Source organism: Gordionus sp. m RMFG-2023, chromosome 5, assembly GCF_954871325.1.
Source record: "Gordionus sp. m RMFG-2023 chromosome 5, tfGorSpeb1-WG-v2, whole genome shotgun sequence".
Lineage (NCBI taxonomy): Eukaryota > Metazoa > Nematomorpha > Gordioida > Chordodea > Parachordodidae > Gordionus > Gordionus sp. m RMFG-2023.
This window is the reverse complement of record NC_088779.1, coordinates 24029945-24099028: the sequence shown is the minus strand read 5'-3', so window position 1 is coordinate 24099028 and position 69084 is coordinate 24029945. Positions and strand designations below refer to the sequence as shown.

General features: G+C 26.3%; 5 protein-coding genes across 6 annotated transcripts; 2 read left to right on the top strand and 3 right to left on the bottom strand.

The window, feature by feature from the left end:
* Positions 1 to 8480: 8480 nt before the first annotated feature.
* LOC135929529 (4-hydroxybenzoate polyprenyltransferase, mitochondrial-like) lies at positions 8481 to 12165 on the top strand. Of its 2 annotated transcripts, XM_065466144.1 has the most exons (6): positions 8481 to 8607; positions 8649 to 8746; positions 9196 to 9576; positions 10114 to 10325; positions 11409 to 11560; positions 11743 to 11974. In XM_065466144.1, exons 1-6 carry the CDS (start codon positions 8561 to 8563, stop codon positions 11825 to 11827), a joined length of 975 nt encoding a protein of 324 aa, XP_065322216.1. In that variant the 5' UTR covers positions 8481 to 8560; the 3' UTR covers positions 11828 to 11974. The 2 variants fall into 2 exon arrangements, with proteins under 2 accessions (XP_065322216.1, XP_065322215.1); XM_065466143.1 differs by lacking the exon at positions 11409 to 11560 and having other exon boundaries at positions 11743 to 12165.
* Positions 12166 to 13263: 1098 nt separating this feature from the next.
* LOC135930274 (DNA helicase MCM9-like) lies at positions 13264 to 26355 on the bottom strand. The gene is made up of 16 exons (XM_065467053.1): positions 26305 to 26355; positions 25628 to 25967; positions 24682 to 24790; positions 23784 to 23906; positions 23316 to 23475; positions 23017 to 23106; positions 21814 to 21880; positions 21596 to 21724; positions 20081 to 20301; positions 19310 to 19390; positions 18523 to 18647; positions 16729 to 16766; positions 16569 to 16647; positions 14131 to 14249; positions 13835 to 13917; positions 13264 to 13410 (listed from the first exon to the last, which is right to left on the bottom strand). Exons 1-16 carry the CDS (start codon positions 26353 to 26355, stop codon positions 13264 to 13266), a joined length of 1962 nt encoding a protein of 653 aa, XP_065323125.1.
* Positions 26356 to 30435: 4080 nt separating this feature from the next.
* LOC135929404 (transcription termination factor 3, mitochondrial-like) lies at positions 30436 to 35474 on the top strand. The gene is made up of 4 exons (XM_065465963.1): positions 30436 to 30949; positions 30988 to 31085; positions 31126 to 31216; positions 35062 to 35474. Exons 1-4 carry the CDS (start codon positions 30454 to 30456, stop codon positions 35337 to 35339), a joined length of 963 nt encoding a protein of 320 aa, XP_065322035.1. The 5' UTR covers positions 30436 to 30453; the 3' UTR covers positions 35340 to 35474.
* LOC135929405 (nascent polypeptide-associated complex subunit alpha-like) lies at positions 35426 to 42528 on the bottom strand. Its single transcript, XM_065465964.1, has 6 exons — positions 42393 to 42528; positions 41989 to 42197; positions 41827 to 41946; positions 41392 to 41625; positions 35627 to 35749; positions 35426 to 35581 (listed from the first exon to the last, which is right to left on the bottom strand). Exons 1-6 carry the CDS (start codon positions 42469 to 42471, stop codon positions 35567 to 35569), a joined length of 780 nt encoding a protein of 259 aa, XP_065322036.1. The 5' UTR covers positions 42472 to 42528; the 3' UTR covers positions 35426 to 35566.
* Positions 42529 to 54131: 11603 nt separating this feature from the next.
* On the bottom strand, positions 54132 to 66098 carry LOC135929881 (uncharacterized). Its single transcript, XM_065466617.1, has 8 exons — positions 65964 to 66098; positions 57607 to 58152; positions 56888 to 57304; positions 56178 to 56537; positions 55996 to 56127; positions 55877 to 55928; positions 54695 to 54854; positions 54132 to 54554 (listed from the first exon to the last, which is right to left on the bottom strand). Exons 1-8 carry the CDS (start codon positions 65977 to 65979, stop codon positions 54303 to 54305), a joined length of 1935 nt encoding a protein of 644 aa, XP_065322689.1. The 5' UTR covers positions 65980 to 66098; the 3' UTR covers positions 54132 to 54302.
* Positions 66099 to 69084: the final 2986 nt, after the last annotated feature.

Below are 69084 nucleotides of genomic sequence, written 5' to 3'. Positions count from 1 at the left end.
TATAAATTAGTATAATATTAATTTAATTGAAAATTTATATAATATTAATAATTTAAGTAAACCAAAATGTGTGAATTCTTCATCTAAAAAGTAGCATTGGTTTTGCTTTGTTGCCCACTGATCATCTCGACTTATGCGCATCTTTATTCACGTTTTTGACATTAATTTTTGCTGTCTTTTACCGCTAGAGATTTAAGTTCCTTTTTAGGGCAAACGTTATAATTGTGAGCAAAAGAGCCTAAGCCTAACATATGCACAGGATGTACAATCAGGTTTAGGTCATTAAAAGTATAAAGCGGAGATAATTGCATTTTATTATGCTTAGGACCAACCTCTGATTAGGTAGTATCCTTCGTTGGGATCCTCGGTTCTAGTAAAGATCCGGTGTCCCAGTCGTGGAAATTAATGGCAGGAATGTATAGTTGACAGGGAGCGATGACGAATATTTATGTTTATTCTCCTCGGCGTCCAATAGAGCATCCTTATTTCTATTGGAAGGGGCACAAAGATCGGTGCATGAGAAATCCCAGGTTAGGAATTCTCCCCTCTTCTAAGGGATCACGGTAGAGGCATCAGGCCTTTTACCATCAAAATTGTAATGGCTAATTAAAAAACTGCATAGGTTGTCCGTAGCCCGAAAGTGCTCCGACCCGAGCTCCATTTAAAAAATATTTTTCAGGTTAGGGCTTAGGTCAGGTTGTAAGAGCTGTCCGACCCGAAACCCTACCCGATGCGAAATTTTTTTATATATAAATATCCTAAATAATCATTAAAATTCATAATCAATTATAAAACCATATCTTATTTTATATATTACATTTTATTCTTAAAATGTCAATCAGAAAAACATCTCATTTTCAATTATTATTTTATAATTTACATAACAACCATATAACAAACCATTTTATGTGATTATATTTTAGTACATTGCATTGCATAGTTATGGATATTATTATATACTTTACTTTCATCATATTCTATCATGTTAAATAAAATAGATTTCACTAATATCTATTTAATTAAACAGCCTGATATTTTCCTTTAAAAAAATTATTTCTATGCCTAATTAAATAAAATTGGAAAAGATTAAGAGCAATGAATATAAAGTAAGGGAAAATCTCAATGGCAGATCTGCGGTCTGGAAGACATTTTCATTTATATATGATGAAAACAAAGAAAAGCTTAATTATGTAAGTTGCAATTTTTACAAATATATGGTTATAATTCTATAATAACCAATGACATTGATAATAACAGACATAAAATATATAATATTATTAAATTATTTTAGGCGTAAATCAACTAAAAAGGCATAAATGAGTATTTACATTAGTGAGTAAAAAGACTCAATTAACAATTGATAGCCTTTTAGGTGCTGATCCAAAACCTAAAAGTTGTGTCAAATTAAAAAAAAGAGAGAGTACAAAGGTGCCCACCGTGTTTTGTGGACGTGATTTGAGATCATTTGATGCAATTCATGGGGAAGGCTTTGTTGATTGTTGCCAATATTTTGCCAAAATGCTCAATATATGGAAATATTGATGAAAGCATCATTCCAAATCCCACGACAATTTCTAAAAATTTGATAGATACTGCTGATGGTATAGGCAATAAATTTTTCCCGAAATTAAATGCATATATGGAAAAGGGTCGATGTGCTGATAACAAATATGATTAAATTATTTATAATTTTAAGATTCCATTGTATTTTAACTGTTTTATAATAATTTTTATAAATTAAATAAAATGCAATTTAATATATATCTTGAGCGATGAATAAATACACATAATTTTTTTTTGGTTATTATAATTTCAAACTCAAATTGAAAAATTTTATTCTGGCTCGGGTCGGGTTAGATTAAAAAATGTGTGCTCGGGTCGGACTCGGACAAAAAAGTTTTTAAATTCGCTCGGGTCGGAGTCTGGCTGCAAAAAAATTACTTTACAGACCTCTAAGGCCAGTAAGGTTAAGGGTTGACTGACGGGATGTCAGCAGATTTCAATGCCTTGGATAAATATCGTTGTATTTTGTATGTCTATTGAATCTGCTTCTACAACGTTTGAAGTGTAAAGAATAACAGCCTTTGGAGTTGACCGATGTTTGACAAATAATATAGTGATAGGGTATCACCATATGGCAATTGAGTCTAAGATCAATGGCATGACGTATCTCATCGTGGCTTAGGAGCTTGTCAAGAATATGCGATGGGAAAGCTTATCGAAATTCGGAGTCGCTACCTGCGAAATTGGAGAAGAGTATAGAATGGTTCTCGAGTATGCTCCTCGATTTAAGGTATGCAACGGAGTTGCCAACTAGCAGTTTATCCTTCTGTAGTGCCGATGAAGGAGGATTGACTAATGAGAGAGATTTCCAGAGATCAATTGCCTGCAGAAACAAATGACCACGATGTTTTGTGAGTATGTGTATATTGGGCACAGGCGAGAGGATATGAACGTATTAATGGAAAGTAGAGAGGGCTACATTATGGCAATGCCACTGGATTTGGTTGGTAGGGTAGCCTGTAACCAAGATAGATCTCCAAATTTAAGATTGTGTATAGCTTATGAAAGGCGTTTAATTTCAAGCTAAGGCTTGGATGCCATCATGAAAGCAGGGGCGTCGCTAGCCTTTACAATCTCAGGGGGCTCAATTAAAAAAACCCCATACCTCCCAATTTGCGGGCCTTTGATTCGCTTTGGCCCGGCCTTCGGCCGGGTTTTATATTTATATATTTAGCAAACTTTTTTAAAATTTGCTAACTCTAAATAATTATTCTGAATATCATTTATTATATTTTGCACTTTAAATAAACTAGCATATAAATCATTAAAATAATACAAGATATTTCTAAAAATAATATTTTTTAATACAAAATCTATTTATTATAGTACAAAATATTTTCGATTGTTGATATAAAAAAATTTTGCGTCTAAAGAATTATAAATGATAATTAATTCATATAAATGCCTCAATTGATAATGGATTTTGAAAACTACATAATAATTGAAAAAAGGTCATGATCATGAAACTAATATAACTCTCTATTACCATTTTAGACAATGTTTTATAGAATCGACTAATAATAAAAAATTTATAGATCTTACCAAATCAACAATTCTTGAAGAAGAGAATACAAACGACCAATCCAAATCATAAAACTATATGGTGGTTAGAGCTTCCTTAGATGACATGATGGAAGCTAGATAAGTAATCGAGAAAATTATTGTATGATATTAAATTTCTAAAAGATTATCTTCCATTTTAAATGATATATAAACGACTACACAGTCATTATTGCTTATCTAAAATATGAGATCATATGCTCTCAGCAGATGTATTAATAATCTTAAGTTACATAGCTACACAAATAATAGATGCTGGTTAATTTGCAGTCCTAGCCATGACACTCACGATGGTAACCCATATCAGAATTTATTCTGTTAGATAAATTGATAAGACAAAAACACTAAAAACCTTTAGAAGAAATTATGCAAATATATTGAAGCCTTGAGTTATTTACACGGCAAAAATGCCATATTAGAAATGAAACATTTTGTAACTACAAAATAAGAACCAGAGTGATATCATGAAAGCAATTAAGAATTTATATATTATTGTCTCACCATCTCTAGTTAGTATATTATATCTTAAAATAATAGTAGTTTGTAATAATATTAAAAATATATTCGTATTAAAAATTTAACTCAAATCTATATTCCGAAGAAGAAAAAAATAGCTTCCTAAAAACACGTAAAAAAGAGAAGAAAATATATCTAATTTATTACATCCATTGTGGGATGAATAATAATACGCTTAATTTTAATTAAATTGTAAATAAATAGATGTCGTTAAATATTTGTAAGCAAATTGTTACTTATATTTATTATCAAAAGCATTTATTAGTAAAATTTTAAAAATATAAACTGTAATATATTATATAACTGTCAGATACATCTGTAAAAGTGACATTTTACCTAATATTTTATAAAAAATTATATATAATAGAGGATTATAAATTATAAAATCTCTTATACTTATTTGGATTTGGACCTTGAAAATAATTTTAGGAAGAGACATGATAATTAAATTTAAAAATTAATAATATAGTTGATTAGTGATTTTGAACTCGGCTAAAATATTAAATTATTAATTTTCAATTAATAAATGATTATATTTATTTAATTAGGGTTATATAATAATTTAAATAATAAAAGTCAATTAAGTTTCAACTGTTAATGCTAAATTAATATTTAGTCAGTGATATTGTTATATTTTTAACATAGAATTTGATTGCAAACTGACATAGTATAATTTATATGTAATAATCTAATCTAATAATTAAAATAGTATTCATTTATTAAAAATTTAGATTGTCTTATTAATTTTTTAATAAAATTAATTTATATATTACTCAATAGAATTATAAAAGAAATTATTCAGAGGGCAATAAAAAACATTTATTTTTAGCTCAAGGAGATATTAAGGAGCCATTAAAAAAATTTTTTGCTTCAGGGGGCTATTCAAACTTTTCAGGGGGCTTGAGTCCCTGCGCTCCCTTCCCCCTCCTAGCGACCCCACTTCATGAAAGATTCGCCATTATCGGAGTGTATGTAAAATTCTTGGAATTAGAAGGTAGTTCATCATCTACATTGAGATAGCGGCAAGGAACTTGATAAGGACTCGTCTTTACCAAAGAGTTCAATGTTAAGGCCAATGATCCCTAGGGGTCAATATTCGCTCTTGTCTGGACTAATTCGCAGTCCCAAACGGATCTTCTTGGATTTTATTATTTTGATTGCTTTCATCACTTTATCCAATGGGCCGCAGAATACCATCATCGATATATCAATTATGAAGATTAAGCCTGCATTGGTCATTTATCTCTTGTATCAGGCTATTACAGAACATAAAAGAACCTAGAGGGTCATCTTGTTGTATTCCATCGCTATAAGGAATCAACCTATCTCCAAATTGGAAGTGCGAGGGACTAACATAACAATCGAAGATAAATTGGGAATATTCTGGTAGAGGGTTAGAATTTAGAAACGCGTTAATCCTTAGAGAATTAAAGGTGTTCGAAAAGTCTATTTTAACTAGGATGTCACTGGGGATTGTTTGTAAATACATCCGGGTAATTGAAGGAATACCTCACACCCACCTTTTACATTGACTCACAATTGATTTGGGCACTCATGAACATTATTCTGCTTACTACTAGTTTGGCCGTTTATCGGCGCTAAGTTATTCCTATAGCGATAGGGCGAATAGTTTTATTCGGTCTATGGAGAACTATGAGTTTAGCTCCGTATAGGAGTGGATAAATGATGGGTAGTATTCCAGTAAGCATACAGTTGATGAGCTGGGTAATTTATACTAAAACGTCGCATTTTTGTGTGATGTAAGGTAAGGTTAGATCCTGCAGGAATGTTGGGCGAAACCCATAAAATACAGGTGAGGAATAACCTTACGTCGCTTGTCCTGCAATGTGAGGGGCTCCAGGGTAAGCCGGTATTTTGTTCTTAATATCGCATGAGCGCCAGATAAGAGAAGAGCTTGATAAATAGCTTGGTCTTAGGGAGCCAGCTTATTGTCATAAGTTGCTAGGCGTACGGATTTAACATTCAGGTTATCTTGTTTTTTAGATGTAAGCCTAGCCATGGTCAAGAGGTCATTTTTGTGATTTATTTTTATCCATGTCATCACCCTTAAAGGATGTGGATAAGTGATTAATGGATAAGGGGTAGGTAGTTGTATCCCTAATTTGCAGGGGTTTTTTCTGGCAGTGGAACTTGTAGGGTAGTAAAGATAAATGACAGGGTGTCTAGCCTATGTTTTACAGAAGAATAACATATAAAGATCCAAAAAAAAAATAACTTACTGAAAATCAGAAATCTAAATAACTCGAAACGTCAATACTACTAAATTTGTGGACTATTAAATCGTAACTTTTTATTTTAAACACATAAACATAAAAATGATGAAAAAATGGTTTTATAACTTTTACCATAAAAATTTTAATCATCAAAAAATGGTTTTATAAATTTTATTATCGAAAAAACTAATAATAATAAAAAAATGGTTTTATCAGTTTTCATATAAAAAATTAATGATGAATAAAAATCATTTATCAAAAAAAACGATAAAAAAAATGATAACTAAAAAAAATCAAAGTTAAAATGGACATTTTAACTAAAAATTAAAAAAAAACATTGCAATTTACAACATCAAGGAACTCAAATATTTTGATAGGTGTCTCCCAACTTGAAGCCTTGCTCCTTAGGTATTTGTGAAATGACAAGTGGTTTTGGCGTCATAAAAATATTTCTACATCTGTGGAATCGGCTGGATCAAACGTGGAAACATGCACCAGTGAAGGTAGGGACAGTTGGGCTAGTGAGCACATCAGCCAATAGATGGGAATGGTGATCATGTGTTGCTAAGTTGGAGGGCAAGTACAGAAAAAGCATTAAGGGTTCAAGGAATGGCTGGTGATAAGATGGGTATCCCAGATTAAGGACACCTGATTTTCTGGTTTGGATGTGATGACAATAGTTTTAATAGCTTAATTACACAGTGGGCAGTTATACTTTGTAGTTGATGTGCTGAGGTCTGGTAAGCTCATAAGGATTGTATTAGAGGTATACCCAAATGAGCTTTTTATTTGTAGGGTTTCGTCATAGTTATTATTTAAATATGTTAGAATTGGCATTTTGAAAATAAATTTGTTAATAAATTTAACAGTTATATGGTAAATATTCTTTTTCATTATCAAGTAATGGATAGCTTGGAAATATGTTATTGAAATTAGAGTTGTATGGTAAATAAATCTTCTCATAAGAGAGCAATGAATGGAAGTGATGACAGAAATTACATTGTTATATATAAATATTTGCAAACGTTGACTTAAATCCACCCATCTGGAATAATATAATATAATATACGGTGGTTGCCCCATCTTGTAAATAGAAAATTTGAAATTTTTATCAGATTTAGGATGAAGATGAATATCATTATTTTTAAAATTAATAATTTTATTTATGGCTAAATTTCTGTATTACACTTAAATTGAAATCCGATTAAACTTTGGATTTTCTAAGCTTTAAATAGATTGAAAGATATTTATCCTGGTTGAAGGGGTTGAAGTCAAATTTGTGTTTAAATTTTGGATTTACTTACCTTCAAATAGATTGAATGATATTAATCCTGTTTGAATACAAATTTGTATTTCCCAGGTTCCAAATTGATTGGAAGATATTAATCCTGGTTGAACTCAAATTTGTATTCAAACTTTGGATTTTCTAGGCTTCAAATAGAATGAAAGATATTAATCCTGGTTGAACTCAAATTTGTTTTTATTTGGTGGCAAGGCAAATATCCTTTGCGTTTAATAACAGAATTGTTGTTTTGTGGAATTTGTGATGGAGTAGAACCAGAGTTAGAAAAAAACAACTGTTGGATAGCTGAAAAAATATTTTTTTTGTTTCAAGGATTTTTCAGTATTATTTGATCATCTTCTGTCAGGTCGACGTCTTGTTGAGATATCAATCTACATCTTTCGATATTTGTATTTATAGCGAATTGTCATAGATTTTAATTTATTCAATTTGATGCGAAGTTCCATTTATAGTTTATTATGAGAGGATTTATGAGTATCTTTACCAACAGTTCGTGCTGTGAAGCAATGTTTGTTATATCTACTGAGATTACTTTGGAGTTTAGGAGCTTCGTAGACCACTTTGGTGGATTAACAGGAATAATCTTTTCGTCATAAGTGTTTATAAAATGCAAATCTAAGCTTATGCTACCCTTCAGCATAAGTTGCTAATCCAAAGTCGAAGCCTACTCTATCAGTTCCACATGTGAATTTTGCTACTAGTGCCATATCATTATCTCCATCATAACTTTGTCTTGAGCATACTCTTCCACTTCTTGCTAATGCAGAGTTTTATTATCCTTGGTGTATCAGCGATTGTAAAAATCAGTGCTGTAGTTCATTGCCAAGGATGATTCCTACACAATTTTTAATGATTATAACGCAATTATGGAACAATTTACAGACATTTCTTATATATATGTCCTTCTATTCACAATTTTTAATGTTTATAACGCAGTTATGGAACAATTTACAGAGATATCTTATATTTATGTCCATCTATCTTTATTTTCCCCATGATCAATCTTATCCAATATGGCTGCTAAATTTTTTTGTCTAGTTCTCATATTTTGGGTTATTAAGCTTGGTTTTGTTTGAAACAGATTTATACCACGCCCTTTGTTTAGAGGACATTAATTATTCTTTATATAGATTTTATTGGCCCTTATTATCGATCTGAGATGACCCTAACACCCGGCTGCCCAAGCCCCTCGAAATTTCTTAGCTCGGTTAATCCTTCCCCATATATGATTGTAGTCAATCATCAAATAAAATTTCAAAATATCTACATAAATAATAAAGATTTGGGAGAAAATGCCAATTAGATTATATATGACAATACCATTATTTTCGGAGAATGCAATTCTTCAACATAACATTATTTTTTTAATATTTTAAATTGAATTATGTTATTAATAAGGGGTTTTATCATGCACGGATGTTGGCAAAGAGGGTTCCATAATATATTTGCTATTTTTAAGCAAAATTTTACAGATATTGCAAACTTCCTAGAAGATCAGATTGGATAACCAAACGTTCTCCACTTCTAGTTCAACAATATTTAAAATTAATTCGATTTGATAAACCAATTGGTAAGGATAAAGAAAAATAGGTTATATTTTTATGTTATTTTGGTTGTTTTTATAAAATTTTTATCTGTGACTACATTAAATTTAATATGATATAGTCTAAAATTTTAATATGCTTAAAATAATAGAAGTTGCGATACATATTCCTTTTCTTTTTAAAGTTTAAACAAACCATATTTTATTTTTTTTAAAAATAGTAAATTTACTAAACATCATTTTTTCTATAAGAGCAGGCATGTTCAGGTATACTATTTTTTGCAAATTCATTTCAACAATTGAGATATAAATATAAACCCAATATGGAGACTATTAATAAATTATGATTTAATTTTGTATATATTTTAAATACAAAACTAATGGAATATATAGACTTCCAATCCCTACATAATTTTGTGGTATAGCCACTTATTTTTTAAAAAATATATAGTTCTTACTATAATTTATTTATTTAGGGACATGGTTGTTATTTTGGCCAGGAGCTTGGTCCTTGACATTAGCCACATCTTTGGAAAAAAAGAAATTAAACTTACATACAGATATTTGGCCAGAATTATCTACTAATACTATAATTGATACCTTTTTATTGAATATCAATTTTCCTGATCTAAATATATTTTTATACTTCGTTCTTGGTTCTTTTTTAATGCGAAATGCTGGCTGTATAATAAATGACATTTTTGACAAAGATTTTGATTCACATGTTAAAAGGACACAAGAAAGACCATTAGCTTCAAACAAACTTTCTACAAAACAAGCATTGAATCTTTTGACTTTTCATTTAGTTGGTGCCTTTGTTATACTTCTCCAACTTAACACATATACTGTTATATTAGGTAAGAAATATTTAATTTTTTAAAAAATAAAGGTAAAATTTATCAGGTTCTACAAATTTGCAAATAATATATTTAGAATTAAGCTATTAAAGAGTTATTTATAATAAATATAAAATGATACTAAACAGTATTTGATTGTCTATAGGTTTATAATTGATTTAGATGTTTAGATAATTATCTTGTATATTTGATAATGAATAAATAATAATGGTGGTTTATATATTTTATATGGAGTGCCATTATAAATGTAGTCTTAATTATTAATTATAGTATTGTTAAATAGCTCAATTTGAGCTGATTTTTAAAAACAATTCATTCATTATTTTACAAAATATTGTCTATGCATTGAAATTTTACTAATAGATATCCACCTAGTGCCATCGTTGAGCAAAATCTTCAGGCTTGTGTAATATTTTTTAGAGAAAATATTTAGTTAAAAGTTTTTAAAAAACTGTTCAAAGTGACTGATTTAACAATACTAATTAATTATATTATTAGAATACAATTAAATAATTATTTAAAATATTTTATTGAAAGGCTTAGTCTCGATGATACCTACTGTAACTTATCCATTGGCCAAACGATATTTTCCTTGGCCCCAATTACATTTGGGAATAGTTTTTAATTGGGGGGCTTTGATGGGATGGAGTGCTATATTTGGGAGTCTTCAACCCATTTTACCCATATCCATACTATCCATAGCTTGCATATGTTGGATTGTTTTGTATGACACTGTTTATGCTCATCAAGTTTAATTATTTAAAACTTAGAATAAACAAAGAATAAGCTTATGAGCATTCTTCATTTTCTTTGATTTATTTAATTACATTAATTATAATATAAAATTCTTATTTTGTTTGTTAAATAATCCATATTCCAGTAATTCGAATTTACAAACTATTGTTAAATTTAATATTAAAAAAAATTATATATAATATCAGATTGATAAATCGCATCTGGCATCTCCTTGCTAATTAAGACTATGCTGATTTTTATTGATCCAATCTTAGTAAAAACCCAAACCTATCTGATATTTTTATTTACTATCAAATCGAGACACTAGCTGAATGAGACTCGTTAGATATTTTAATAATATAACAAAAAATGGTGTAAAATTTAATTAATATTACTAATTACAACTAATAATTTGTATAGTTCCCTACATTAATTTATTATTATAAAATTTAAAAAAAAATGAAATAACTATATATACAATCATAAAATAACTAAAAACAAAATCAGATTCAATATCAACATGGTCCAATATTTTTTGAAAACTCTAAACATCGGTGCCAATCCAATATTCAATATCGGTACAGCACTATTGCTGATTAGAGGTTGATAAGTTATCAACAAACAAAGCCTTATGCTAGAAATAGCCAATTTTTTCAAAAAATTTTAGGGATACCATCTTGACATCTGCCATCAGTATTAGGATCAGCAGGTTCTAAAGTTAGAGGAAAAACTCAGCTCTGACTTTGAGGGTTTAAACCTTTTATATATATATACTAGACGTAACAACTTTTTTAACTCACAATCTTCTTTAATATCGAGAATAACTATTCTTCCTAATAGAGTCTACACTTTGAAATACTAACGTTGGCTAAACATATACTCCTTTTTAGGGCCAAAAATACTCCTCTAAACCTAACAAAAATTTTTCTCTAATTGCCATCAGAATCTTCTTCAAGAGAATGCTCCTTAGATTATTTAAGGCTGTTAGGAAGAAAGATTAATTATTTTGTCACCTCCGCCGAAGTGGTGTTAATACTTAAAACTCTACGTTATTGAAACCATAGCAGTTGGATGTACTAAATCTTTTGTCTTCATAGGTGGTCCACAAGTCTGATCCCTTTCGGGCGTTTTGGTTACCATTCCCGTCATCTTACCAGAGGTTAATTTATCTGATGATTGCCTTTTATTTGTTTTACCAAACTATCGACTTTGAGGCAAAATATCAAATCATCTTGTTGGAGCTCATCAGGCATGACAAAAAGATTTACCATGTTGCAATATTGCAAAATTATTTTATATTTTGTTATGAGGTTAAATATAAAAAAAAATTAATTTTTGAAGTGTTTCAAAATTTCGTTACGATGATATATTTTTTAAAAAATTTATATGCTAATAATAAATTATTTTATATTTATTTTTTCTTATACGTAGGACAAAATTTACGACAAAAGACTGGGACTCAACTCTACTGCTTTATATTTTGAGGAAAGGCCCAAATTATTCCTATACACATTAGCCGCTTTGCAAAATTCCGCCTTAGTATCATTAGGTATGTTAACAGATCTAAACATATACTATTACTTTGCCATCCTGATAAATACACTATTTTCAACGAGGGAGTTGCATACTGTTAATTTGGAAGATCCTACTTCTTGCTCGAGAAATTTTAATCGAAATAAATATATTGGGTGGATTATGTTCTTAGGACTCTTATTATCTTGACCCTTAAACAATATTAATTTCTAATATTCTATTTTAATAAAAATTATAAAATATTTTTTAAAAAAATGGTAAAATGTGTACAGAGATTTTAAAATCTCTATTTTAAAAAAATCTAGATTATTCAGATTTATACAATTTTCATGGTGTATAAAGTAAAAAAATATAGTTTAGGAATTTATATGACCTAAGTTTTAAACGTTAGGATTTATAAATAAATTTTTACCTTGTTTAGATTATTGTTATGTACCTTTTTTTTGACGAACGCGTTCGTTCAATTTTAGAAAATATAATTTTTATTCATTTGAAAATAAAAAATATTAATAAGAATTTTTTTTAATAAAATATTTTTTATTCACTTAAGACTTTTCATTTTAAACATGACTAATATATTGAGTTTAAAAATTTGTACATAAAGTTTCGAACCAACGTGAAATAGTGTTGTTAAACGGCTCGTTTTGAGCCGATTTTTAAAAACGGCTAACTCAATATTTTATCCAGAAAAATATTATGAAAGTCTGAAGATTTTGCTCATAAAAGGAACAAAGGTTTAGACATATATTATCGCGTTCCATTTTTTTAAGTTGAACGTGTTCGATAATTTTAGAAATGTTTACAGCGCTATTAAACACTAAATCAAAAATTTAGTAAATACCAGTCAAAATCTGAATAGAAAAAAAAAGATAAATCTCGAATTCATAATTTTTATTTTATTAAATTATCCTAGACAAATACTGCAGATCCTAGAATAATTATTTCTCTATCTCATACGATTTTCCATTATATAATTAAGTTAATATGCATTTTTTTATAGTATTAGTAAAAATGTATTCTTATATTAATGTAAGATTGGCGGTAGATTTAAATAAAATACATGTAAAAATACTAAATTTTTTCGTAAGCTAATCAATGTATATATAATTCATTTCCACTCCTGTTGCGTTAAATAATATAAATCAAGTGTAAACATGATTTATATTATTAAAATTAACAAATTAATGACATGGTAAAGTTTAACATAACAAAATTAATTTTACAATTAACAAGTTTATAAATCTACATAGTGGCAGCTGATAATATAATATTTTTTTCATTATAAATTTGGATCCTGAGAAATTTTTATATCAATTATCACAATTTAATATAAATAATCGATAATTTTTCGAATATATTTCTTTTATAATAATATTTTATAATTTGTACATTTCAATAATTTATGAAAAAAAAATAATGTCAAATTTTGGAAAGTATAATATCTTTGATATTTTTGTAATGATCATCCGCATCAGATGGAAAGGCATCAAAATAATGAAAAGGAATTAAATAGTTCCCATCATTCGCATCTGATAAATTGTAGGGGTTTGTATCCTTTAGAGTAGACTAATAATGTTAAATAAACTAATAAAGTAATACCACCAGTCATGCGTTACTAGAGGTCTACAATAGACGGTTTTAACCAGAGTGCACGCGGGTCCATTATTTTAAAAATATAACCCACTCGCCCTTTTAAAAATGATCTGCCTGCTCGCCAATTTATTTAAAAAAATTTGTTTACCACGTCAAATGCTTAAAATTGCCTATTATTTTAGAAATATTTAACTCGTCCACTCACTCGCCCAATGTCTAAAATAATTTAGCCCAACCAATGCATTCCTCTATGCGCCAAAAATAAAAAAGTAACGGTAATTGGTTGCTTTTTTAAAAAGAATAATCTAAGAAGCAATAAATTATTATTTTTCTTTCTCAGATAATCTTCACTTTTTTTAAAATTAAAAAGATTTAAATATGAAATAATATACAATACCTGCAACGAATATTCCATTAGGGCTATCACACTTATTGCGTCTTCAATTTCTACCCTTTGATGAAGCATTAATTTGGCGTGGGCTAATAATTTTTTTTAATCAATATAATTAAATACATTTTTTTAGAATTATTGATAAATAGCGGTAGGAGGAAAATATTTAATTCAAATAAATCAATCTTAAAAATTCCAGCCAGAATGTTAATCTTATGCATTTTAAATAACAATAATTAATTTCGTAGCTTATTTTGCTCAATTCTTTAAAAGAAAATTATAAGTTTCAAAAATAAAAATACCCTGAGATAATCTGATCAAACTCTCCAGCATTCTTATAGTGCTCCTTGATGAACCAAATGAATTTAATTTTGTGTCATTTTCTCTCTTTCGATGAAAACAATAGTATTTGCTTAAAAGGCTTATTTTATAAATGAAAAAGAGGTAAATAATATACCATAATATTACGTTGAAAGATTATACTGATAAAATTATTTTTTTTTTCAAGAAAAAATTTTGAAATAATATTTTCAATTTAATTAAATACATTTGAATTTTTTTTATTAAAATAAAATTCAACTTGCATTCAGAGTTGGACAGTACAGCGAATACTTGTATCTAAGATACAAGATCCTTTTGTATCTTGTACTCAGTATCTTTTTGACATTTTTAATAAGATACTAGGATCATTTATTCTGAAAAAAATCTTGTATCATTTTCTTGACAAAAGATACAGATTCTTTCTAATATTCATATTTAAAATTTTATATATCACAGTATATATCTTATTTTCTTCAGGAATCTTGTATTAATTTCCTTATTTTTTTCCGTCATATTTTAAATATATTGACAACCAAAATTAGCTGGAAAATTTCCAACTCATATTAAGAGATATAGATAAAAAATAACAACACCAAAACAAAATTAGTAAAGATTGTATTTTATATATAAATGTAACTCAATAGAATATCATTACCAATTTTATGTAATATATTTAATTTGTTGGATGATTAACCCTCATAGTAGTGAAAAAGAAGGTAGTGAAATTTAAATTATAGAAATAAGTTCCCCTGAATCAAAGCCCAATCTTAAAATTTTATATGGAAATTTTTTTTAAACAAAAGTTAAAAAAGACAATATACGAGCTAGATGTAAAACCTGTATAAACAAAAAAATGATAAAGGGTTAAACACAAAATTTGTTAAACATTAAAATATATTATTTATGTGTGGTTAAAAGGGGCATATATCTTAAAAATTCAAGTTTACAATATTGACTACCAAAGCTACCAAAGATGGTATGGGCAAAAGATATTAAGAAAATATTTTCATATGATTTAAATATAATAAGGCTTTTTTGACATCAATATCACATCCATATTTAGGAACTTATGGATTGAGTCGGATGATAAAAAAAATATTTTCAAAATATATTAACAAAAGAAGCCCTAAATGTAGTACCAGAGTATATAATCAAACAGCAATCGATTTAACATCTAATAAAGAAAATGATGATTTTTTTCCTTTTGTTGAAACAAATGTTGCTGAGTTCAATAATTCAAATAACATTGAACTGGAGGTTTTAAATTATTTTAAAGAAAGTCGAAATACATTATAAATGCTTAATTATTATTCTTCCATTGATGAAATTTTTTATACATATAATACTGCATTACCTTCATCAGCTCTAATTGAAAGGATATTAAGTTTGGGCCATATGTTAAGTATGCCGAAATGGTAAAGGTTTAGATCTAATGATAAATTATTTGAAAAATTTGATTATCTTGTAAAGTAATGACCATATTTTAAATATTCTCTTGCAAATTAATATTTTAACTCTCATTAAAAATACTAGTCTCCCCTTTCAATCTATGCTAAGAATAGGCTAATACTAATATTAAAATGCCTCATTATTATAATTAACTCATTAAATATTTTATTAATTATTGTAAATATTCATCACAAATAAATATTAAAAACTGTATTTTATAAACTTTTCTAATTTAATTGGTAATGATAATTTAAAAGTATCTTGTATTTAAGATATTCTACTTAAGCAAAAGATACAAGTATTTTGATATTTTGAAAAAGATTCTAGTATCTGTATCTAAGATTAATTTTTTCATAAAGAATCTGTATATGTATCTAGATTCTTTTTCCCGAGGACCTGCCCAACTCTGCTCGCATTTAAAAAAAAATTGATTCATAATTATTCTCTTTGAGCTAACTTATTTAAAATTTTAAGGACTTTATTGCCTCGAGGATCTAAAAATCTATTTGTAAATAATTGCTAATTTTTAGAGCTTTCTAAGATCATTGCAGAAAGTTAATTAATCAATTACCAAGTTGGAAATCCTATGATTTAATTTATTTTTGGCGTAAAAATTGGCTTCTTTAAGCCTAAAATTCATATTTAAAAGACAAAGTATTAAAAAACCATATAAAAAATAACAAAATATTATTAATAATATTAAAAAATTTTAAGATCGTTTGTGAAGTCCCTTATTTTGGCCTTAATGTTTATAAAAATTCTTAATTTAATTATTATGAATTAAAAATGGCAAAATCTAAACATAAGAGGATACCGACAAAATAATATATTATTATATAAGGGATCAGTCATCCTATTTTAAGAGAATATAATATTAAACTTAACAGCGGAAAGCTTAAAATTAAAATGAAGAAACATTGTAAAATAAAAATTCTATTAGATGAAAAAAGGTTAAAAAATTTTTCATTACGATTGGCTCTGTTGTGTTACCACAGGCCTTGCGTTTTTTATGTATAGAAAATAATTTTGCACTTTCTCTAAACTCCACGCTAAAAATAAAAAATAAAATTTCATTTATCAATTAACTTTTTTCCCATTCTCTAATTTATATTTTTTAATAATTATTTTACCTTCACAAGCTTCCGAGGTATTTGATGGAGTTAAATATCTATATAAAAATAGGGAAATATATAATGATATGTTTTATCCGTTATCGTAAATTTATTTCATAATCTCAAGCGGAACTTCGACAATCCCCTAATCTAATGACGATTCAGGTTAGAGTGTGAAAAATCTCTGAACCAGGTTCGGGCTCGGTGTGCAGAAAAATTTTAAATTTATATAAAATGAATAAAATAATATTTTAAATAACGATTCTACGATAATCATTTTGACAAGATATCATTTAATATTTGAAAATATAAAAAAAAACTCATTTCCCCGTATGCCCACGAGTCAATAATTATGTTTTAAATATTTAATATATTTTTTTTAATTATATAAATATTTTTTATTGTTGTTTGAGCCGATTTTTAAAAAAGATGAACTCAATATTTTATCCAAATTATTATGCAAGCCTGAAGATCTTGCTCATAGATAGCACAAAGGTTTAAACATCTATTAGCGAAATCTCGAGGCAATGTTCTGGCTTAGCCTTTTTAAATTGACTCAAAACGAGTCGTTTAACAACATTAAATATTTTAAATGTTAATTTTTTAATACTGTTCATTTTTATAATTTAAAAAAAATATAATAAAATAAAGAATTATTAATAAAAAAAATAAATACTTTAAAAAAATTCATGAACCGCTACATTTAAAAAAAGGTTCGGAGTTCTGGTTCAGTAAAATATCAGAGTTCGAAGGGTTAGGGGCCCGGGTTCACAGCCCTGCATTTTGTTCCATTGAAAATTTTGCATTCCTTAACACCCTACCAAATCCTGCAAAATTTTCGGAAAAGAGGAAATCCAAATCAATACTACAAATCTGATAGTGTCGTCATAATGACTTACCCACCTTCAAATGATGATTTTGAGTTATTATAACCCCCCCCCCCTACCCTCTCCCTCGATGTAGAAATCCCTGAATTCCAAGAAGGTTATACATGACCGCGTAGCTTCTAGAATTATTTTTTATTTAAAGTTCTGATTAATAAAATTTTTTTAGACCCAAACTCCTATATACCTATTATTTTCTTAAAATTTTAGTCTGTGCTGACCCAAATTAGACGGGCTGCTAGCTGCCCAGAATTTGGACTGTGTATATCTGATGCGGAATAATTATGGGAAGGCGTTATTATGAATAATTAAAAACTTTAAAGGTATCAAAATTTAATGGTTGATATCAGATTAAAACGCTGCGATTTTTATCAGACCTCGATTTGATGTAAGGCCACTTGTTTGAGTAATCTAATTTCTCTGGTTATAGACAAACACGAGTTTGCTTCCAAATCGAAAAACAATAACATGTATTATTTGATTGGCTTAATAGCTCTAATCATTTTAGGACTTGTTAAAAACCAATCTTTTTATTTAGGGTTGTTGAAAAATGAAATTATAGTGTTAAAATCTAATGATATAATAAATCAAACAATTTTAATCAATATACCGTTGATTATATCAAATATCTGCAAGGGCCCAGTTTGCCCGAAAAATCAGGGACTGGGCTAATTTTAAGTAAAATTTTAACTTAATTAATGGACCGCAAAACATGTACAAATTAATTAAAACTGACCGGGTCCAGTAAAAAGTAATAAAAGTTAATGGACCATGCTTCCAGATCTCTAATAAAAATAGCATGGGAAAAAAATGTGTGATTATTGATAGAATATAATTTTTCATTCCAATTTTCCTTCGTTTCTTCATTCTTTTCTAATATAATCTCCTTCCACTAAATTTATCAATTAATTTTTAAATTAAAACGAACCCATTTAAAACATGATTCGCTACAGAGGTATCCCAACTGACATCAAAACACCTGTCTTTCAAGAGGAAAACTAAGTCAAATCGACTCAAAAGAGCTTTGGAAATAGCAAGGCTGTTTGTCAAGGTCTAAAATAGAATATAAATAAATAAACGATCCATTTATAATGATAACTTTAGCTCATCGCGTTTTTCGCTCATCTTCTATTTATTCTTAATATTTTTTTGAAATGTTACTATCTTATTATTCGTAAATATTATTATCATTTTATTTTGCATATTCATTTTTTAAGTTTAATTTATCCTGATAATAACTCGTGAGAGAAATGTTCCTTTTTTTTTAAAAAAAAGGAAAAATTTAGATAAGACAAAAATTGCATATTTGATTTAAATTTAAGCTATGACATTGCCTTAGCATTCGTTTGTAAATAGAAGGCAAAAACAAAGCTAATAATGACCAATTGAATAGTGAGGCGACAAGTGATACTTGATGTCAAATGACTCAATTTATGACGCAAGGTAGGAATATATGTTAAGAATATACTTTATATTTAGAGGAGAATTTTATCAAATAAAATGGCTATTGTTGTTAAACTGCTCGATTTAGTCAATTTTAAATTAAGATTTTCACCAAAATAATATTAAGCAAAAACCTTTGAGATTTCGATAACAGATGTCGAAACCTTCTACCATCTATGAGAAAAATTATCCGGCTAGCGTAATATTTATTTGGCTAATATATTGAGCTAGCCGATATTATAAATAGAGCTGTTTAACAACAATATATTAACTTGATTGGACTCGTATCTTTGAGCAGGAGTTATGCTAGCTATGATGGACGATTTCGAACTCAGTTTGCATACTATACCAGCCTTTGTGGGTTTGTTAAAAAAACATAATATATATTTTTTTCAGGCATCGGAAGTTATAAATTATATTTGGATTGTCCATATAAATATTACTTTTTTTCAGAACGCAATTAAACAAATAAGTAAAAAAGTATAACTTTAGTGAAACTAATGACAACAGATAAATGTATTACGTTAAAACCCTAAAAGCCTTTGAAACAATTAGAGGCATAGATTATAAGTTATTTTTGTTAAAATTCTATCACAGCAGGTATAGAGGTCGGCATTGTCCGACCTATGGGGTTTTTACGCATTAGTATATTTTATTATTGCTATAATTAAACATTTTTCTGCTCTATATAACTAATATGCAAATTCGTTTATTTGCAACAGGCTAGAATGATTACGATATTTTTTGTTAAATATAAATTTATTCTATGGGGAATTGGATGAGTGTTCTATCTATAGTCTTATTATATAAAAAGACTGAAGTTTTTTTGCAAAACTCTAATTAATGACTTTAATATTTAAAAAATTAAACATTAAATTTCCAAATTACTTAATCAGTTAATATTTATTTAGACATTATCAAAAATGTAAATAAGAGCATCTTCCTAGAATTTCATAAATTTATTTAAAAGACATATCAACTCCATATTAAATGTGCTCTAGTAGCAAGATTTAAAAATATATATTCATAAGGTTTCCACAAACTTTAGCCACACTAATGGTTTGCTGTTCCATAGTTTCATGCAATGCCGTCAGATCTGATCCTTTGAGTGAGTCGATTGATTCTAAGCACAGAGCCCCGCCTCCGTCGGTTAGCACTAACAGCCCAGCTTCAAGAGCCCAACCTCCACTTAGAGAATCACGTGGGGAACACTCGGATGATCGAACCGCCGTGACGGTTAAACCAGCGTGGCTAACGTTTAAGGCTTTATTAATGATAGTAAAAAGTTAAGTAAGATACTAAAAGAAGGTTAATTTTTTGCAACATCAAAAATTTAGATAAACGGAATTTTGAGGTTCGGTTCCGGTTTAAAAATAAATATCCAAAATTTTTTTTTTATTTTAAAAGGTTTTTATGATACCAAAAAAGGATATTTTAATTTTTAATATTCAAAAAAATTCATAAGAACATATTTTATTACTATCTGCTTAAATGATTTAAAATAATTTTAACCCGCCCACCAATGTTTAAATTTCTTTACTCACCCACCCGCCCATATTTTAAAGATTTTTTAATCGCCCGCCCGCCTGCCCTTTTTAAAGAGAACGACAAGAAAGAGATTTGCCAAAGCTAACAAGATTAGTAAGTAAAATATTGGCAATTCCTGCAACTATTGCTTCATCTGAACGAGGATTTAGCATAGCTGAAAGGTTTTTAGAACAAAGAAGAAGGTGTTTGAATCCAGAAAATATCGATTCATTATTATTTTTGCATTATAATTATATATAATATCAATGTTATATTTATATTTTTTTCATAAATATTTTATTTGATCAAATAATTTACCATAATATAAAATGAATATTTTTTATGCTTACCTAAATTATAAAACTTTTTGTCAAGGTGTAATGCTGAATTTTTTTTAGTAGATGCTTAAAAAATTGAAAGAATGATCCTATTTAAATTTTATAATAGCAGACTCGGGTTAAAATTTTTTTATAAATAATGGGTGGGCGGGAAAAAAATTTTAAACTAATGGGCGGGCATGCGGGTAAGGAATTCTAGACTGATGGGGATGCGCACATATTTTTTTAAACTATGGGTGGGCTGGGCTGGCGGGTTAAAAAATTTTAAAACATTGGGTGGACGGGCTTATGGTCCAAAAACCCGCCCAATGCAGACCTCTAGTTTAGAAAGAGTTGTTTATATCGAGGATAAATTTGAGTGTGTCAAAGAGTAATATTGAAATCTAACTGTTAAATGTATAGATTGTCATTAGCATTTTCAAGAATAATACGAGTGGAGTGAGATGCGGTAGCACACGAAATTAAAAAAGTTTGTTTAAGAATTTAAAAAATATATGTCTTATCATCAAAATTTTTTTAAATATATTTTTGGTTTATTATTATCTGATTATTGGGTATCAAAAAAATTTATCTTGTCCCATATATCTCGCCTGGTCATGGTATTTCTTTCGTTAATGAATCATACTACTATATCATTTCATAAAAATTCTTCTCTTTTAACCATAAATTATATTATGTAAATTAATAAACTACCATTCGTATAGATAGATCTAGGTAATATTTTTGAAGCAAATTTTAGGAATTGCGATTTTCCCGTCCCTTCGTCGCCAATCAGCAAACAATGGCACCGCCCTCTTACGCGATTAACGTTAACATGAGCATCTGAAAAAAAAATATAATAATATCAAAAAAAAAATTGTCACCATCTCTATCGCTTTGATTATGGCAATCTTTTTCTTTTGCATAATTACTATTGATTTCTATCCCACCAGCTAACACGAGGGCTAAAGCCAACTTGATTGCGTAAGCTCCAAAAATCTAATTTTAAAAAAAAATTAATTTAACCCTCTATTTTTCTTGTGTGAATACAAATTATTTTTGTTCCCTTTCCCAAAGACCCTCCAACACGGGGGCAAAAATAAACGAGGCGAAACTCCAGGTGCTATTTATAAGGAATTAAGAAGGTATTTGATCCCCGTCTCCATCCGAAATCTTATTTTAACTGATAAATTAAATTTCAAATATGAACCCTCCATCCAGCATATTTACATAATTTGTCAATATATCAGGGGGCCTAGGCGTTTTTATGAGACGCCTAGATAGCTGATATTTTTTAATAATCGTTTCCTTGTTTTTTTATTACTATATTGCAAGAGCGGGGTTAAAAGAAATAACTAATTTTTTTTTGAAATTTAAAATATTTTTATTTATTTGAATTACATTCAACCTTGTCTCATTTGGTCTCTTGATAATTCGGAAAAATCCCGTTCCAATCAAATTCCTATTAAAATACTATAAGAAATACCTTGATAAATTGGGCAACACTCTACTTTAAAAAGAGAGCAGATTTAATTTTTTTTCCATTTACGTAAAAACTTTATAAAGTGGGCATTTATTATTTTTTTGTTGCGTTTCATTTATATTATAAAATTGTTTCATTATTTTGAAACTATTTATATAAAATAATAAAATTAATATAGAAAATAAATATAATAAGTTATCGTAAATTAAAAAAAATTTTTTGTTATTAAATTTCTAAATCATCATACCCACAGATAATGTGCTAATAAGATCTAATATTTCTAAAGGAATTGTTCACAATATTCATAAATCCAAAGAAGAAATTATCAAATGCCGTGCAAATAAAACATATTGTACCAAATAACATCTTATTTTTATTTTATTACATAAATTTTTTATACATTCTTATTTTGTACATAGTATATATATGTATATATACATAATTTTACTGATGATTTGGATTAAAAAAAATTATCCGAAAATGGTTGAACATAATCTATTGACGAAATTAAGAATATAACAGATGGTAAAATGTTTTTTTTATTATAAAATAAATAAAATGTTTTGATAAATTGGTCAAATATGTTGGGCAAAAATCTTGGTCCCAACGGCGCTCAAATTTAGCAGGTAATATATATAATAAATAAATTTACATGAGGACATATGCCAGATAAGAGAGAATCGCGAGCTTTGAAAGGAGTGTCAGAATTCATTTTCCAAAAATGGATAAATTCATTTTCAGCCTATTTTAAAAAAAATGAAGTTTATTTTAAGCCAATTTTGAATTTAGATATTTTCAACAAAAATTTCAAGCAAGGACAACGAAGATTAAATTTGATTTTCTTAAATTATTTTTTTTTCTTGAGGAGATCCAGTTTATTCTTAACATCTTTAGGGCCTATTTGTAATTTTTTAAAGAAAAAATTGGTAAATATAAAAAAAAGCCATATACTTGATCAGGTAACTGCAGACCCCCAATAACATTTTTCATTTGAAGGGGCGCGTAAGTCAAACTATGAGTGAATTCATTCGATATTTCGTTGTCAACGGTCACATGATTTGCCACGAAAACAGTTTCCATTTCTATTCCAGATTCTGTCGCTGCCCGCGGGCTAAGAATAAAGCATAGATAAGGAATTTAAGATGATAAACAAAATTAAAAAGAACTTAGGATGATTAAACGAAATTAAAAAGAATATAATTTTTTTTAAACTGTCTTTTATTGGATAAATAAATTTTATAAATGCGTAACTTAATTTTTTGAGAACTTTAATACAAGTAGCAAAAGATAGAAAGTATCCCTGTCATAAGTAGACGAAATTCAAAGAAAAGTATTAAACTTAGATGGCGCTATTTTTAAAAAAATAAGGAACAAAAATATCACATAAAAATATGCATTTTTTTAAAAAAAAATCCAAACTCGAAATAGTATCTTAAACGCAACACTCCATTTATAGTGACGTCATCCCCAACTTTACAAGAATCCACCAATGAGGAGCCCCGAAGAACAACTTTGCACGTGCGGGAACGACTGAGCTTTTTACTTTAAAATTAAAAATTAGTGACCAAAAAAAATTGAATTATCAACGTTAAAAATAAATAAAAAACATCACTCTTCTTCATTCCGTTGGACGTAACTCAATTTTTGTCTAAGGCATATATTTTCACTAAATGTTAATAGGTTCATCCCAATACATAAACATCGACCGACGATATTCTTAAACACTCCCTTAATCTTACAGCGGAATCAAGCATTAGCCTGCTTTCCGCCTTCGCGAATATGTTAGTTTCAAACATTCCTAGACCCTTGATGCAAAAATAAAAATATGGCCATGTTCTAAATGCCTGATCTCTAATTTAGGTTATTCAGTATGTGACGTAAAAAAACATGTGTTGATAGCAAAGGTATGCATAACCGAAATCGCTTACAACCCGAGACCGATTATTATGACACTCTAATTGCAAATCATATCTTGCGGGAATTCAAATTGGCCACCATTCTATCAAAACCCAAGCTAATCGCTATTTTACAAATAGGAAACTTACTGTTGGGAAGCTAATGGACTATTTCAATGTAAAAAAAATTATGCCATATATTTGTATAAAATTTTTAACTTGGCAATTTGATATATCAAATAAACGATATCAGCCGATAATCGATATTATTAAAAGTATGAATAGGCCAATCATTTACAAAAAATAGCAATTTTTATTTATATTTGTCATTTTATGAAATAAAAATAATTATTTTTATTTACATTTTGTAACTGTTATTTTTTTAAGTTGTTAATCATTATTCTGATAATTATATCATGTACCCTGTGAATGTGGAAGATTGAGTTCTTTCTTGTATCTTAATTTCCTGATAGTCGTCTGCTTTCATAGTATCAGGTCTATTACTCATTGAGGTACCACATATTTTATTATCTAAAAATAAATTATAAAATAAAATCAGCGAATTACAGGCCCAGACCAAGGCTAGGCCGGGTAAATTTTTTCTTAATTAATCTGGGTTCGGGCTGGGTTGAATATAATATTAATATTGTTACATTTTGGTAACATGTTATATTAAATAATGTTGTTTCAATTTAAAGTTTAATGTTTATAAACACATTAATGTCATATAATATATTTCTTATTATCTAAAGCGTTAATATACATGTTCATGAAAATGATTACTGTTTGAGGCAATAATTGTAGATCGTGATATGTAAATTGGGCATTAAGTTATATTAAAATATGTAATTTTGATATATATTAATTCAGAAAAAGAAGTTTTTTTTTTACCTAAAATTTTATATTATCGACGATACTTATTTTGATTAAAAAATGATATTCAAACAAATAAAATCTTGTCTTAATAAACATTAATTGTTAAATTATATAAAAGAATTCATATTAGATAAACAGTTAACAATAAAATATACATTCTCAATCAATACCGCTTTCCAAGTTCTTATATCACTACTATCGACTATTAGTCTCATTGAGTCGTCCAGAGAATATCTGGATAGACTTCGGTTGTGGTTCTGGACTAAATTCGGAATTAATATAGGTTCAATTCATGATTAATTGTCGTAATGAAAAACTCAAAATAAGATTGTTAGAGGAAAATAAGACAGATCTTAACATTGTTGAGATTATTTAGTTGCATGTCAATAATAAAATCATTCATAAAATTAATTTTATTTCTTGGCCTCAGATTATATGGTGTCTATATAATCTCTTGTTTTTTGAAATTGTTGTTTTTGTTTGACTTAAAACCATGTTTGTTTTCCTTCCATGCTAAACTGCCTTGCCATTCCGCTCCATCATCTCTTCTCCATGAATTTTTCTCCTCACAGGTCTTATTATTAGTTATCTCAATTGATTGAAATTTGACAACAATATCATAAATAATGTTACGATCTGTCGTATTTTCCTCTAACAATCTTGCTTTGAGTTTTTCATCACGACAATTTATCATGAATTGAACCGATATTAATTCCGAATTCAATCCCGAACCACAACCTTTAAGTCTATCCAGATATTCTCTGGACGACTCAAGTCTGTCAGGTTTTGAATTGTCATAGAATATATCGCATTCATTTAATTCTCGTATTTTCTATTTATGATAAATATATTTTTAAAAGACTCAAAAATAATTTTATTACTAAACAAGAGTCTAACGGATCTGGAAATTATTTTTTTAAAACTGGTAAATTTAAAGTAAATTTTTGCCCTTTTAAATAAAATAATATGTATATTTTAAAAATAGTTCCATGTGGGTGGTGGGAAGTTGTTAAAATATAATTTTTGAAAACCCTGTGTATAAAAGACCCATGCAGGATTGTGTATTTGACTAGACAAATAGGATTTACTTAAATGATCAATATTTGACTAGCAAAATATGATCAAATTTAGATAAATGATTTTTAAGACAACTTTATTTTGTATAGTACTGCAAATATTTCCAAAAAATTCAAACAACCCCTTTCACGTTCAACGTTCATTGGCAAAAATCGAACCCAAAAAAGAAACGCATTCACGTTCGTTCATTATGAATACATTTTTTTTATAATTTCATTTAATATAAATATATACTATATATTTTATAACAAAATATATTAGATAAAATAATAAAAGCTTAGAGTCAATAAAAAAAAAATTATTTTCAAATGAAAAAAAAATAAGAAGATTTTTTAAAATTAAACGAACTAAAAAAAGGACGCGTTCGTCAAAAAAAAAGTAACATCATACATCTTTTTCGAAAAAAAATAAACTTCGTTCACGAATGCGTTTAATTTGAACGCGTTCGTTTACAACATTAATATTAAATTTTATATTTTGTAAATTCATTCTATAATTAATGTTTGTTTTATGTGGCAGAGTCTTGTTCTTGTTCATATTCAATATTATCATTTTCATTAATATCTTTAAACAATTTTCTTGCTGTCAAGATATTCAGTTTATATTTATTAGGGCTGTGTGGATATAAAATATCGGATCGGATCGATACCGATATTTAGCGTTTTCCAAAAATATCGGATCGGGTAGATACCTGTAAAAATCCCGATCCTATCCTTTTACTAAAAATGCAAAAAAGTTTTTTTATAAAAATAGAAAGGAACACCCAAAGTTTTATTTATTTTTAATTTTTTTAAAAAATAATACCAATTTTATTATTTATACTTTAAATAAAAGAATTTTTTAAATAGGGTTTCTGAATTATGGAAATATTTTGATAAAGATAAAGAGAATTTTGCAAAATGCGTTATCTGCGGAATTCTTATTTCATGGGGAGGAATAATGAAAAATTCATTTATTCGGAAACATTTATAGCGATTCCATCAAACGGAATTCAAAGAGCTAATACAAAAAAAACGAGAAATATTAGATAAAACAAATCAAATTTTTTTAAAAAAAGAGCCCTGAAAGTCAGCCAACAATATCAGCCATTCTTAATAAAACTAATATTTGGAAATTTTCTGATCCTTTGCCTGAAAATCTACAGGCTCTTATATTTAATTTATCTATTATAATATAATTTTTTAAAATTATTGTTGAAATAAAAAAATTAAATTAAATGCATAATTCTTTTGCATAAAAAAAATTGATTTCTTAATTACATTTGGTTCAAAGAGGGGTGATGAAAAATCAGTATAAATATCGGATCGGTTTTGAACCAATATCGGATTGGATCGGTGAAAAATATGTGGATCGGCATAGCCCTAATATTTATCATATAAATATTATCTCAAATCAACCAATTTCTTCCCAAAGAATAGAATAAGTAGAACTAGGAATTATTAGTAAAATGCCACCTCTCTTTTTGGGCAAAGGCAGCTATTCCATGTATAAAAACCGGATCGTTTGTTATGGAAATTATAGCTTTCAAAATATTTTGCTATCAAATATGATACTTCTATCTCTGAAATATATCATTTAATATATTTTGATTATTACCACCTTGTATGTCTAATTATTGTTTTATATAACCTGCTTCACTGGAGATCCAATAAAAAAGCTGAATTGTGAACATATATATTTATATCATTTTCTTTTCAAGAATATCTTTGATTATTTTCTCTTCAGATTTTTTAGCATTTGACCAGGTCATATATTACTATGGTTAATTGACCAACCCTAGACCCTTGTTTTGTAAAATGGGGTTAAAAATGAAAATTAGGTGTGGGGCCTAATATTTTTTAAAAATGCTTTCGTTATTTCTTCCTATCTGTCTAGAAATTTGTAGATCAATTTTTCCCATACATATTAATAATTACTATTTTTGGTATTGGTCACTAGTAATGATTAAAAGTATAAGTCAATACCAACAGATTCCTTGAGTCCAATACTGATATCAAAGTATTTGTGCATATCTGATTAATATTAAATATTTATGCGAAATATTTAAATATATCATGTTTCATGTACTAACACTTTAAAAATTTTACCATAATCTATTTTTGGGTACAAATATTCAGTATAGTAAATAAATAGAAATTAAATATTGTTTTATCCTTTCCTAATTAATTTTAAGTTTGCAGTACATCTAAAAATATGTAGATTAGTTTTTTTAACTCAGTTGTAAGAGGTTATTGTAAAAATTTATTTTAGTTTAAGAACTTTTTGCTATACTGATCACAGGAAATAAATTAAAAATAAATAGACATTTTTCTACTTCATAATAAAAGTAATAATTATTTTCCAGTTTTATCATTAATAAAAATAAATTGTAAATAATTATCACCATTTGGATTGTCAGCAGTGGTAAGCTTAAATTTTTTAGAATTACATTGAATATCAACACATTTTGCCGGTTTGCACATACTGGATACATTACTAATTATAGATTTTTCCACATCCAAATAAATTTTGAAAGATTTTAAACATCTCTGACATTCAAACCATCGTATACAATCTATCATTTTAACAGTCCATGTTCTGATAACAGTACCTTATATTAAAATTAAAAAACTTATCATATATATTAACAAAAACCTTTTATGCACAAAAATTTTCCTAGATCTTGAGTTAACGGAAATCTAATTTGTGTTATATCTTGACATAGTGGTAAATTAATGAAGCATACATCAATATTTATATGATTTGTAGATATTTCCTAAAAATAATTTATTTATAATCTTATTATTTACTTACTTTTGACTTGATTCCAAGATTTATGCATGTTTTAATGCAACTCTTAAATAATTCAATGCATTGATCAAAGTTTTCAAAAATAAAGGGGAAAATTTTTGGTAGTATATCTAACAAATTGATTACACTAAACACATTTTATAATACATTTCATTTCTTACTCTATTAAAAATTTGAAATCATTATTTGTTATATTTGCTACTATATTATCCAAATCAGATTTGTGATATGATAAAAGATATTTAACTAAGTTATCTAATAAAATAATTATATAGAGATTGTATGCTTATATTTTTTTTATATAAATTAATCAAACTTTCAAAATTTTGTTCCCTTTTTTTTATAAAGGACATCATAATAACTCATTACATATTTTAAAAAAATCGCTCAAATTTTTGGCTTTAGTGATAGATCACGTAACTAACGTTTCCTATCAATTCATATTTATACCTCGTATTTAAAAAATAATAGTGATTAAAATAACTTAAATCTAATATAAAATTATAAATATTCTAAAAAATCTATAGATACTGCTACAACCTCATATCCATACCATCATGCTACCACAGCCTTACAGGAGAAAGTGTTCGCAATTATACTAAGTAATATTTTATCTTAAAAATATATAATTTTATATAAGATATTGACATGATTTTGGAAAGAGACAAACAACAAAAAGATGATGAAAGTATGTTATTATTTGTAGTTTCATTTTTGAATTTCTTTCATTAGTTTCCAAATTTTAAATATGATCAAAAAATAATTTTTTTTACTATTTTAGATAAAGAGAATATGGAGAGCAGAACATGCAATCTAACGAATGAAAAGGCATAGCAGGTGTAAAGAATCTGATCTAACAGTTATTGGATTGTCCAAAAAAAAGAAGAGAAATAATCTATGTAGAAAATATCGAGATAGGAGAAAGTAGTATCTTTCATATAAATTATAACTTTTAATATTTATTAGAACAACCTAATTCTCAGACAGAATTTATCAATTTCATAATAATTAGCAATATTATTACAGGTATTTTATATTTATTTTTATTACCTTATTTTAATTTACCAAATAGAATTTTTTAAAAATCTGTAGAAAATATTTTTTTTACCAGAAAATAAACCCTTGGCCTATTCAAATCTTTCAAAATCTCGTTTCAATGAATGGCTGAATACTATGCAGATTACATATTTTGTAGCTAAACTTTGACGTGTATGCACAAGATAACTGTATAAAATATATTTTCTCAGAAACTGCATGGATATCAACTATTTATGCCTTGTTAGATACTTATATATATTTTTGATTATATTTTATGTGTTATTTTACTTAGAATATTTTTGTACAGTTGCTTTAAGACCTATCAAAGTTTAGTACTTGCCATCTTTTCCATATGGTGATAATAAATTTACATTCATTCATTGAAATATAAAATATGAAAATTTCGTCGAAATATGAAATTAATTCTTAAACACCTTAATTCTTATATAAATTGTACAATTAAATATTATTATGGGTTATCCTCTAATATTAACGTTAAATCTATTATCCCTACTGATAATTCTATTAATATAAGTGAACCTCATGTGGGAGCTAATTTAGCTAAATTTGTTAATAGTAACATAACTTTACAAAACCTGATAAAGATTGGTGTTGATATATCACAATTTGATAAATTGAAAAATATACCAGAATATTTGATTAAAGCAGATTTTGATAGAGACATAAAAAAATATTTGTTATTTTTGCTTCAATTGAACATTCCTTCCAACATGATACATAATGTAATCACAAAAAATCCATTTTTGTTCTTAGAAGACACTGACAATCTGCATGTCCGAATTAATTATTTAAGATGGAAAAAATTTTCCCACAATGATATTACATATTTAGTAATTAAATATCCAAAAATTTTGTCTATAAGTACATTGGAATTGGACTCTAGACTAGGTATTCTTATGGTTATATAAAATCTAAATTTATTATAGGCAACATTCAAAAATTGTTTGGCTTGAGTTCAAAAGATATTCGATTAAGTTTTTTATCTTCACCAAAAATTATAGATTACAATTTTCAATTGTTAAAAGTATTTTTAGTATAATTTTTCAAAATTAATTCATATGTAGCTAACATCCATGACTATGATTAAAGAACTAAATTTTAGTAAACAAGAAATTAAATCAATATTCCAAGAATATCCTTTGACACTTATGACAGGTTAAAATATTTTAAATATTAGTCTCCATAAAATTATTTAGGAATTGTCCCTTTCTTTTGGTCACTATAGGGAAGGCATTTCTAATTGATTTAAAGGGCCTTTTGTCTATCTTCTAGAGGTTGACCCAAACTTGAATAAATTTTTTTAAAGTTTTTTTTGGTCTAGCCTATAATAAGGCATAGTACACAGAAACTATGCATTATTAAGGCACAAATTTAATATAATATCTAATTATGTTTAGCTTATCAAATTGATTTAGAAATTTTTTTTATTAATTTAAAAAACTGGTAAATTAATAAAATATCAAAAAAATACTTTTTTATACATGGCTAAAATATGCATCCTTTATAAAAAAAATAAATGCAGAATCATGTTTAACTCTTTAAAAGGTTTCAGAAATGTTAATATTAATTTTTTTAGTGGGATTACTTCTTTTTTCGACCAAACTATCCACTTTTAAAAGAGCTCTAATTTAACAAAATAAATATAGAATCATATTTGGCACTTCAAGTTGATTCGGAAAATGTTAATTTTGGGAATATTATGGATCCATCCAATATCTCACTAATTTTTTAAAAATCCCATATTAATTTAAGCCATCTATCATATTTTCTGAAATAAAATCTATGAGCTTATTTTATTTTTTTGTTTAATTTTAACTATATTTATCTTTATTTTCTAAAACCAACTAAAAATCTAAAATTTTTGAGGATATTAAATTTAATAACCTAAAAGGTTATTGTTACTTACCACTAAAGGCTCTGTTGAACCAATTGGTATTTTATTTGAATTGAGACTGCCACATTTAGTTGTAATATTTATAAAATAAAAATCATAATTTTTGGAAATCATCTTTCTAGTCAATAAAAGCTTAGCTCGCCAATTCTATCATGATTTGAATCCAGCAAGGACCGTTTTTCTTAAGCTAACTTGGTGGTTCCATTTTAGAGGGGGGGATGCATAGTTTTAAAATTTTTTTTTACAATATTAAAAAATCAATTTACATTTTATGAATCCCCTTGAAGACCTAAATATGATTCATATTTATTTGATTTGTTAAAACACTTCTCTTTATTGACTAAATTACAAACCATATCATCTCCTATTGGAAAGGCTCTAATTAACAAAAAAATTAATATTAACAGAATCCAATAAAAAAGTTAAACATGATTCTACCATTTTTTATAGTGCATAATCATCAAGGATGTATAGGGGTTTGTATGGTGATGTGTATTTTAATAATCTAAAAAAATGTTTTTTTTTGAGTTTACTAATTTATCAGTTTTTTTTAAAATAACACCTCAATCTAAATATTATACTATATGAATTTTATTAAATTTGCGTTTCTATTATAAAGAGGGTGCATAGTTTAGTCAAAAAATAAATTTCGATATTTAAATTTAAAAAAAAAAATGAATATCCCCTCAAAAAGCTAAACATGATTCTATATTTATTATTTATTATTTAATATTAAAACTTTTTTATTAAGGCATGCCTATGGATTTGTAATTTAGTCAAATAAATTGATTATATCTCAATATCAATTTTTTTTTAAATTTCTAGTAACATTTTCTGAAATCTTTTAAAAAGCTAAACATGATTCTGCATTCATTTTTTAAAATATTTATTTTAGTCATAGTGTTTTTTGATATTTTACTAATTTACCCATTAAAAATAAGATTTTCTAAATCATCTCAAAAAGCTAAACAAGATTCTATATTAATTTTATTAAATTTGCACTACTATAATAATAACATGATTATGCATTCATTTTTTTAAAAAAACAGCACATAATTATCGATCAGCGATGCGTATTTAGACAGTATTTTTTTTAAATATTTTATTAAAAATACGATCCTTTATTAATTTTTATTAAATTTAAGCTTCTATAAAAGGAGATGCGTATTTTAGTCACGCTTCCAGAATTTTCTTTTAGACCTAGCTTTTATTAGTTAGTATTTAATATAAAGGGTTTATAGTTATAACTTTATATTGAAAAAATTATAAACCAAAGCCCATGACTGAATTGGGAATTACTTTGACTTGATCTTTAGTCATTGGTATTTTTCAATTATGAATTTTTTTTAATCCCCCCCCCCCCCATTCCTCTCATGAAAGGGATCTTTTACAGACCCAAAATGAAGTATGTAAAAATTCTAATTTTTAAAAATCCGGTCAAAAAAATGGAGACCTGTCTTGGAGAAACTGATTTGGTTGAAGAGCATTCTCTTGAACTAGTTTGAATCAGACCGGCTGCTTCTCACTCTCTAATAATTTTTTTGAATTCTTTATAAAAACATTGGATAAGATTAAAATTCGTTATTTCATCTTGAAAGATTTTTGACGCATGGAAATTATAAAAAAGATATATTTTTACAAAAAAAAGATATATTTTTACAAAAAAAATATTTGACATTTTTAGGTAACATTTGACCAAAGATTTCTCATCTTTGAAAAAATATCCCCGAATAAATTTTATTGTGTATATGAACCCTACCCCATAATATTTTTCTAACATTTAATTGACCATGTTTATTGACTTAGAAAATTTCCCCCGAAAAATGGGTCCCCAAAAATCAGACCATTGATTCTTTATGTAATATATCTCTAAACCTACTCAAATACAGTTGTCAATTAAAATACATTTTTTTTGGTAAATAATTTTTTATGAAAACACATTTTAAATATGTGAACGATATTTATTATTAATTATATCATATGGAAAATATTTAAAAAATAAAAAAACATAAAAATATCAAAAAATCACATTTAAAAAACCTTCAATATTAAATTTATACCTGGTGACGTTTTCGTTCCTACATAACTATATCTAGCTATATAAGATGACAAATTGGCACCTTTAGAATGATCACCAAACTTATCACTACTATAAAAATATCCCAAGCCCAATATAATCCATTAACTTTCTACCTATTGCTCACCATTTTTCAATAGTACTTTGTGCCAAACCTATTAAACGAAGATTCACTTATAGAAGTCCTGGACACAAAAAGTTATAATGGATGAATAAATTTGTTCACAGGAAGATTAATATTTTCAAATATGATGCCTAATTAATAAAATAAAAATTAAGGATGCTGCATTTTTTCCCATTTTGATGCTATTATAACACGTGTGATTAATAAGAAGCTCGTGATCTTTTAAAAAAGCCATGGTTCTTGTAGATGAAATTATGATCTCGCTAAAATTTATGTAATCCATAAAAAGGGAAAAAAAATATATGTTAATTTATATTTACAATCGCATATTTATTATTTTTTTAATAAAAATAATAGTAAAATTTCCCCTAGTTGTGACTTACTGAGAATATATATATATTTAGTATTATTAAAGTAACGATTTTATTAAATAGCAGGTAACGTGCTTCTTTTTTGAAGTAACGTTTACAGCACTATTTTAATAAATGGATTATGCGTAATTTTAATATATCCAAAATTTGGAAACATCTTAATTATCCCCAAATAGCATGGCCTTTTTTTAAATCACTCTAAATGGAGAACCCTATAATAATTGGACAGTTATATTTAGATGAGTGAGGGAGCAGCACCCGTAATCAGTAAAAAATTGAGATAATTAGAATTCGATAAATCTTTAGATTACAAGTCTCACAGATTCTTGGAGCAATTTTATTTTTTTTACTAATTAAATGTATGATCATTTATTAATTACCAAGAGTATAAAAAATTATAATTGATAAATCTACATTGGCAGTCAATATTTTTTTATATGATTTGCTCATTATATTTAATAAATAGAATGATAAACTCAAACAAATTATTACTTTTAATTATATATTTTATTTCTTCTTTTTTTTATGATAAAGATCGAACTAATCTAATAAAAAGGTATGATTACCTAACTAACGATATGGGCATTAAAAGGGAATTGATTGTCAAATGGCCAAATATTCTTACATCTCGGTCCAAAATTATCAAATATAGGCATTTATTCTTGAAATACCTTGAAAAAATACAATACGATGAAACAAAACCCTTATACATTTCAATGAAAGCTCTGGTCTCTGGTACGGATGAGGAATTTTGTGTACAGGTTGCCAAGATGAGTGTTGAAAAATATTATGAATTTTTAAAAACCTTGTAATATCTGTTAATATATACTCGTCAATAATTTTGTACAATAAATAACAACTGGTATCGTTTATGCAAATTTTTAATATATACATTTATAGTTTAAGTACATGATTAACGGTAGTAAAAATATAATGATGTATGTGCATGTAAGATAATATATAAGTATAGAAAATTTTATTAAATTTTGAATAAAAAGCATATAAAAGGCAAAAATTAAATTATCTTCTAAATTTCCAATCAAAGTGTCAATGTCTATAATAAAAATTGTAAATTCATATAAATGCTAAATTAATTTACCATAATTGCATTAATAATATCATTGTTAGCTTCTCGTAATGCTTTAATTGCTTTGTTACGGGATACACTAGCTTGTTCCATGACAATATTAATATCTACATCAGTTATACCTGTATCATCCAACTAAAATAAAATAGAAAAAAATTACTATAAATTCGTGCAAAAATTTACCCACAACACGAGATTTGTTCAAAATATGGAAAGGTTTGGCCTTATTTTAAAAAATTTTGAGGCTTAGGTCTAGTTGACTAAATCCAAGTCTTAAAAACTATTAAGTAATATTAGGCCAATAATTTAGACTGTTGGTAATATTATAAAACAGGTTTCCTATTCATTCAGATAAATATGATCTAATTTTTTTAAAAGGTACCATAAACACCCTTGTCATAGATTTCCCATAAAAAATAATTTGCACATGAATTAGATAAAATTTGATAAGTTTTTTCTTGTAATTCGTTAAGTTATATTATATTGATATTAGTATTATAAATGATATTTTTGTTTAAAAAATTATAGGATGAGAATATAATTTAGTGGAGAGCTAAGGCAAGGGCAAGAAATATGCGGGCCATTTGGATATAATTAATTAATATATGGGAGTTAGATAATGAATATGTCAGAATGTGAGGAATGAGCAATAAAAGATTATTATCAAGACAAAGTTGGGCAATATAATAAAAAGTACAAAACAATTTGAAGCAAAATAATCAAGAATTAGCAACCAAAAATGATAAAATAAGTTAAAATACAAATTTAATACATTCATCTACTTGCTTATATTTTAACTTATTTATTCAAATTGATTAATATATAATTTTTATTAACGTAAAATAAAGAAGTATAAATTTATCTTGAAATGAAATAAGTGCAATTTTTTAAGAATTAAAGATTATTATTAGTGTTACCAGACCTTTCGATTTTTTACTTTGTTATGCCAAAAACTCCGTCTATTAATTTACATTTTCTCCCATAAAATATTAGGGTTGTGTGGATATTAAATATCGGATCAGGTAGATTTATATTGTTTTTTCATATAATTTTTTTTATTTTATAATAATATTTAATGAAAAGAATTAATATAATTCATTTGCTGTAATGTTTTAAAATAGTTTAAAATTTAATACTATTTTTCCTATTATATTATCTGCAACAAGAAAAGGATTTTAAAATAATGAGTCATATTTATCGAGTGTTGTTAAAAGGCTAGATTAGCCAATTTTAAAAAGAATTAACTCAAGATTTTGACCAAAGTTAAATTACTTAAGCTTATTAATTTTGCCCACAGAATGAAGAAAATTGGCAAAATTCTGAAGCTTAGGTAATAATATTTTGAGTTTTTTTTAAATCGGGTAAATGAAGCTGTTTAACAACACTAAATTTATCGATAATCATTGCAAATTAAATATCGGAATTGGAAGGGTTTTTTAGTAATATCAGATTGGATAGGTGAAAATTTTTTGGATTAGCACAACATAAAATAATTAAAAATTAGCTTGACTAGAAATTTATGCTACAATTTGTATTTTAATTCAATCATATATTTTAAAATGGCATCTTGTTTTTGTTTATTTTTTAACTATTTTTAAAAAGGAAAGAAAACAAATAATTCCAAATTTTTTTTTTTGATTTCCAAACTTTTCAATTTAAATATATTTATAATATTTTTTAATTTTATAACAAATTGTTATAATATTATTTTTGAATAAAAACATTATTCCCATTGGTTGCCTGTGACCAGGGATTCGAACCGAACCCGGAGAAGTGAACCCGGGTTTTTAGAAAAAAACTCTGAACCCGAACCAACCCCATTTATAAAATTTTCAAAACCCCGAACCGAACCCAAGAATTTTATTTGAACCCGGGTTCAGTGTATTATTTAAAATCATATATTAATATATGTAAATACAAATATTATATTTTCAAATTTCCAATTAAATGAAGTGTTAATAAATTTTAAACAACTTAATTCATTTATGCCATTTTTAAATTTATTCTCGATTCCTATTGGAGTGTTAAAAAATTTTAAACAATTGAATTAATTTATGCCATTTATTTTTAAATTTTTATCTTATTATTCTTAAAGATTATTAATTAGAAGAAAATGGTTAACAAATCAAAGTAAAAATTATTATATTGTTAATTTAAAAAATTCTAAACATCTAACTTAAAAATTGTTAAATGTAGGGCAGTTTTTGTGAACTTATTAAAATGATTTTAAAATTTATATATGCTAATCATTTATTTTTGGTTCAGATTAATTTTTACAAGATATTAATGAAGTGCATATTATAAATGAAATTAAATTTATAAATATCTCTTTTAATTCTGAAATCATTGCTATTTAAAAAAATTGTTCTCTTTTTAAAGATTTAAGAATAAAGATAAAGTCATATTTGATAAGCATTTTACCCTTAATACAATAGAAAAAAAATCAATATGTTCATATTGCAAAGTAAAAATGTCTGGTAATTTGTCAAATTTAGAAAGACACCTGGAAAGAAATCACAACAATGAATATTTAAATTATTTAAATGAAAAAACCAAATATCAGGAATTGTTATTGGCAAAAAAACCTAAAATTAATATAGAAACCTTTTTTCCAAAAAAGCATATAAGTATAAATATATCATCTAATGATTTGATGAGTTCTATACTAGAACTTGTTACTGTAAATGGCCGGCCTTTATCAATTATTAAAGATTCGGGATTTCAAAGAATTATAAATCCACTCCTATCTGGGCTCAATTTAGTTATAAACAAAGAAAATTTATCCAGAACTATTGATAAAACAGCCCAATCAATTAGAGACAAAATATCGAGAGAGGTAGAAGGAAAATTAATAAGTTTAAAAGTTGATGCAGTTCAACGACTAGATAGGTCAATTCTTGGTGTAAATAAGTCCATTATAAATTTGAGGACTCTTGGAATTGTAGAGCTGAAAGAGAGATGTACAGGAGAATATATAAAAGAGAATATATTAAAAACTTTACTAAAATTTAAAATTAATATTGAACAAATATACACAATTACTTATGATAATGGTTGTAATTTTTTAAGCTCCTGCAACCTGAAACTGTATGATATAAGGAGTGAATCAGCAGATGAGGAAAATATGGATGTAAATGTATATAAATATGATATTGATGATATACAAAATACTTTTTTATCAACTATTATATCCTATCCGATTTATAGTGTACGGTGTGCAGCTCACACACTTCAGCTGGCACTTCAAGATGCTATAAAATTATCACCTATTGTGGAAACCATTTCAAAAGCTAGGAGCCTAAATTTAAAATTAAGACATCCCACTTACCAAAAGTTATTAAAAAATATGAAACTCCCTAAGCCTGTGTTAGATTGCCACAGATGACATTCAACCCATGATATGTTAGAAAGGCTGATTTTACTAAAACCCAATATCGAAGATTTTTTTCAGAGCAATCTGATTATTTATTGACTGAAGATTGGAATGAGATAATAACGATTGTTGAAATTTTAAAACCGCTAAAAATCGCAACCAAACAATTCCAATCTGAACAGTTAACACTGACAGATTTTTATGCAGCATGGTTAAGATGCTGCATCGAACTGGAAAAAAATCCAAACCATTTTGCTCAATTACTATATTCTTGTCTTAAGAACAGAGAAGAAAGGTTTATAAAGAACGAAATTCTCTTAGCTGCCATATACCTGGACCCAAGATACAAGGTTAATTTAAAGCTTAGTAAATTAATTATTTTAGATTTATATTAAAATTGTTATTTTATGGATTAGTGATGATGATAAGATTTGTGCGAAAAGGCATCTTGTCAATTTATGGAGACGAATTAAAAGCTTAACAACGCCGATTTTATCTGATGATATTAGTTCCGATGAAGTTATTGAACAAGATGATTTAGAGAAATTGATACAACTTAAAGAAAGGCAGGAGAAAATACTTAAAAGAGGGCCAACGATTGCTGAGAAAAGTATTGGAACAATAATTACTGGATTTAGCGATTATAAAAGATTAGATAAGAAGGAAAATATTTTGCATTTTTGGGAGTCTGCTAAGCTAGAACACCCTGAATTATATATTTTATCTAAAATCTTATTTGCTGTTCCTGCAACCCAAGTTAATTTATCATATTTTCACATATAAATACATTTAACATAGGTTAGCGTTGAAAGATCTTTTTCACATTTGAAATTCATTCTTTCACCACATAGATCGAGGATGAGTGAACAACTCTTGGAAGATATTATGCTAATACATCTAAATAAAATTTTTAAAATTGATACATGACTATAGGCTTTGTATTTTAAACTATATTTGCCTATAAATAAAATAAAAAATTTATTTTTTATATCAAATTTATGTCTAGTTTTTTATTATGATTTAAATATAGAATTTTTTTTATCAACAATTCTTGAACCCGAACCGAACCAAACCCGGGTTCAAAAATATTTCCCTGAACCAAACCCACCTTTTTTTATACCCCGAACTAAACCCGGGCAAAAATTTTGTTGGGTTCGCATCCCTGCCTGTGACATTACAATACACAATGAAGAAAGGGCATGCTTCATTATTAATAGACATATAAATAATTGCTGCAGATTCACATAAAAGGTGTCAAAATTTATAGATTCTCAGATATTGAATGGTCAGAACTTCTATAGGGTTCCAACAAGATGACTATTACAATATCAACACTCAAGACTTTATAAAAATTATTTAGCTTTCTCAAAATCCCAATTCTAAAATTATTTTTTGAAAATGAGTTGGTCAAAGTTTTTTTAGACCTAGTTATTAATATAAGAACAGCCTTAAACAACATGGTTAAAATTAGTTACAACCCAAGTTATCAATAACTTTTATAGCTAGGTTGTATGACAAAATCTTATAAAATGTGATGATCATGATAAGATTGCTGTTTTAAAATGGAGTTAATAAATTCACCTAGGTTATGATGCTTGATAATAAATATTGAATTAGATGAATAATTTCAGAAACTTCTTTAAATACATTTATTAAACCTAATAATATATTAAATTCAGTCCATGAAAACAAATGATCAAATTTTGAATATACAATATTATATTTTTGTTACCACATTCAAACACTAATTCAGAGGGCATATTTGATTTAATGAAAAATTTCTGGAGAAAAGATCATTGTTATAAGAATTTAAATGATCAATCATAATTTTAATTATAATTGTAAAGGAATATGTAACAGAAAATTTAATTAATGATATAATTTAATATACTGAATTTTTAAATATATTGTTTGTATAAACTTTATGTATGATCTTTTATTTTACTATTGCATATTAGATATATTGATTTAAATAAAGAAATAATCATTAGAAAAAAAAAGAAAATTATTTTAATTATGGCAAAATTGTCCCACTTTTTGTTTGAATAAATTGGCAACCCTTATTAGAATAAATATACTTAGTTAGATGGTTTGCCAACAATAACTTTATAGTCCAATGATATAATATATTTACATTCCAAACCAAGGATTAGAAGAAATACAAACCTTAAAATAATGATGATAGGATGTTTAAATTAGCAGAAATCTATATACAAGTTTCTAGCAAATAAGTTTATAATCAGTACAAATCTAGCAATAAAGGAATTATAAAATCCCAAATTAAATGTTAATATTTAAAATAAAATATATTTGTATTTAATAATAATTGAATTGGCAAGATGTTAAAGGCATTCACTATAAAACTAAATAACTGACAATAAACAAATATAAAAACTATGCATACTGGTTCCTCATCCTTTTGCCCTATAATGAGAGGATAGTTTTGATTTGTTTTTGTGTCATGTGATAACCCTGAACCAGTGGCAGTATCAGATGATTCCTTATTATTTATGTGGTTAAGATCTCCTAGCATACCATTGGGTTGTGCATTAGGATTAGTGATGGTTGGCTGTGAGAATGGGGGTACTTTAAACTTTTCAGCTGCTGCCATTTGAGCTTGTTGACTCAAATCTTCAATCTAAAATTTTATAAGAATTAATGTTGACTATGTAAATTAATCTAATGTATTATTAAATGACCATGACTTAAGTTCACATTCAAACAAATTGTTTTTAGTGACAACCAGAAATTATGCTAATATCAAGTAACATTAAGTGTATCTTATACTTTAACAATTTTCAGTTTAGGGTGAAAATGCCCTATCATATTATTTGATTACCTTAGTTTCTCCAAACACAATGTATGTATCACCAGCAGGGCTTTTATAAACATCTGGTTTGTTTATGATGAAAAGAATATTTTTGGATTTCCTAATAGTAATTCGACCAACCCCATGTATCTAAGAGAGAACATAGCAAAATAATTATAGGATAAAATAAACTTGTTTAAGTCCCAATTTGGATATAATTTTTCGTGCTTTCTTTTCACCCCTAGTTTGCTTAGATTTGGAATCATCTTCACTAATATTATCTTTTGCACTACTTCCAACAGGTGCTGGTGTAAGTCCAACACCAGAATCTGTTTTAGCGTTTTCTAAATCTTCCAATTCAGGAATAGATTCATCATCTGATTCCGATCCTGACCCAGAAGCTACATAAATTTTTTTTAAAAAACTAGCAATATAATAAGTAAAGCTGCATTTTATTTATATTTAATATAAAAAAAATAAATCCAAATTATAACAAATACTATATCTAGCTCGTTCTAATGTATAAATAAATCATAAATATACTAAATATTAAAAAATGCATGTGCAGAATTTTAAATTCAGTACAATATACTTACCAACTTCAGGAGGATTCTCAAAAGTTTCTTCCACATTTTCCTCACTTAAATCTTGTATTATTTTAGGTTGGCTTACCATAACAAACGAAGTGAACAAATATGGAAATTAGGAAAATGTTAATAAATTACTCCGCTACTAAAAATGTATGACATATTCTTCTACTTTATAATTCTGAATAGTTTTAAAATAAAAGATTACTCTATTTTTAAGTTCACATCTTATGACTTAAATTTTCTCTTCCTAGAGCCAAAGATCTCAGCTATAACCATCGAGGTTATTGGTATATTTTGTCTTTTAATGAGTAAGTTTAAATCTCATAAATACATTACTATACTGCCCCTCCTATTTATGCTCAATAACATACTTGTTATTTGTGTTTCTCTATCTTATTTTCTCTTCTTACAACCTTAATATCTCATTCTAAGCAAATTAGAATAAAACTATGGTAAACTAACGTAATAGTTAGTAGAGATTTTATCATACTATATATAAATTTATAAACATTCATAGTTTATTTTAATCAAAGCCAATATAATGATTTCTATTTATATATAAATTACTTTTTTATAATGTTTTCCAATTTAAAAATGAATATAATCATATTTATTTCATTTTAATAAATCTTTAATAATTTATGGTTTCTCAATGAGAAGAACAACGTATTATAGTATTTATAACAGCAGACAATATTCCTCTTCCGATAAACTTTCTTGAGTCAAAATATTTGACTATATCATTGCGTATTTCCGTAATATTCTCTCAGGAATTTCAAATAGTTTTGTTAAAAGTCCGATTTGAATCGACTTTTAAAAACGGCCCGTTTATGATTTTAGCCAAAATAATATTAAGTAAGCCTGGCGATTCTTCTCATAGATGGCAGAAAAGTTTGGATTTCTATTATTTTGGCTTAAATCTTAATCGGGCCGTTTTTAAATCGTCTCAAAATATAACCCTATCTTATAATTTACGTCCATCTCTTTAACCTTGGCATCCTTGTTTTTTATCCAAACAGGTTGTGAAATCTTAAATGTATGAATTCACTCCTTTTTAAATGTGAATCATGATTTGACTTTGTATCTCATTTGAATTTTTAATCTTATGTTCTACATCCGATTCAGGTCTATTTTTCTGACATCCAAAACATCTTCTGATATATTTTCTATATCAATATCGCACCTGGTTCACCAACAATACAATCAAAGAATTTATTTCAATTTTCACCAGGCTGCCTTCTATAAATAATTTTCATAATATTCTTTAATTTATTGGGTTTTATACACCTCTCATAATATTATAAGAATTACAAACCTCTCATTATATCAGTGGCGTCGATAGGGAAGGAATGGCGCTCAGGGGCTCGAGCCCCCTAAAAAATTTGAAAAACACCCTTGAAGAAAAATTTTTTTTTGGCTCCTTAATATCCCCTTGAACTAAAAATAAATTTCTTTGATTGCCCATTGAATGATTTCTTTTATAATTCTACTGAATATTATATAGATTTAATTTTATAATTTAAAAATTAATAAGGCTATTATTCTTAAATGAATACTATTTTAATTATTAGATTAGATAAATATTTATTAATTATATTTTCACTATGTCAACTTGCAATCAAATTCTGTGTTAAAAATTGAATATTAATATCACTCACTAAATATTAATTTAGCATTAACAGTTGAAGCTTTATTGACTTTTATTATTTAAATTAATATATAACTCTAATTAAATAAATATTAATTGAAAATTAACAAATTTAATATTGTAATTAGCTGAGTTCAATATCACTAATCAACTATATTATTGATATTTAAATTTAATTACCATGCCTCCTCTTAAAATTATTTTCAAGGTCCAAATCCAAATAAGTATAAGAGATTTATTTATAAAAAGTAAGTAAACATATAGTTTATAATCCTCTATTAGATATAATTGGTTATAAAGGATTAGGTTAAATACTACTTTTACAGACGTATTTGACAGTTATATAATATTACAGTTAATATTTTAATAAATTTTACTAATAAATGCTTTTGATAATAAATATTAGTAATAAACTGCTTTCATAATATTAAACGCCATCTTTTTATTGTATATATTTAAAAATTTAATATCTTATTATTTATCTCAGAATGGATCTAATAAATTAGATAACTTTTCTTCTCTTTTTACGTGTTTTTAGGAAAGTTATTTTTTTCTTATTTGAAAAACAGTTTTGAGTTAAATTTTTAATACTAGTATATTTTTGATATTATTATAAACTACTACTATTTTAAGATATAATATACCAACTAGAGGTGGTGCGATAATAATATATAAAATTTTAATTAATTTCTTTTATCATATTATATCACTCTGGTTCTTATTTTATAGTTATAAAATGTTTCATTTCTAATATAGCATCCCTGCCTTTTCAATACATTTGCATAATTTCTTCTAAAGATTTTTAGTGTTTTTGTTTTATCAATTTATATAGCATAATAAATTCTGATATAAGTTAATATAGTGAGTGTCATGGCTATGACTGCTAATTATCCAGCATCTATATGTGTGGCTATGTAATTTAAAATTGTTATTACAGCTGTTGAGAGCATATGATTGCATATTTTATAAGCAATAATGGTCAACTGTGTAGTTGTTTATATATCATTAAAAATAAAAGATAATCTATTAGAAATTTAATATCTCATATTTTTTTCTCAATTACTTATCTAGCTTCCATCATGTCATTTAAGAGGAAGCTCTAACCACCATATAGTTTTATGATTTGGATTGGTCGTTTATATTATCTTCTCCAAGAATTGTTGATTTGCTTGGGCCTATAAATTTTTCCTTATTAGTACATTCTATAAAACATTGTCTAAAAATGGTAACAGAGTGATATATTAGTTTCTTCACCTTTTGTCAATGTAAGTTGCTAATTTTATAATATATAGTTTTTAAAAACCATTATCAATTGAGGCATATGTATGAATTAATTAACCTTTTTTATCACTTGTAATTCTTTAGACGCAAAATTTATATCAGCAATCGAAAATATTTTATACTGTAATAAATAGATTTTGTATTAAAAAATAATATTTTTAGAAATGTCTTACATTGTTTTAATTATTTATATGCTAGTTTATTTTGTATACAGAATATAATAAATGACAAAATATGAAATTCAGAATAATTAATCAGAGTTAGCAAATTTTTAAAAATATAATATATTAATATAAAACCCGCTGGGGGGCGATGCCCCCCAGAAATTTTTTTTTTGAGCCCCCCTGATATTGTAAAGGCTAGCGACGCCCCTGCATTATATTATAAGAATAGTGTTATTTAAAAGTCAAGTTTTTACGACTCTGACCTCGAGTTGGAATACGACTTTAAATTGAACGGCTCGATAAATCTACTTACGGCTCGATGAGTAGTTTTCAGAGTGGTTTTGAGTTTTGAAGAGTTAATTTCAGAGTCGGCTCAAAATTTTGAATCGGTATGCTATCATTAATACTCCATGAAAAAAAAATGTATGAAAAAATATTGTGACTCTGAAGCCGGCTCATCGAACTTTCTAATACAGCTCATCAAATCTCTTAATCTGAAGTGAGTTTTACGACTCAAAACTTTAATAGAATTTGTAAGTCAACTCAGATTAGTAAACAACACTATATATGTTATAAGGTCGAAGATAACTCTTTCCGTCGTTTATAAAAACTAACAATTTCTTTATTTTCATGATGATCAAAACTCACCAACTTTGCTAAATATTCCGTGGCATATTATTTAATGTTAAATCCTAATTTTACTTTTTTAAAACTATTTTCTGACAAATGCATTTCATTCAAATTAATCCTTCTAATCTCTAAAGTATGTTTAGAATCTTGATTCTCTTCCACGGCCAATATCGGAAAATTTGATGATGCATCCACGATCACATTTTTACTTGTAGATCTTCTATATTCACTGGCGAAATCCTAGGCCCAGTCGTTTCTGGCCAAATATTCACTCTAATGGTTTGTGATCAGTTTGAAGTAAGAATTTTTTACCATAAATAAATCCGAGTTTCTATAATAATCGGAACGTAGTGTTTCTCAATTCTAAGTCCATGACGCGAACGAGATAGGTTTTGCACTTTCGTCTACTAATCGATGTAAAAACCATATCAGGTCAAATCAGCAAAGCTTTTATCGCGAAACATTTTTCGCAAAACTTTTATCATAAATGTAGTTTATCGTGAAAGAATTTTATAGATAAGGTAATATCGCTAAACCAAATCCCTAATAACATCTATCGAAAATTTATTTCTGTCATAATTGCAAATACTTTAGGCGAATACAATATACTAAAACTTTTATCGGAACCTATTATAGAAAAATTTTATTGCGAGCCCATCATAGCGAATTTTCTACCACCAATGTATTTGTGTGAACTCATTATCGCGAGCGCATTACTGCAAAACAATAAAAACAACCAATAAATATATTGCGAATGCATTTATTTAAAGGAAAATTGAATTCAATGTTAATTAACCTATTAAGGTTCCTTAAATCATAAGCGCGAAATGGTTTAAAGAACTTTTATTACTTATTGTCCATTAAGTAAGCAGGAAACCTTTATCTAATCTGATAAAAAATAAATTAGCCAATTTCTTAGGTCTCTTCTCACTCATGGATGTAAGTACTGAGGGGACATCTTGGTTCAGATACCCAAATAAATTTCCCTCCTCCCCCCTCCCCCCCTCCCCCCTGCCAACATAATTTTAAAAATATGTTTTTTGCCATTAAAAGTTAATTTTAACAAATAGCGCTAAGAATTTTTCCTGATTTTCTCAGATTATTTTTAAAGATCATAGATAATTTTGTTAAGTGATTTTTCTAATTTGTTGTGTATATAATAAAAGGGATTCTCATTTTAAAAAAAAATTTCTCTAAGACATTGTCGTCCTTTATAGTAACCCAGAGATAAAATTTGAAATGTAAATTATATATAAGGTCTAATAAGATATATTATTTTGAAAAATATTTTATAGAGATTCACCCCATTTTTTATATGCCTCCAAATAATTATTATCTTTAATGCACATCGATATAACTTTCTGATATAATAGTAACTCTAATTCATTTGAAGATTTTGACATTCCTTCTTCCTTCTTTGCATATTTCAATAAATAAATATCTGCTTAGTTATATTTAATCGAAAAATTTTAATTTTTTTTTATTTGGATTAAATAAATTTGTAATTGTTTATGAAGAAAGAAAGAGAGAATTAGGAAAATTATGGAAATAAATCATTTGATCTCCATTTTATAATATTTTATTTTTTGATGATTTTACATATTTAATAAAATTTATTTTCTCTATGCGATTCAAATTCTATGGTTGTATCAGATTATAACTTCCTGCCACTAAGATTATTTATCATGAAAACTTCATCTTCATCTCTACAATCCCCATTACTTTGATTCTCATCGTTATATTACTCAAAGTAAATGAATGCTGCTTGATTATCTTTATTCCCGTATTATAGCTATATAAATGTTATATAAATAGTTATAAGATTTAACTTTATAAATGATTAACAATATAGTTAGAAATTTGGAAATATAATTGATTTTATACATGTTCGAGTTCTAGGTGTTCTAATGCAGGATCAGGAATAATTAAATTTTAATTCACATGGATATAAAAAAAAATTCCATGGTATAACCTAACTTCACTTTTCTCTAAGAAAGAAAAATTTTGTATTTAACTTTAAAAATAAACCAGAGTTATTTTTTAAGAAGAACAACGCTAAACACTTGTACTTAATTTGTGAGCACTTTCACTCATTTTTTTCTAGAATTAAAATGAATCGGTATTTTTTTGAAAATAAATGCAAATAGAAAATGTTCAAGATCAAGAAATTAAAGTTCCAATATCGAGACGCCTGGCAAAAACGGGAGGTATTTAGCATGAAATCCATATACTTCTCCGTGATAGAATATTTATTTGGGATTACCACTCAAAAGGGCTGCTAGGGTTTATAGGTACGAGACTTTTTAAACTCCGTGTTCAGTGAATTACACGCTTCGTGAGATTAGGTGAGGGTAGTGTCATTGAAATCAAATCGCTTAATTGGGATACATATTTTGCAACAATAAAGTTTGGAGTTTCCTTAGTAATATTCAAACCTTCTAATTGAATTAATTTCTTTCTTGGCCTCTATTCGATTGATTTTCGGAATCATTATGTATTTCTTTATCTTTTATCATACCTTTTTTTTTGTAAGTCATACGCGACTTATAAGTATATCATGGTCAGGGCATCGGTAATAGTTTGTCTTTCAGACACCTTTATCCATGCGGAATATATAATTTTTAGAAGCTAAGATCTACTAATTTGTGTTTGATAACATAATCAATAAGACTCCGGAATAAAGGTGAAAGAATTGCGCAAAATTATTTATTACTGTGACATAAGGAATAGAGCACCATACAGACATATAAAAATATTTTTCCAAAATATTTCGGCAATACTTATTTTTAGTTATAATTTTTCAAAAATATTAATTTTTAAGTATTAATAAATTAATTATTTATTAATTTTGACCAGGAATTTTTATTAAATTTTAAAATTTTAAGTTTTAATAAACCCATGTCAAAATACTATATTTTTATCCTACCCCCAGATAGATCGCTTGAGCATGTGAAATTTACTATGTTTTGTAAAGGGCCAAAGTTTAAGCCTGCGTGTTTATATTAGATCCAGATTCTTATCAAATTTTTCATTTTGTAACTAATATTTTATATCTAGGTAAACAGAAAAGATAAAAATTTTTTTATAAATATCGTGAAATCATAAAATTCAAATACATTTTTAATTGAGGAAATCCCTTATTTATAGGTAATTTATTTTTGAATCTCCATTTAATTCGCTAAAGACAGTCTAATTAATGTTATATTTAGCTTATATAACTTTGTTTTTGGTTAGTGACTGGATTGGCGCCACCCAGATTTTAATTTCGCCAGTAAGGATCAAGATCTAATTTAACTAATGAACTTAATGATTAATACCTTAATAACCTGAGTTCTATGTGAGCGATTCTTCTTATAAAATAAGACTTGGAAGAAAGGTATACTACAGGTTAGCAAAAAAATTATATTCCAATAATATATTTTATGAACCAAATCTAAGTTAATTAATCATTATATAAATTTATTAAGATTATAAAAAAATTAAAAACTATATCATAGAATCAATCTTATACCTATTTTTTTAAAAATATTATTCAATTAATATAATCATAAAAATATATGTTTCGAAATAAAATAGTCACTATTTTCAATTATCAAGATATTGACTTCGCTGTAACATCTTCGCGAAGCGAAATAATTTTCGCGATAATGTCTTTGCTATTTTGGTTTCGCAATAATGACTTTGCTATAAAATTTTCGCCATTATTGATTCGCGATAAAAGTTTTACTGTTTAAATTAAAGGTTTCACGATAATTGTTTCACTATAAAAATTTGCGATATTTGTTTTTTGATATTGTCTTAGCAGGGTATTCGCTAATGTGGATTTATCATCACAATAAAATTTATTCCCGATAGATGACATTCGAGATAAAAGTTTTGCTGATTTACTGGAACCAACACAACTAAATCTAAATAAAAAACGCCATATTCCAAAATTATCGTTAACTGTGTAAGGAATAAACATTTCCTCGTACAACAATAATTTTTTAACCTCCTCAAAAAATCTTATTTCTCCTTGGTCTATCGCCAAAGTACTTTCACACTTGAATCTATCTATTGGCGCAGCCATACTGTAGATTCCGAAAAAAAACGCTCATGATAATATACTAGTTTCAGAAAAGATCTAAGTTGTTGTATGAATAGGTTTTGGTGGATTCCAATTAGCCTTCCTCTTTTCTAAATAGGGATGTATATCGATTTATTAATAATAATCCTTAAAATGATGCGAATATTTTTTAAAAAATTGAACTTTTGATTTCTAAGACCAGTCAATCTGTCTAAATCAATTTGGAAGATTTTTGTGTTATCCTCATCGTCGTACTACATCATCTAAATATGCACCAATTAACAATCTTTTAACAACTTATTTATATATCTATAAAATATGTTAGATGCCACTTGATAATCCAAAAGGCAATCATCGATAAGGAAAAAATCCCTCATGAATCCCTATCGTTTAAACTGAAACTCATTTTACTTCCATTTGCAAGTGCGTATCTTATATAATTAACATCATCTTGAATTATCTCTAAAAAATAATCTATAAAGTATGAATAACATGTTGATCATATAATATACACGGATTAAGAGCAACTTTGAGATCAGCGCGAATTCGAATACATTACTCTTGCGCACGTTTATAGTTGGATTTGACCACTGCCCACTGTCATCAGTTTGTCCAATTCTATTTCAATTGCTTTAGAAATGATACCCTACTGGCTGGAAAGATCTTGGTACAGATCCTTTGAATGTATTCGCACAACAAAATCAGGTAAACGCCCCATATTATTATTATCGAAAATTTTGTATTAATCAAATCTCGAATCCGATAATCTATTGGTACGCAATTTTCTTTTATCAAATTCACTATTTTAGAATTGTCCACCAAAACATCCTAACCAAATTCCACATTTGTGTAGTCATAACTTGAAGTGGAATTCCTAAATTAGAAGCTATTATCCAAGGTAGTATTGAATGCCTTTATTTGAGATTTAAAAAAATAACTATCAATATTTTAGCTAGGAAAATATTGCCCATGCCTCGAGATTTCGCTAATAGATGTTCAAACCCTTGTGCCATCAATGAATAAAATCTTCAGGCTTGTGTAATAATTTTTGGATAAAATATTAAGTTGCCATTTTAAAAATCGGAAAGATGTTTCCCAATGGGTTCATCAACAATTTATAATAAGAATATTTGAAATTAAAGCAGGTGTCTGACAGGGTGATGCACTTATATTCGTATTAATGATAGACTATATCGCGAACCCTTTTATCTTTAAATGTTATATCGAAATTTGCCTCAGAAACACAACTTCAATAAAAAACCATAAGAGGCTCCTAACCTGTAGAGTTAGTATTAATAAAATATTAATATCAGTAATTCACTAGGGGGGGGCACAAATGCTAGTGCTCTCCCTAAAAAATTTGAAGAGCCCTCTCAAAATTTTGATTTTTTTTTCATACCACTAAAAAAAGGGTAATTTTGGATAATGTTAGCTAAAAAAAATTTTTTGAGCCCCTAGAGATTGTAAAGGCTAGTGACACCCCTGATTAATATTACGTTTTTATATTGGATATGTGTATACATATATTTGGGATTTGTTATTATATTAATATACAAACTAATGAAAAAAATAATATTTTATTGAATATTAATTTTTAATTCCACATAATAGAAGCTCTTTTATATTCTAAAATCAAAATTTTCAGATATTTCTTATATATCCCAGTCTAAGTATATTTTTTTTATACAATTTACTTGGTAAGCAATCTGATACATTTTAAGATAATGAGTTGTTTTGGCAAATTTCCAATCCTAGAAACATCTTGGCTGGGAATATATTAGCTAAAGAAACCCAGTCGAAGGTTGGGAAAAAGCGTGAGTAATCCTACTGGAGGTCTGTAGGCAAAGTCTCCATAAACCTTTTAACCCATACTTAGAAAAGGACTATACTTAAAAAAGGACTTAGATATAGTTCTCCGTAAACTAATTTTGTAAATTCTAATAAATATACGTTATCTTATGTTTCAGAGTTATCAGGGATTAGTGGCATCTAAGGTAAAATATGTATTCTCATTCGAAGAACAATATTTTGTAAATATATAGTATAACGATTGATAGTTTTAAAGTAAATATTTATTATTTACGATTAAGTTTGGACTTTATTATATAATTTGAAAATTTATAATTAATAAAATTCTTCTCAAAAAAGCATTTGTATATTATATAGTTTAATATATAAAGCAGTTAGATCAATTATTTTTTTTAAAACAAATTATCGTTGTGAATTAATGTATGAATAATACTTTTACAGTTATAAAATAATATCATATAATGTTCTCATTGATCCTTTCTTAGTCCTGATACCTGAATAGAGAAAACAACATCTTTTGTAATAAGAAGAATGACATATTGCCCGACAAGCTTCTCCACAATTACAACCGTCATTAGAATTGATTGGTGATCGATTCCTTAAAACCACAACAGGATTAAGCTTCATATTGGATGAATATATATCTTTAGTAAACGTGCATACTGTCAGAGACAATATAATCAGAATTTCTAGCTGTAGTATCATGTATTTCATTTTTAGATTTGAGCGCTACTTAATTTTTAAAATTTTTTTAAAAAAATATATAATTATTTTAATATAATAATTAAAGAGCCATCATCATCATAATAAGCTAATGCTTTTACGAAATAAATACATTACCATTTATATCATAGGAATTAGGCAACATAGAATAACAAACATATAGCTGCTTATCTTATTATCCTATTTAAAAAATATTTTTTTATTATACGTACTAAATTGTGATTACCATTTATCCCTGATTAAAGTCTATTTTATTAATTATTATGAAACTTTTCGAATTTACCTTCTTTAAAATTGAACATAGTATTTTTCTTATCCAGCACGCCTTTTGTTGTAATAATTTTTTTTACATTCTAAGAATATAAATTGGTTAATATCTTTATTAACAAATTCCGACCACAGGAATGTTATGTATTATTTTTGTATGAAATCTTATTTTTTAAATATTTAAAAGGTAATAATAATTGAATTTTTTTTATACCTTTTTTAGTCGTGAAAATTAAAAGGCCGAAAAATTTATTACAAAATAAATCCTTAAAATCTCATTAAAAAATAATAATATAAATATTAAATTAATCCTGCAAAATATACTTCCACATTGGATTAAAAGTCATGTTTATAGCTTTAATGTTATATGAGAAAAAGACCAATTTAAGATGATTGCTTTGAAAAATTATTTATGAAAGAACTAGCAATGGAAAAGTCGAGTATTTACATAATTTAAGTTTTCTTTCCCTTTTCTTTTAATCTATAATAGGAAAAGCGTAACTCGAGGATGAATTAAGTTGTTATGAGGTTTTATATGATGAGATATTAACAGTAAGTGAAAAAGGATTCGTTTCTGAACCATTTTTCATCATGAAGTTAAACATCTGAGAAATGAGAATAATGAATTTATAAGCAAAAACAACTTTTCTTAGAAAGTAAAAACTTAGAAAAAAATAACATAAAATCGCATAAATTCGAAAATCCAGATAAATGTTTTTAAACCCCCCCCTCCCCATCTAGGGCATCACATTTAAACTAAACTGTAATGCCAAAATTTTTTAAACTCCTAAAGGATTTAAGGGCTCGTATAACATCTATCTACAATGATTAATATTTTATTTCTTTGGTTTTATCTCTTATAAAAGACAGTAATAAAGTATAAATACACTATTTTGTTTTGGTTAGATATAATACATTATATTATTTTACATAGTAATTATAAAAATCATTTATATAAAAAATAAAACGACGAAGTAAAATGCAATGTTATATAAAAAATAAAAATTTTCTTAAAAATGTTTCTAAAAAATAATATCATTTTATATACAACTCTAAAAAACAAGTGATCATAATATAAAATTTATAAATTAAATATAAAATATTCTAGTGTAGTTAATAAGAAGTTATTGCAATATGTTTAATTAATTTTTTTTTGATAAATTAAGATTATAAATAATTCATATATTTATTTTTTTACTAATTAGTAGAGATCTCTGATTGATCTCACTCGGTCACAATAATTTTTTTTTTGAATTGTCTATTTAAATTTGTAACATTAAAAAAAAATACTGACTGTTTTTCTTTTTGGTTTAAATTTGTTTTTTGGATCATACAGGCGTTGGGGTAGCTTTAGATAAATAATCGGAATCATCTATACTTAAATCTAGGTAACTTTCAGATTCAACGCTAGCCAATGGAACCATAGGCGAACTTTGAACTGACTCCTCACCACTGTAAGATGAGTTATGTTGTGAGTCTACGGAAATGTTCTTTTGTTCTTTCAGTTCGTCGTAATCCACTCTTATATCTTTGCCATTATAAATTTTAGTGTATTGATTGTCATCATTAAGATTGGCATGCTAAGTTTAAAAAAAATATTTGTATTTTTAGTAAATTTTTTAAGAAAAATTATAAAATTGTTTTATAAGAAATGACTTTTTTAAAGAAAGTCTTTTACTACTTAAAATATCATTTGATTTTAACATAATATATTATAAACTTCATATTTAAAAGTTTCTCCATTCTTGGGCAATTTCCCATTCATTTTTTTTCGGCTTATGTCCTCATTTATAATTTTATCGCGTTCAGAAACAGTTGAAATGACAGATACATTTGTGGAATCGTTTGCATTTGATTTATTTAAGGAAGGCTTGTGTGGACTAAACAAAATGTTAGGAATAAAAAAAATTAAATGGATGAAAATAGTGTTGTTAATAGTTACTTTTGACGCCATTTATAAGTTACATTTAAAAAGAGATTTTAAAACTATCACTTTTACTTTGCACGTTACTTAATAAATTATTTTCCCTAACTCCTTATTTTTGATATAATATTATTATACAAAATAATTTTGACCATTTAAATATTATTATACAAAATAATTTTGACCATTTAAATATTATTATCAAAGAATTTAAATGAAATACAATTTAAATTAAAAAAATAATTTGAACTGCATTATAATATTTATATTTGCATTATAAAAAATTCTTAAACATGACAATACAATATTTAATTTTACAACATTGAACTTAATAAAATTAATTTCTTTCCTTCCTTCTTTCCTTTAAAGAAAGAAAGAAAGAAAGAAAGAAAGAAAGAAAGAAAGAAAGAAAGAAAGAAAGAAAGAAAGAAAGAAAGAAAGAAAGAAAGAAAGAAAGAAAGAAAGAAAGAAAGGGTGTCTTAACAGGGGACTCGCCTTTATTCAAAATAAGCTTCCCTAAGCTAAAAAACGTTTTACAAGAGTATAATTGATGTAAATGAGACATTAAAGTAATTTTAAATTTAATAAACAGTATTTTAAATTTTGGAAATCATCATATAAAGATAATGAATGATTCATAAATACATAACATTTATTAAAAGGTAACTGAAAAAACTAGCTAGTTGCATATATAGCTACATTCTATGTTACAGTTACTGGCTACATTAATTAAGTTCGCGTTACTTTTTCCATAAAAATATAACCAGTTACTTGTAATAGGTTAACTTTTAGCAACACTAAATACGAAATTTAAAATTTTTGAGTTTTCAAGATTTTTATCAATAAGGTAAGTTTTAAAAAAATTAGGTTTTCTTCTCCCTAGTTTAAACTTTTCCTTCATATGTCATTACATTATCTAGGGGATATTTTGAACGGCCAGGGTAATAACATTGTATAATAAAATTATTAAAGGCATACTTGTAAACTCTGTATTTTTCATCATTTTTCGCAATAATTGCTAGCTTTTTATCTGTTGTTTTGTTTTCATTGATAAGATTAATTATTTTTATTAATTATAAATTTAATCATTTAATTACCCATAAATTTTCCCATGAAAATATCCTTATTCTTTCCAAGTGCGCACCACGCCATGAAAAACATCATCAATATGAATAGTACGCTCAGCATTGAGATCAACAGGATTTTTCGAGACATATTTTTGTTCCAAGCTAATTCAAAAATAAATTATTACCAAAAAGAAAATATTTTGTTTTCATACTTCTATAATACAAAGCATTTGAGTCGAAGCGAATTTTTGTATGAAGCGAAGTATTACGTCCGAGATAGTTATAAGCTTCACAATAAATGTAAGGCTCCATAGAGGTGAGATCTTCTTCGATTGAATTCAAATTTCGAAATCTATTTGCCCTGTTCAAAAATTCCTGAGTGATATTGGATATAAATAGCATGGCCGTTTCGGCTACGACAAAATTGCCGTGTTTATTCGAAAGCCACCACATGAAATTAGGACTTGGATTGGCATGCGCTTCACAAATTTTTTTCAAATTACCTCCTTCCCGCAGATATATTATTTTTTCGCTATTTATTTCATCGTTCCTGTATTCTATGATCGGTTTATCTAGTGATTAAAAAAATTTCAAAATGTTAACATTTTAGTTTAAAAATAAAAACCATAATTAAAAGGAAACAATTTCTCTAAGAAAAACACATGACGAACCATCTATTGTAAAAGCTAGGTGATGACCTATCATAATAAAGTGGCCTTTTGCCTTTTACCGACTAAATCAATTACAGTCCGGTCTGGTTTTGGACCGACTTCTCAAGACTGTTTGTTTTTAAAAAAAATTAGTTCGATATTAGCGTATGAAAAATATAGCGGTCCCAGAGTTATATATTTATATATTTTTTTAGAAAAATGAATTAAATAAACAATATGTTATATAGATTTGCGTTTAAAATAAAAATTACATTGTATGTTTAAAGTGACATAAGTTGATGATTCTGTCATTTTTCTCCCCAAAACCTTTTGATATACTTGGCACCAAATTTTTTTGCCATGATGAGTAGGCCTCAAATTCAAGAGTTCAATTCTCGTCATGCTTATGGCCTTTCCATTCAAATTTTTGACCTCGGTGTATTGCCTGATATGGGATTCTAATCCAGATTCCGTGATCCATAAAATCTGACCCTTAGGATTTCCTTCAGCTGCCGAGCAAGTGAGACTGATCCTATTCTTTGTTTGTTTGAGATTATTATAATCGCTTTCAAGGGCATAATTATGAGAAGATTCATTGTTAGACCCTTTATAGATCAGGTTAAGTTTGGCGCCGTCTGATAAATTAGAATCGTTATCGAAAATCTTGATGAATGGTTTTCCATATGGAACTAAAAATAAATAAAATATATTTTTATTAATGTTTAAAATGTTTATAAAAATATTATAAATGCTTATGAATAAATTCTGATGCTAAAGCAGTTATACATATAATTTTTAATGAATAAATAAATAACTTGATCGAATGATATAGGGAATTATTCGTATTCGATTTGAATATTAGAATATAATAATTGTGTCATTCATAATTTTTAAATATAAAATTGAATAAAGAATAATTATAGTCCTTCATTTAAAATAATGAGTTATGTTTATAATAAAGAAAGATAGAAATTTATTAAAATATATAAACTTAATTGGATAAGTTGTGTGACGTTGGAAAAATAACCGTTAGACTTTATCTTATTGTTCCTTCGTAGACCACAAAAATAGTAGCCCTCATCGAAAGCGGAAATATTGGTTATCTTCAAGTCGAAGAGTCTAAAAATGGTGTCATAAATGTGATTGGCGGAAGATTGATTTAGATGCTTAAAAGCTTCCTTGGCTTTAGAAAAATTAGAATCGAAATCGACGTTTATGTGGGAAAAATCTTGCTTTAAATCGCTCGCGGTGTATTGATAATGGTTGATGCTCCAAAAAAAGCTCTTGTAAAGTGTCGCCAGGTCGTATTTGTTCAATATTTTGTGATAATTTTTGCGTTCCAGCAGGCATCTCAGGGTGAGATTTTCTCCATCGAGGAAATAGTACACATCATCATTTTGATAAGTTTGCGGTATGTTTATGAAATCGTTGGCATGGCCCGAAGATGACGTACTATTCGATGTGATTGGATTATGATGGGAGAGCGAAATTAGAATTAACGTTATAACAAGTGATAGGGTAATAGGCTTCGATATAGCTGCAAATATATGTAACATATATAAATAAAAAATAAAATATTATAATAAAAAAAATAAGGCAAGCTATCTAGATGTTTATAATAACATTTTATAGTTGTTTGTTACTTATAAATTATATAGTAAAATTTAAATAAATATTTAAATCTATAAATATATACATGGTTGTGTCTTAAATATTTTATTATTCATAATTTCATATATTTTTTTACACTTTTACATAACATATTATATAAATTCCCGAGTTTCAGGTGCTAATTAAAAGAATTTTATATGCGATGTCACGTTCTCTTTAACTTATTAAATATTATGAATTATACGAAAAATTGTAATTTAAAGGTATAGTAACCCACAAATAGCAGCTTAAAAATCATTTAGTAATTTATAGCGTCCATATTAAGCATATTTATAATTTATATTAATTTATTGTAAATATATTTTTAATTAAAATATACTTTATTTATAAATTTTTTTAAATAGATAAAAATAAAATCATTTCGATTATATGGCAATTGATCTAACGGATTTTTCATTCAATAAGCCAACGCGGATTATATTTGAAATAGTATATTATATAATATGGATTAAAGAAAAATACGGTTTACAAGAAAATATTACCAATTATGAAAGAATCTTTCAAAATGGCAGAGTCAGAAATTTCGAAATGTAACAAAACACTCGACTCGATAAATAAAAAGGGGGAATTCATTTTATTAAGGGTAAGTTTGGATTTGAAGTTACATTGCATCTACAGTTAGCGCGTATTCGAGGCGAAGAATATAAAAATATAGCGCATTTTATAAAACTCGTCACAAATTCACTCTAACTGTAAATGAAGGGTTAGGCCCCTCGTTTAAAGTAACGATTCGCTGGATATTTTTCAAAAAGCAATAATATGTTAAAATTATCTTCTAAAGTGATGTGATTAAAGTTCATGGCATCGTAAAGTAAATTATAAATTTTACATATTAATTGATTGCTTTTGAAAAAGAAAACTAATGGCTCACGTCTTACTATAATTGAGGGCCTAGTTTACGATCAACAACCAAAGAAAATAATCCACCATTGGCCAACATAAGTGAAATTATAAGGAATGAATAACTTTGGTGATCCCGGAAGAGGATAATTTAAATTTAAATTTAAATCAAATTTATTGTTAATGAATTATTTATTAATTATAATAATTGTGAATATAGTATAATCTATTATAGATCATTCGATTTTGATTTTTTTTTCTTCTTAATGGCGCATAGCAACGACGCGGAGCTCCATCGATGATCAAAATATAAAATGATTCGATAGAATAAATTCAATTTTAAAGCATTATACGAGAATTTTTGTTCTCCCATAAATTCAACAATAAATTTGTTGAAATATTATTACAGATAAACTATTTAGAGAGTATCCCGCCTTGCCTCGGCATGGTTAAAGTGGGAAATAAAGTAAAAAGGTTTCGTTACTTTCCTAGGAAATAATCTATTTAAATGGGAAAATAGTAATTCGATCGAATATAATTAGATCACAAAATAAGGATATAAATATACCCTTTATTCGCATTTGGGTTGAAATAATCTAATCAAATATCGGATAGAATAATAAGTTTCATTTAGGTATATATCCTAAGTGATTGACTTGCAGAAATTATATTATATAGGACCCCAAGTGATTGCTTTGGATAGGTTATCATATGTATCAGCTGCAATTTGTTCTAATCATAGAAATTTTATCATACTCTTATTCCTAGATTACCAGCCCACGCTGACGGGATAATAATTTTCATATGTTTTCTGGTCAAGACGTGATACGATTTTATAGACAGGGAAAAAAGATATTGAAATATATATTTATTTAAAATTAAATTTTTAGTTAAAATTTTTCCAGTTACGGACCTTTAAATTTTAATGCTAGGCCTGTCGGGCCCCAACTTTTGGCAGATCACTTAAACAAATTGTATCTTGCTATTATATAGTTTTATGAGGTTTGATTTGTTTTGTGTTTTAACAAGAAAAAAGTCAGTTTATTTAAAAACGGGAAAATATTGTATGCCTATAAATTACTTATATCTATAATAGTAAGTTTAAAAAATTTTACTCTTATGTTTCATTTTTTACTTCTTCTAAATGTAGTGTTTTTAAACGGCTCGATATGAGCCGATTTTTAAAAACGGCTAACTTAATATTTTTGCCAGAAAAATATTGCCTGAGATTTCGCTAATAGATGATCAAACCTTTGTATCAATCGATGAGCAATAAAATCTAAGGGCTTGGGTAAATTATGGGTAAAATGTTGAGTAAGCCGTGTTGAATACTTCTTTTTTAAAATATTTATTAGTATAGTATAAAATAATCATTTGTAAATAGATAATTTCTCTTGTGGATTACCACATACAAAAAGCGATCTGATATAGTAATTTGATAAATTTCTCTTTCCCGTTTGTAAAAGTTAACATTTTTTTAAAAAAAAAATTCTCACTATCATTTAAAGTTTGTTTTAATCATTTCTTATCAATTGAAGAAAAACGTCCATTAAACGTTAAATAAAATTATTTGTTTTCAAATAAATTTAATATATATGATAATAATTAAATTACATGGTTTGGGAAGCGGTAAATTTAAATTAGGGCAGTGAACCCAAATTAGGGTTAATTTAAAAATGTTAAAATTTATTTATACCATTGAACCCCGGAGAATATGGGTCCGTGGCGGGTTTAGACCCCTTTGCGAAAATATCTGTTATAAAAAATTTCGGCTAAATAGTGTTTCATAACGCTTAAATTCTCACTGTTAAATTATATTTAAAATTAAAAGGAACAAAATTTTTTAGGTGCGCACCTTTCTCCCTATAAAAATATTAATTTTTTTTTAAAAAAAAAGGAATTTACATAATAAACTAACAATAAAATCTTTCTTTGTAATAATTATTATGAAATTAAGCTTATAAAAGTTCCATAGAAATTAATTTTTTTTTTCGTTTCGTTGGAAATAATATAATGATGATTATCTATCACTCGCTATTTATTGTAGATGCATTCAATCAAACATAAAAAAATATTATTTTATTCCACAAACCATAAAAATCAAAAAAAATTTTTTTTAGTTTATATTTTTATATTAATGTACATATTATAATTGCGATAGGATTCACATGAATTTTTTTTTTATTCTACAAATTATAATAATGTTCATAATCAGATTTCTATTTTAAATTACAGTAACAAAAAGCGAGTAATTAAAACTAAACCTTACATAATTTTTTTATTTATGTAATAGAGAAATATTATATATTATTTAAATCTAAAAAAATTATTTAAATTTACATTTTGATATTCCTTTCCATATTTATTTATTTATGATAAAAAAGGAAAGGGAGAGCAAGGGTGATAAAATATAAATGACATACAAAATTTTAAATTTAATTGCGACATTTTCATTTATTTATTTAAAGGTATCATGGTTGTCCTGATATAATTTATTTGCCCGGACATATTATATGTATATAATAAGTAGTGGTACAATTATTTATAACAATTGAATTTTATATTTAATATGCAAAATAAAATAAGGACCTGGTGTGTTTTATATTATATCTTATTTGCTTTTAGTATAATTATAAAATTATAATGATTAAGATCTGATAAAATATAAATATAATACGGTCCAATTCGGATGACAGGAAAATTAAACAATGTTTTATATTTAAATTAATTTTTTTCATTTGCATGTTTTAATTATAATTAATTTTTTTAAAATTAATTAATGATTTTTAATTAAAAACAAACATAAGCCTCCTTCCCTTCTCTTTTTTAAAAAAAAATAAAAATAAAATTTATTATACATAATGGCCAGCATATTTTTTTCTATCCCCACCCCCTTACGAAGTTTTTTTTAAAAAAATTTTCAGTAGAATAGATTAACGCGTATAATTAGGCGGAATAATTATCAAATCACCTTCACCCTCAAATAGATACATATAAATATTATATCTTTTTCTTTAATGAGTTGAGAAATTTTTTTTTATCATAATTAGTTTTAATCCACTTAATATAATTAAAACAGACTAATTATGGCATCCACCTTCCCTCCCTTCAAAAATTTACTGAATGGGCCTCCTAGTAATGTTAAGATAAAACATCAAATTTTTTTTTATAAATAGCAAATCCTATATTTGGCTAAAACATCATTTAGTTGAGTGGAACTGATTTTCATGATAATATTTATTATAGTATTAACATATCTCGTAGCACATAGGGTGGTAAAAATCTTGGGTTTTTAACAATTTTTTTAATAAATAGACAAGCTGATACCGCTCATTATTTAAGTTTTATAAGATCTATTTAAAGCCCAAATTGTGTTCCATATATGGAATGCCTCCCCTATAAACTTGAAGCAAGTCATGAAATTTGGAACTAATCTTTATACCAGAATTCATTTACTAAATTACATAAAATTTAAAAGATAATCTGCTAGAATAGGTTCCCGTCAAAATCAAGTTTTTTAAATTTAAAAAAAAAACGCGAGAAAGACTCAGGTAATTGAAACAGAGCTATATATTTACTACGCCCTCCACGACATCTATAATACTTTGACTTATCTCAAAAAATGTTGGATTCTAAATTCAAACCAAGCAACCTTTTTTGACCAAAAAAAGTGACATGAAGGCCTATAAAATAATTTGAAAAAGCTCTAAAACACTTATTATAAATGAGTTGAAAGATAGCGAAAACCAATATCTGACATTCACCGCAATGCATATTTATTTAAATAACAATCAATATAAGCCTTGAAATATTGGATATTGAAATGTAAGTAGTCAATCAAAATTTTAAATCCCCCAACACATAAATATTTTAAGATAACTAAATAAATAAAAAAAAAACTCATGTCAAAGAATCAGGAATTCGAAATATTTCACGGCAGGTTGTTGAATTCCACCCTCAAATTTTTGACCCATATAAAAGTACAAGTAAAACAATCACCTTTTAAGTGAACATCTGTCATTTACCATACCATTTTCGTTTGTTTAACCAATTTAAAGGTGGATTGAAACACCAGCGGTCAATTCGACGTTTTTTTATAATACACAAATTTATGATTTATGAATAATGGAAAAAAAAAATTTTTAATTTAAAAAACATCAATTTTTGACAAATTTTGCACTTTCTTGAAAATAATTTAATATATTTTGTAAGTGTATTTTTTGCACTTATCTTTTTACCACCCTCTTTGAATTGAAATGCATTTCTTAAAAATATATATATATAATACTTGAAATATTAATATCTAAACTCTGCTTAACCTATAAAAAATCATGTACTGACTCCTTTTTCTTCAATATGTAATCTTTACAATATATTTTTTTCAGTCCTATAAATAATTATTTTTAAAACAATTTAAATAGATTTTTTTAAAATGGAATTGAATTATATATTAATAATGTTTAATTTTTTTCCCCCTCTCTCGGTAAATAAGCTACCCTTCCCACGATATTCCATTTTATGCTTATTTGTTAAAGGGACTCGTTTTTCGCTTTATTAAAAATATTATTGTTTTGTGTTTTTTTTTAAAAAAAAAAGAATTATAAAATGCTAAAAAACTTGAAATATACATCTTAAATTACCTATATAAAACTTAGAAAGTAATATGAAGTGTGTTTGTAAAATTATATATGTAATATAATAATTTAATCATAATATTAATGTGTCAGGGAGGAATACCAACATATAATTACAATTGTGAAATTATTCACTGTAATAAACGTTAAATACGTATAATCCTTTGTAAAATTTCTTTTTTCGTCCTCAAATATAAAAAGATATATAATTACTATTTTTAGTTTACCTATACATATAATAATAAAATCAAGATGTTTATAATATAAGTCAGAATTTTTTTTAAAATAATTTGTCTAAACAGGTGGCTTTGACTTTATGGCTATTTAATTTTAAAATGAAAATAATTAAAAATTAATCTATAGTGATTACCGTCAAGAAAGAATGCAATGCATTATGTATATATATATATATCATAAAGTCATAATATAATGTTAAAAAAAAAATAGGAGTGCAAAAGCCTGCGCCTAGGGCCTGACTAAAATATTTTTTACAGGCTGGACAACTCGTCAAATAGTTATTTAAACCGACTATATGTCAGGTAAGCGTTTGATTAATTGCTAGTATATTTAAAAATTTAAAATCAAAAGTTTCATAAGCAAATTATCTGAAATATGGTAATTAAGTCCTCTATATATGAAATATATTTTGGGCCAATCAGGATTTTAAAACAAAAATTTTTTTAATTTGCCCGGCTCTTATCTTCTCTTCATATATTCCAGCATGTTGTAAAAATACCTATTCTATAAATTTCAGACTAAGCTAATAGCAATACACGTTACTGTTTAATTACTCACATTGCCGGTAATATATATTTTTTTTTTGAAAAAATTATTAAAAGTTCAAAAAAAAATCATAATAATTTTAGCATATTTTTTTTTGCTTAAAAGTGCATATTTGTACTCTAAGTAGGGGTTTTAGGGTTAATAAAAAGATTAAATTAAAAAAATATATGTGTATATAATTTTTGAGATAGTTAAAATTAAAATTGTAAAATGTTCACTAAACAAAAAATTAAAGAATCTAAGAAAAATATATAGTTGGACTAGTTAGCACTAACCAAAAATTAGTTTTTTTGGTTTTATTTTAAAATAATATATTAAAAGCTGTTATAAATAAAAATTATTTCTATTCCGGGAAAAAGAAATTACTTTTAATCACATGGATTATTAAATTTTTTTTTGTTATAAATATCTATCCGAATGTCCCAATAATTCACTATTAGAAGATAGAAAAAAATGGGTCAAAGCATTGTGATAAATTTAAGTTTAAAAAAACCTTGATTTTTTTTATTGTTAATAGATCATAAATAAAAACTATAATAATGAAAGTCAAAATTAAATTATTAGATTCAAACAGAGTTTAAAAAAAAATTTTTGGTAATTTTCTTTTTATTGTAATTACATAAAGGTTCAATCAACGATAACATTTGCTTTATTAATATGTTGCATATTACAAATTGGTTTAAAATATTTATTATTATAATAGTTACAAAGAAACCTAAAAATAATAAATTATCTTATCTCTATTATAGAAAGTTTATATACACATAATTTCCTCAAATTGATTAATTATAATAACTCTTTCTGAGCCAATGGGAATCAATATATATATAATAAATTTAACCAGAGATCAATTCTAGCTATTTAACTGTGATGATTAAATAGTATACAATCAAAATTCTAACTAAACAGTCATATCTTAATATTTGGTTTCATTTTAGAATAATAAACTCATACATAGGCATAATCAAATATTTCTAAGATGGGAGATGGCGGGCCTTAAGTCAAACATCTTTCCAACCTTTGGCCCGATCACGTCTTTACACAATATTTGTTTTTCACTATTATTTGGTTTTATATATGTGTATTTTTTTTTCTGAAATATTGAAATTACAAGTAATTATTTCAAAAAAAAATTATTGTTCATAATTAATTATTTTATTTATTTTCTAAGGGAATTGGGGTTATGGGCGGGGGAGGTGGCTGGAAAAAGATATTAGTATCATTTTATATATGTTTGAAACGGTATTTAAAAACTTTGTCAAGTTTTCCAGTCCCATCCTTTGAAATAAATGCATAAAGGTATTGATAAATTTAAATGTTTTAACATTTATCCACAAAGAAAGGGAGCGGGTAGGATAAAATAAATCTTAATAAAAAATTCCAAAAATTGAAATAACAAAATAAAAAATATTTTTTTTACCTTTATATAAAATCATGATAATTGAATTGTCATAAAAATAATGATTTTGGATCAGATTTGAAATCTCTCAAAGCAAGTCTGTGTTTTGATGTAATCTTTTTGCTAAATTAGTTTCGCTAAAATTTTTTATTTAATTATTATATGAATTTTTCAATAAATTAAAAGGGGTTATAAATTTTTATCCTTTATAATATTAGTGATTTACAAATAATATTTTTAATTTAAAAATTAAATCAAATCAAATTAAAATTTTAAATAAATATCGTTGTTTGTTTAACCTTTTATTTATATTATATTTTTTTTTAGTATTATAATATTTAAATATATTATTTTAATATTTATTTTTTTCACTGGACTATAAAAATCTTTTATAAAATTTTTTTTTTATATTTTCTTTACCAATAAAACCACTATTATAAAAAGAAATTTAAAGCAAACAAAAATAGTAATATATAATTTATATACCTTTATATATAAATGTAGTAATAATAAAAAATGATAATAAACAAATACAAGAAGCGACTTTCTGATACATTATATTTCCTAAAATATTAACACACTAGTACTTTTTTATATATATAATATAAGATAGGGCTTCATTATAATAGTTGAGTTTTCGGTTAATATAGGTTAATACAACCGAATACCGAAAAACCAGGTAACAATCGGTATTCTCCGTGAGCAATATTTTTTAAATAAAACCCTGAGGTCGGATGGTAGTTTTCAACTTAAAACTTGGGTTTCGCTGTTTTTAGTCGACCATAAATAATCTAAAACGACTCAGAATGGAGTAGCGTTTAACTATACTCAGCGTCAGCACCTCACTCCTCTCTTCTTGTTTTTCATGTTATCAACTCTACAATAAATTATCTATCTTGTTTGATATTATTTATAAGTATTATACAAACACACTCACAATATCTAGGTTCCAATGCATCCTCGTGAAATATAGATTTGTATCATCGATTTTATTTTTTTAGTCTTCATTAAAGAAATGTTATTCCTGAATTCAAAATTAAAAATTATTATTCTAATAATGCTATATTTTAAAATATATTTCTTAATCTAAACTAAATATCACTTACTTTGATAGTTTAGACTATGTCAAAATCTTATAATATACTACATTCATTTTTTGCATCCAAAAACTTCCACTTATCAATTCTTATTCATTTTATATACCTCATTTTTCTTATAGCGATTTTTCCCATTTTTTTATTTTTACCTTACATAATGTTCACAACTTTTTTTACTAATCTACTCGCATATCTCCGCGTCTCTTCAGATATGATCAAAACGTAGTCTTCCCAACCAATTTATTTAGAAATAGATTATATTAATACAAAGTAAACATATATTAACTAAAAGTATCTTATGTAGCTTTTTTCCATAAACTAGGACATTTCATGTTAAAATATTATACTTTTTAAACAATCTATATTATTATGAATCACACGAGATGGAGCATTTTGATAATTTCAATAAAATTAATATAAATTTAAATGAAAACAAGTTTATTTGGACATTATGTAAAATTTATTTTAAATTTAATATTTTAACCTTTAATCAAGGTATAAATAATACCGTTTTTCGTGCAAAAATACTAAATGTATTTTCTTATTTTATTTTTTTTGTGTTTTTAAATATTTTTTTTTACTAGAATCGTTCTAGAAAATATGAGCAATATTTTATTGAAATTTTTTTAATATCACCATCATTTATATTAATATGATCTTCTTGTTGGAAAATTTTAATTTATCATAATTTATTAAACTAGTTAATTTTGTTAAATAAAATTTATTAAAAAAAATTTAGCCTGTATACTTTTAAGAAAATTAACTTTATAAATTTAATTTATGAATGTTTAAAATTTCGTTAAAATAATTTTAAAGCATGTTTTTTGTTCTGTTTTTTTCGTTTGTGTATTTTATGTATCATAAGTCATCTCATCTATATAATAAGCCATGTTTTCTTTGAATCTTTTTACTTTGACACATATTCATGGAGAAATTTAAGATTATAAATTTTTATTAAAAAAAATGATTTTTAATTCCTTATTGTAATAAATATAATACCCGAGTTAACAAGTATTCAATTACTAACTTATCTTGTAAAAATAATCATTTAATAAAAAATTACATTTAGTTAGGCCTATGCGCCGCATTATTTATATAAAACTTTATTTTAAAAGTTTAAAAAATTTGTTTTATTTCAGCTCTAATTATTTTGATGTTTTAAATATTTTTTTAATGTATAAAATAAATAAAATTTAATAGGGCGTGTGGGAATTTGAACATCATTTATGCTTAGGGCATAGACTTATTAATTTAGTTACAGTTGATGGTATAAAAAAGGTTACCAGAATTAATATTCTGCTTAAAAAATTAGAGAAATCATTTCAGCCTCCAGATATCGAGTAGCTGATTTGGAATGAACATTGTAAATGCTTGCAATTTTTAAACAGGCCATATTTAGGATATTGATGATTCTGATCCACACATTGATGAACATTTTGATATCTCTGGTGAGGCTGATAATATAAATTGCATTGAGCAAACAGATTTAATTAATACGAAAAGCTTAAAATTCTCCTACCCACTGGCACAGCTTTTTAATTATACTAGAAAATATCCGTAGTGTTCAAATTTATATAAATAATGTTCTTAATAAAATAAGAAAACAATCCTTAAAACCATTTAATAACGAATGGATATAATTAACCAATTTTGTGCATTATTAAATCCATTCAGAGAGCCGGTGTAATTTCTTCTCTCCCAAAAGGGATCAACAATAAATTTAAGATTTATTTCGTAGTGAAATTGGAACACATATACAAATCAATAAATCTGATTGCTCAAATATCATTTGCCTAAAAGAAAAATAGGTTTCCAATAACCGAAATGTAATATAATTTATTTTATATTATATTTTATTAATAAATGATATTTAAACATTAGATGTTAGCGAATTATTTGATCCGAGATTTCAAAATCTTAAAATTGTTTCAGAATATATAAAAAATTTTACAACATCATTCCATTTTTTAATTAATTTTAGTATTTCTGATTTCTAATTTATTATATTTTTTACTTTATATTTTGCTTGTCCAAATTAATATTTT

What these genes read in the sequence shown, in the direction of transcription:
- LOC135929529 (XM_065466143.1), top strand. Translation starts at nt 8,561, where the DNA reads ATGTTATTAATAAGGGGTTTTATCATGCACGGATGTTGGCAAAGAGG. An exon ending in TCGATTTGATAAACCAATTG is followed by an intron (nt 8,747 to 9,195) that starts GTAAGGATAAAG and finishes TTATTTATTTAG; the next exon opens with GGACATGGTTGTTATTTTGG. An exon ending in CACATATACTGTTATATTAG is followed by an intron (nt 9,577 to 10,113) that starts GTAAGAAATATT and finishes TTTTATTGAAAG; the next exon opens with GCTTAGTCTCGATGATACCT.
- LOC135930274 (XM_065467053.1), bottom strand. Translation starts at nt 26,355, where the DNA reads ATGAACGTTGAACGTGAAAGGGGTTGTTTGAATTTTTTGGAAATATTT. An exon ending in CGTTTAAGATACTATTTCGA is followed by an intron (nt 23,476 to 23,783) that starts GTTTGGATTTTT and finishes CTTTATTCTTAG; the next exon opens with CCCGCGGGCAGCGACAGAAT. An exon ending in TATCTGGCATATGTCCTCAT is followed by an intron (nt 21,881 to 23,016) that starts GTAAATTTATTT and finishes TTTTAAAATTAG; the next exon opens with ATTTTTGGAGCTTACGCAAT.
- LOC135929404 (XM_065465963.1), top strand. Translation starts at nt 30,454, where the DNA reads ATGAAATTAATTCTTAAACACCTTAATTCTTATATAAATTGTACAATT. An exon ending in GGAATTGGACTCTAGACTAG is followed by an intron (nt 30,950 to 30,987) that starts GTATTCTTATGG and finishes AATTTATTATAG; the next exon opens with GCAACATTCAAAAATTGTTT. An exon ending in ACAATTTTCAATTGTTAAAA is followed by an intron (nt 31,086 to 31,125) that starts GTATTTTTAGTA and finishes ATTCATATGTAG; the next exon opens with CTAACATCCATGACTATGAT.
- LOC135929405 (XM_065465964.1), bottom strand. Translation starts at nt 42,471, where the DNA reads ATGGTAAGCCAACCTAAAATAATACAAGATTTAAGTGAGGAAAATGTG. An exon ending in TTGTGTTTGGAGAAACTAAG is followed by an intron (nt 41,626 to 41,826) that starts GTAATCAAATAA and finishes ATAAAATTTTAG; the next exon opens with ATTGAAGATTTGAGTCAACA. An exon ending in GGCAAAAGGATGAGGAACCA is followed by an intron (nt 35,750 to 41,391) that starts GTATGCATAGTT and finishes ATTTTATTTTAG; the next exon opens with TTGGATGATACAGGTATAAC.
- LOC135929881 (XM_065466617.1), bottom strand. An exon ending in TTTCATGGGAAAATTTATGG is followed by an intron (nt 55,929 to 55,995) that starts GTAATTAAATGA and finishes ACAAAACAACAG; the next exon opens with ATAAAAAGCTAGCAATTATT. An exon ending in GAGAAACTTTTAAATATGAA is followed by an intron (nt 54,555 to 54,694) that starts GTTTATAATATA and finishes TTTTAAACTTAG; the next exon opens with CATGCCAATCTTAATGATGA.